Source organism: Pinus tabuliformis, chromosome Q (assembly GCF_031772625.1).
Source record: "Pinus tabuliformis cultivar Carrire ecotype Pingquan chromosome Q, CPIR1, whole genome shotgun sequence".
Lineage (NCBI taxonomy): Eukaryota > Viridiplantae > Streptophyta > Pinopsida > Pinales > Pinaceae > Pinus > Pinus tabuliformis.
The window spans coordinates 63,075,023-63,147,111 of NC_142296.1; positions in this window are offsets into that span (position 1 = coordinate 63,075,023).

Consider the following 72,089-nt stretch of genomic DNA (forward strand, 5'->3'; position numbering starts at 1 on the left):
CCATAAATTCTGATTTCGGTATGGTTTTTGTACAAGTACCAATCACCTACCTTGGACTGTTTTGATAATTGCAAGATCCTTTTTATATCTGAACTAATTCTTGGAGGAGGGCTTCCTATCAGCATTATCACAATTAGATGCACCAATAGGTCAATGAAGTCAACATATGAATATGGGGAGTAATATTTGTGGATCAATGGGGTCCAAAAAATGACTAATCTGGGCTGTCCCTTTGTGTCAAGCTTCTGAAGAGTGCATGGGAACTTATCTAACTGGTAATATAGGAAAAGAAGGTACAAAACAGAGGAATATTTGAAGACTCTCTCGTTGCTCATTCTAAGAAACTGGTCATGCATCATATCAGTTATAAATTTGGCATAGTCATAGATGACAGTAGGAGGCCGCCTTGGAGTGTAGATGGACATGAAAGCTAGGATAATTTCATCAATATATTCACTGGTGGTATAACCTAGGACACTAGATATCATGGCTACAGTGTCCTGACCCAATGGGGAAAAAATGGCAGTTACATATGGAGGAGGATCCTTTGGGATATGTCTTTCTTCTCTTATGAAGGTTTGGAACATCTCAGCCAATTTTACAGTGGTAACTTTGGGGAACTGGTCTAATAAGCTTCCAATTGAAAGAGTAGTTAGGTTTTTCCCTGTTTGGAGTTGTAGCATTTCATTTATAGATTCAGCAGTGATGGTGAAAAATATGGTTTGGCTTAGGGACATGACTGCTCTTTGACTTGGAAAATAGTTGGCATGAGAGTAGTGGACAATTTCTAAGAAAATCTGGACTTCTGGGAACTGGTACTTAGACAAATTGGACTTCCAAAGACCAATTTCATTAGCATGGTTTAAGTATCTATCCCTACTTCGACAATGTACTTTAAGTGGGGATTCTACGACAAAGGTGTGCTTTATCTGGAATTCCTTATCAGCTAAGGAAAGATGGTCTAGGTCTAGATGGGTAGTGGTATTAGGTCTTACATCCATGGAAATTGGGACAACCATTCTCAGTTCTTGTGGATTTGAGAATGCTGGAGGTAATTTGTAGTTTTTTTAGGGCAATGATGGTTCAGCATAGAGTAGGCTTGAGTTCTTTGAGTTTCTTCAATTAATTTTTATATTAACTAAGAATACTTAGTAACTAGTTTTGAAATTGATAGGGTTTTTCAGTCAATTGTGTCTTAAATACCTGCAATTTAGGTAAATTGGTTCTAAATAGGGAGGCTAGAAACTGTAAATGGTCAAAAGGGTTATGTGTAGGCTAGAAAGCTAACTGGGTGCTCTGTGGCACCTTTTGAGTGCAATTGGGCGTGGGTTGATGGTTTCGACATTCGCAAGTGCATGCATGTGTTTTAGTGGTTTACAGTTGAAATTCCAATGAAAACAAATGATTTGGGGCTTTTTGGGCTTTATACAAAAAAGTCAATTTTTGCATGTATGGGATCAACAGTGGTCAATTTGTTGTGTAGCAGGCAGGTAGTAAACGGTTTATATTGCACTGCTTTTGGGAGCTTCGTGGTATTCGGGAGGGGCCGCCCGATTCCACTCATCAGCTAACACTTAGCATCAGGGGCTGGTGGAAAAACCACTTTATCAGGCGGGTATCATTCGGTGGATTGGGTGGCCCGATATGATTGTGTGGCCCGATATGAATAAGGGCCATCAGATGTGGAGGGAAGTGATCACATGGTGATTGGGTGGAGAAACTGCACAGAGGCTAGTGGGGGGCCCGGTGGGTGCTTAAGTGCAGTGATATCAGGGTTAATGATGGCTTAAAGAGTGATTAGGAAATTGAGGTGATTAATGGAGGGTTTTAAATGACGCTTTATTTATTTTGATCGCAGATCCATCAATTAGAGATTTTGGTCGGGGTGATTATATTTTATAGTTTATATTTAAACTAAGGGGTAGGGTTAATTAATATGTAGGAGCTATATATATATATATATATATATATATATATATATATATATATATGGAAATGGGTTTTTCATCGAGAATTAATATAATAAATTTAATAATTAACAGGAAAAGATTAGCTGAAAGGGAAAAATCAATAAGTAAATGATTTTTTTGTGAATTTGATGTTTTCACATATTTAACATTAGTACTTAGGGTAATGTATTTTTGTGGGATTTTGGGAAAAGGGGGTTTTCCATGGGGGTGATTACTTTCCCTAGGCAAATAGTGTTTTAACCTTAGGAAAAGTGGTTTTATTAGGGAAATGAGGGGGAATGAATTTTTTATGAGGGGAATTTAGTACTTGATATCCATAAATCATTGAGCTGAGGGTCTGGTCCCTCCAAAAGTCAGAGAAATGATCTGAGCCTCTTTGACTTAAAGTTTTTCAGTACTTTAAACTTTATTTATGGGAAATTAATAAATTAAAGGAGTAAAATGAATGGGGGGAAGTTAATTAATTTACTTTTTAAATCATTTGCATGCTTGATTGTTCATTCATATCTGGAACCTTTATGTTGAGAATGATAAATATGCTCTTTGTCTAACCAATCATCATACTTCCACAACCTTTCTTCTACTTACCCATCTATTCATCCTACCATTTTTACTTCTCTTGATTAGGGTGCATTTGAGCTAGCAAACCCTTATCAAATATTATTCTTTCTCTTTATAATAGTAAACTAACTAAATCTAACCTTATTACATCCAAGGGCTCAGATTAAATAGTTAAGCTCCTTTTATTTACTCTACCTATATAATTTTCTGCCAAGGTTACACTGTTTGGCCAGATTTTTATTCTCTATCTATAGACATGATATTGAAAACATGAAATAGTCAAGTTTAAATGTTCTGACTATCATGGATTGTGGCATAAATAACAAGTTGCACACAATCATTTATTATGCATAAAAAATAAATAGTAGTGGCATTTTGGCTTGCTCATTTTCATGGTCTTTTTCCTTTTCTTGGGGTTCATATTTTTCATATTTTTTGACCTTCTTTATTCTTTTTGTCCTTTGATTTTCATTTAGGACATACCCTCTTTACATTTTTTAATTTCTGAATATGGAAAACATTTTCAAAAGCAAAATTATGTACATATTACAAGTTTTAATCTCAGTCATTCAAAAATTATGATTCCTATTGGTATAGGAAACTAATAGAGGCTCCACTTGGGGATGGCATTTCTTGGTGAAATGTCAAGAAATTTGTAGATCAATGGCCTTCTAAATTTTTGTGATATTACACTGCAACATTTCCCTTTTGTGCTTCTGCATTATTACTATTTATGAAAGTAAAACTTTTAAAGCTTAGGGCCTTCTCTTTGGGCTTCAACTTCAAAAATCAACATTCAATCAACTCCAGACTTTTGAAAGTAAAGTATGTATAAATGATCAGTGAAATCAATAACTAGGTTCAATATAGTGTTTGAGCATTCGACCATTCACTGGTCCTCCTTCTGCTTCCATGCCATCCATTTCTCTAAGGAAGAAAGCATTATTACCTCTGAAAGCATAAATGATATATGGGTCTTTCCACAGGAAATCAAATTTCCCATGTTTTCCTTTATCTTCTCTTCTTGAATTCCATTTTAGAACTTTGTCCCATAGGTAAAAATCTTCAGCCTTGGTCCTTTTATCAAAATTCTTCTTGATCATTTCCTACACAACCTGAGATCTGATGTACACTTCTTCCCTGGTTCGCTGCAAGTGAATTGTTTGATTGATTCTTCTTTGAATGTCATTTTTTTCAACCTACAGCTCTTGGATTAAATTCATTACTGGTGTTCCCAAGGAAGATGGGAAAACAACTTGCATTCCATAAACTAATTTATAATGAGAAGTACCAATTTATTTCTTTGTGGTTAGTCTGTCTGCCCACAAGGCATTTACTAGCTTTTTGTTCCATGTTTTCTTGTTATCCTCTAACAATTTTTTGATGATATTTACCAGAGTTTTGTTTGAGGATTCTTCTAGTCCATTTCCTTGAGGGTAATAAGCTATGGAATGGTCCAGGGTTATATGATACTTAATACAGAAATATATCATTTTTCTGGATTTGAAAGTTGTTGCATTATCAATGATGATTTTCGTTGGGCACCGAAATCTAGATGCAATGTTAGCCTTAAGGAAGGTTATTATAACAATGTCAATGGCTTGTCTTGATGGTATGGCTCCTATACACTTCATGAAATAGTCTGTAGCAGTGAGGATCCATCTGTGTTGGGTAGAGGAAGGTGGGTGGATTTCACCAATGAAGTCTAGACCCCATTGTTGAAAAGGTGCTTCAACAAAGATTGGTTTTAGGGGCAGGGGTAGAAGCCTTTTCTTTCCTTCAAAATTTTTACATTTATGACAAGATGTTACATATTTCTTTACATCAGAAAATAAAGTAGGCCAATAGAAACCAGCTCTAAGAATTTTGTCAGCAATGGTTTTCCATTAAAGATGTCCTCCATAGTCACCTGCATGAAACTCTTGTAACACTTTGTCAAATTCTTCTTTCAATAAACAGTTGAGAAGAATACCCTTATGATTCCTCCAATACAAAGCATTATCTACCATGCAAAATTTAAAGATTTCATTTTCAAAAACCTGCTTTTGGTCCTGGATAATTTACGACGAGCTTGTAGATTTAGTAAAACATATATGATATCAGCATACCATGGTGATTCAATAAAGGCATGGCTGATTGGTGGAGTCGCCATCTCCTCTCCTTTATCCATTTTTGCAATAAAATTTATATCTAAAGCCCAAAAGTTCGATTCATCCATGAGGTTGGCTAAACCTTGGCCTTTGATTAACTTTATTGGTTTGATCTCTAGATCATATTCCAATGTAGTAGCAATCCATTTCCCTCTCTTTCCATCTGGACCTTCCTAAGTTAGGATGTCCTTGACTATTGCATTAGGGACATATGGTACTATATGAGAATATAAAATGTAAACTCTGAAATATTTGATAGCTTTGACCAAAGCAAAGGCTTGTTTTTCCATTATGTTGTATTTTAAGGGGGCATCCCTCAGGGCTTTGCTAAAAAAGGCAATAGGTTGTTCATAACCTTGATCATTTTTCTGCAGTAGAACTGCAACAATTGTATGTTCTATTGAAAAGGAAAATAAAATGAAATCTCAGTCAAATTTTGGACTGATCGAAACTATTGTTTTAGTTAAGGCTAGCTTAATGTCTTCAAAGGATTTCTTAGCCTCAACGGTCCATTTTATGGTCGAATATTTTTTCAACATATTGTTCAATGATCTAATTAATTCTGCTAGGTTAGAAATAAATCTCCTAAGAAAGTTAATTTTCCCTAAAAGGGCTTGTAATTCCCTAATGCTCCTAGGATGTTGTATCTGCAATATGGCTTCTATTCTTACAGGATCTATTCGGATACCATATTTTGAGATTATATGCCCTAATAACTTTCCCTCTTCTAACCCAAATAAATATTTCTTGGGATTTAAAGAAATTCCATACTTCCTGCATTTGATGAAAACCTGCCTTAGATGATCTAAGTGTTGATTATCATATTTTGAGAATACAATGATGTCATCTAAATATATTCATAGGAAATCATGAATTTCCTTGGCGAAAGCTATGTCCATGGCTCTTTGGAAAGTGGCCCCTGCATTCATTAATCCAAAAGGCATTTTCACATACATGAATGTGCCCTAAGGAGTAGTAAATGCAGTTTTGGCCTGATCATCTAGGTGAACTAAAATCTTATTGTAACCAGAAAACCCATCCAATAATTAGATTTTGGTTAATCCAACTTCTTTTTGTAAGATATGATCCATTTTAGGGAGAGGGTAATTGTCTTTGAGTGAAACTTTATTAAGATTCCTAAGATCAACACAAAGTTTGATCTCACTAGTTTTCTTCCTTGTTGGCACTAAATTTGAAACCCAATTAGAGAATCTGATTGGTGCTATTATCTTGGCCTCATACATCCATCAGATTTCCTTTTCAATAGAAGGCAATAGGATGGGATTAATCCTCCTAAGATTTTGTCTGAAAGGTTTCTAGTTTTCTTTTATGGGGATGGTGTGTTGTATGATGTTGGTGTTATAGGACTTGACGTCCTCATAACTCCAAGCAAAGACATCTTGGAATTTTTTAATAATTCAAGGTATTTCGCTTTTTTGGTAGGAGGTAATCACTTTGAAAGTTTGATTAATTTTGGATTTTCTTTAGTGCCTATATTGCACTCCTCAATATTAGATTTTAAGAGTTCCATGTTTTGTTTTCTAGGGACATCATTTGAGTCAAACAAGTCTTCCAAAGGGGTTAATCCTTTGGGAAAGAGGTTCTCTTTGAGATTAATGACTTCAGAGTCTTCGTCAATTGTTTCCTCAATCTCAACTTGCTTTAGGTTTTCTACATCTGATTTTGTAAATTTAGTGGGATAAAATCTATCTATCGTTTCAGTTTCTATTTCATTAATTTCTATGTCATCTTTAAAATCAAGATCTAATGTTATATCAATATCTATAGCACTATTTACAAATTCTTCTTCTAAGGTTAATTTTTTTTTTATCTGTTTATCATTAGCAAATACTTGCCAGTTTTTGATGTTATCTGGGATAGTAGGTCTACGCCTAACCTCAGCAGTCTATTGATGGTTAGGTTGAAAAGGTAACTTACAAGTGCTAGCAAACATTGCTAAGCTATGAGTCTGCATATTATGTTTCCTTGGGATGACTGCAAGTTTAGTTTCTAGGAAACTGTTCATTATTTCTACAATTGCCCCTTTATAAAAACTTAATCTAAGATATTTGGTCATATATATAGCATTAATTTGTTTTATAACTAACTCAGAGTCTCCCATGATAGAAACTCTTTTGGCTCCTAAATTCCTAACTAGTTTGAGACCTAAAATTAGGGCTTCATACTCAGCCATGTTGTTGGTGCATTCAAAATTCAGTCTATAAGCATGGCCCTTTGAGTGATCATTCTCCAGATTGTATATCCACACTCCTGCTCTTGATCCTAAATTATTCACTGATCCATCAAATTCAAGGTGCCATAATATCTCATGTTCATAATTATCACTGTCTGGGGGAGAAACATTTTCATTGTTTTAGGTATTTTGACTATCTTGTTTAGTGGAAAGCTCTTGGGTTTGGATAGTTTCATTTTTAGTTGTAACTGTAATTTCTTTTGGTTCTGAAACAATATTTTTTGAAGTAGATCGTTATGTTTGTTCAACATTATACAAAATAAAAGAATCAATGTCAGAATCCATGGAGTAGATGGGAAAGTTTTGAGGCCTATCCTGGCCACCAACCACATATTTCATTAGGGTCTCTTTGTACAGCTTTTTAGGTTGTCCAAAAATCGAGATTGTGGCATATGACATGTGAAGTTGTAAAGATCCTTGGAGTTTAGTCCCCCATGATCTAGATAATAGCATGCCATATTTGGGTGGGATGTCAGCGACTACTATATCCATGAGAAAGATTTTTAGCAGGATATTGTACTAATGTAACACACAGGTCTTTGATTAACCCTAGAAACTTTACTTGACTTGAGTCAAATGAAAATAAGTCCTTGTAAGGTATTGTAATGTCAGTTTAATTTTTCCATAACTGATTTGGGCATTAAATTGTATGAGGCCCCAGAATCTAACATTGCATTGTGTAAGATTTTATCACGAATGCTAAGGCTAATATAAAAGGGTGGTATCCATCCTTATAGAGGTTTTTAATTAACATCAGGACCAAATATAAGTTCTATTTGATCACCAAACAAGTTGACAGAATCTTCATTCCCAACAATGTTTAAGGTTTGGTTTATTTGAGACTTATAGGTTTCACTTTTAATCAGTTCTGTTAAGGGAACTGAAATTTTTAATTTAGCTACCTCTCTCTACTCCCAAATTGAAAGGCAAAGGGACTTTTTCTATTTGAGGGCTTCGAATTTTCATAGCAGGAATTGAAGTAGGTTGCTCTTCTCTTTCTGTATTTGTGGACTTTTTATGTGGATTTTCTAATATGGTGTTTGGAGATTTTTCCACTATTTCCTTGGAGGAGATTGAAGTGGATGGTTGAACATTAGGGGGTTGATTAGGGGTTATATATAAAACGGTGGGACCAGGAGTGTTCTGGTTTGGTATAGGGAGGATTTGGAGAGTTTTAGTCACTGGAGCTACTTTGAGTTTCTTGGGTTGATTTGGCATTTTTTTCTTGGTTTGGCTAGGAGTATCAATATTCTTTTTGCTCCTAAAGTTATATTGTTTGTGTAATTCAAAGATGGCATAATCATATCCTTGTTTATAATCAAATGATTCTCCGGATTGGGCCTGCAATTGCTGTAGCATATGCAGTTCCAGCTCATCTCGGGTCAAGAAGATAGTTTCCTCATCATCCAATCCCATCAAGTTAATGTGTGTGTCTTGTTCATGATCTTCTGAATGAGATGTTTGAGCATAGTTTTCTTGAAAGGGAGGCCTACTATTCTGATCAGGTCGATTCTTTCCGGTATTTTGATTCGGATTCTTTCTAAAGTTTGGGTTTCTAACTGGAGGTGCCTGTTGATTATCCCATTGATTCTTCCTCTCAATATTCCCTATCCTATCAATCAATTTTTCCATACTCTTGGCCAAGACATCTATTTTAATGTCAAAGGGTGAGGCTTCATCTTTCACAGATCCTATCATTTCATTCCTAACCCTAGCTCTTTTTGCTAGCAAATTGGCTTCTACAATAACGACTACACTCTGCATGTCTTCTAAAGTTGGGGGATTTCTCTATCTGAGTTGGAATGCCATATCAGTATCAAACCCATCAGGAAATTTTATTAATGCTCAGTCAGTTTGGCATCTAAGATTAACTGGTATTGCATTGTATATATTGTTAAATCTGGTGCAATAATCCTGGACTGTTTCATTTGGTCCTCTTTTAATATTTTCGTACTCTGAAAGGATATGCAAATGGTTATTTTTCTTTTCCCATCTATTTAAATATTGCTGATAAAATATATCAAAACTATCTATGCTATTAGCAGGTAATGCTCTAAACCATTTCCTAACATCATTAGCTAGAGTCTGAGCAAAAAGTCTCATTTGAACATCTCCAATATCAATTTCATGCAATTCAAAGTAATCAATCATTTTGTTTACATGATTTTGTGTTGTATAAGGTCCTATGCCATCAAATTGGATAATTTTGTTTTGGTAGTCTTGTTGCACGACAACAAGTGGGGCAGGTAACACAAGAGGAGCATATTTATTTTCCATGGTTCTAAGTTGGGCAGGGCTAAGATGTGGGGTTGAGGTACTTCGAGATGATACAGTAGTTAATGGAGAACTAGGAGTAATAGGTGATTTATGGGTAATGGTAGGTTGGTAGGGAAGTGAAGGCGTAAATGGAGGTGGGGAATGAACTTGAGAGGTTGAAGGGAATAATGGTGAACTAAGAATAGTGGACACTAGTTCAAAATGCTCGAGGATCTTAGCAATAGTAAGGGATGACTGAGGGGAATTTAGAATATAATCATCAATTGAATGTTTTTCCTTTTGGACTTTGAGGTTTGAAATAAACTCTAGGTCTAGAACTATGTCATAAAGTGCACATTGGGACCTGGTTCTAAATAAGGAAAGGTCAAATGACACATCAAAGGGAAGGTCTTCTAAAAACAACCACTCATCAGGGCAAGAATCTGCTTCGATTGAAGGTGTTGGACTGACTGAACTTTCTTGTCTTTTGGGTCTTCTCGAAGTCAAGTTGGGATTATCCACTACTAGAGTAGGGTTTGGATCTGTATTAGCCCTAGAATAGTGAGTTCTCCTTGAAGCCATAATTTCAATATTTTCTAATTACTTTCTTTTTTGTGAAATTTTGTAAATAACTTCTAATAAACCCTTCAAGAGGTTTGAAAAAAAGATTTGAAATTTTCTCAAAGGTTTATTAAGACTGAGGATTTGAGGTCCGCAGTATGGTCGCCACTATGTTATCACTAAGAATTATCCTTAAAAGTTATCATAAGAAGGAAGCGTCCGAGGTAACCACAAACCAATCTTTTAGGCTTAGGCTCTAGCCAACCTAAGTCCAGAGAGGGCTATCTCTATATAATTTAGCTTTGTTTTAATGAGACTTCAGGCTAGTTCTTAGTGTTCATGGGAATTTGGTTTTGAATTTAAGGTTGGGTGGTGGAATTCTTGGAGGAGATGGATAGAGCTAGGTCTTCAAGTTATTGGGCTATGGAGTCAATAGATGGATAGCAATAACTGGATCAGATCATTAAAGGGAATGTTCACAAGGCAAGCTAGCAAAGCAACATGCAAATCTTTATGTCTAAAGGGCACTTAAGAATCCTTAGACTGGGATCAGAATGAAGAATAGAGGGTGATCATGAACAAAGGGCAATTAAGAATCCTTTGTTATAGACCAGAGGAGGAACTACAGAAGCTAGGGAGCAGTTAATAATTCCCTTACTAAAATAGTTTAGGAGAAAACATTAAGAATGTAAAGCAGTCAAGACAGAGTGCATTCAAGCAATTTTTGAAATATCATTCCTTGCTATACATTTATATTTTAGAAATTTACACAAAATATTGTGGAAAAAACATAAGGAAAAACAACATTGAACATAGGAGAATACTTATCTGTCTTTCGCTTTACACAAGAATCCTATAAAATATCTGATCTTTATTCCTTAATCTAGCAAGCGAATCCAGTCATTGATACAATAGAACCTTGACTTGAGAGAAAATGTCTATAGAAATGTCTTGGAATTCACCCTACATACTTTGAAATGTGAAGTATTTATACAAAAATATTTACAAAATATATCAAAAGAGCTTGAGACTTAATCTGGGGAATAAAAATATCTTCTTACATGAAGATAGAGACAGATGTTGAAGTGCTTCATGTTGTCCCTTTTATTGTGGTGTTGCTAGCTGTTTCAATTGAGTTGGTGCCCATTAAGCTAGTTGATATTTGTAGCACTTCTATGTTGGGATCTTCTTTAATTTCATCTTTCAACTGATACTCTTTGACCCTATTGTTCTACTTTTACCTTTTTCACCTAGTTGCCTTCATTTTTACTCAGCAATAACTATCTATTGTAAATTTATCATAGTAAATTAGTTACATTCTCCCACCATTTTGATTTTGGTAATTTTATCTTCATCATCATTCTATAGATTTCATCTCCCTATGTGTATTTAGAAAAATTTGGTTTGGTGAGGAACAAATGTTTGACCTCATGCTCCCAGGAAAAACAAATTTCCAAAATGTATCATATAACACCTTTCCTATTGGCAAAGCTTTAATAGCTGAAGAGCTGGCTTGTTCCTTGGCCAACTTCCTGAGTCTATCACTATAGTCCAATTGTGTCATGAGTTGGTCGTTGATAACCATAGGACTGGGCAGACCTTTCCCTCTCAAAATCTGGAATATAGCCATGAACCTATCAATGACTACTTGCATATTGTGGCATTTTTCTTCTAAATTGAGCATAAGGTTCCTCTTGGAAAGGACCTTCCTTATTGCCAAAATGGTCTCAGTCACCTGTGATTCATAGGCCTTTTTGAATTCTAATTCAACTGTTCCCCCCATATTCAGTCCATTAATGCTATATTTGTGGCAGATCATCCCAAATCTATTTCTGACTTCATGTCTTAATTTCCTGCTGCCCGCTCCTCTTTGTCTTAAATTGGATATCTTGTCATGAACAGTGATACCAATGGTCACTTCCCAACCTACCCATGCAGCAACGTAGCCCCCTATGTGTGGTTGAGACCCTTGTGACATACTGATCCTATGAGCAACCTCCTTATTGCGCAACTCCCATACAAACTCTTTTATAGTCCCACACTCTCTTTCAACTGCTTGGAGCACTGAGACTATGCTCCCTTTAGATAGTCAAGTCATCACACCACCCATGTAAGGCTTCAATTCACCTTCCAACCTAGTCTGCAGGCACTCCTCAATTACCCTCGCAATAGTCAGCGTCGCGTGTTCTTCCTTATGCGGTGTGCTCCCCTCGTTACTTTGTCTGGTAAGGTGCGGTCGTAGCCATGGTAGTAGAGCCACAAATTCTCGGTGGAAATCTTCTAATGCAGTAGTATGGCTACCGATATCTTGTCCTATCATTCTTAGTTTATCGATGGGACATGCTTGCGCAATTTAATTTTCTAGTTTGTTGATCTATGCGTCCATTAACATGCTTTTCTTCCTCAGTCATACCTGATCTTCTTTGAGTTCGCGAAGCTTAAGGTTCCCTAGCCGCATGGCTTCCTGAATCTGCATATGTTTTCCCTCGCGTAGCTACATAATTCCTTTTTTCTAGTCCTCGCGTACTGTCCCAACTGTGGGAGCTATTGTGTGAGGATGCCTTTTGTCCAAAATTATGGTCTTGACCCTACTCCTCAACTTCAGAATCATCTTCGCGCTCAGGTTTTTTCACATGGCCCTCTAGGCCCATCGGACCACTAGCACACGCACGTCCCAATCCGTTTATCTCACCAGGTGAACCCTGTTCAGGACTCTACATACCTTATTAAATGATTCCACATGGAATATTTGTGGTGCGCATCGCCTTTTCGCTGCTGCATCCTGTTCCTATTTTCTATCCTTAGTTGGGGGTGTGCTTGAGTGGCCTGCACAGCACACGTCTCTACTCATTGACATAGGTGGGTGCGCAAGTTGTTCCATCCTCGCTGAATGACTTTTTTCAAAGCTGGGGGCTTCCAAATCGTAGGCGCATCATCCTTCTACATCCGCGCCAGTCCTCCAAATTTCCTTGATGTGTACCCCACCATCGTGCGGGTGTTACATGTAGTGCCCACTTTAACGCATCGAACCGCTGCTATTCTGGTACTACAGTTTCAAAGTTGCTCAGGAGTTCATCCACTGCTCTCAATCCATCATATGTCAAAAGTTCTCTTGCCTCTGTTGTCACACAACGCAATGATCTAACCATCATGTTTCAATTCAGCATTGTCACTTCGTGCAACCGATTCTGCCATCGCTCTACTTCTTCTTCTGAATCTGAAGTGTAGGAACTTTCGTGCTCACTCAAGATCCTCCCATCTACAGTTGGATTCACCCAATCCTGGTCTCATGTCTAGTTATCTTGTAAATAAAATCATGATCATCATTGCTATCATAATCACGCACTGGTTCAGTGTAGCACGCTCCTTCTGCTGGGTCATGTGGAACTACTATGTGTAGTGACTTTTTCTCAAAGATCATTTTACACTTCCTCAGATTGATGACCTCATTCATATCAGTGGCCCAGTCTATTCCTAACAATGTGCGATAAGGATTGCTATCATTGACAATCTCTATTACTTCAAAATCGGCCTGCGTGCTTGTGCCTTCAATATCAACTGTTACCCCTTACAACCTTCCCATGGGCAAAATATTCTATTGGTTATCCATTCGTAATTAAATAGGTGACCACTGTAATGCGAGTCTACCCATACGTTCCCATGTTTCCTTCGGCAATGCATTTGCATATGAACCCAGATCTAGGATTACCTCATTCATTTCATACTCACCAATCTGTGCAGTCAACCTCATTTCCTTTCTAGTGCGCAATGCATGCTTCCCTAATTTCTGGACTATGCACAGTTCTCCTAACCCCGTGCACTTGGTGATCAGTTCCTGTAGTCCTTTAATTGTCTTGTTGTCATGTAGCAGTTTCATGGGTGTCTCCAGAAAGGTAGTGAGCATAGAAGGATCCATTCCTAGCTCTGGTTGATCCTTACTACCTGAAGTGGAGGCCTCCGCGAAGCTCTTCTTAGCTTCCATGAATGTCTCCTTTGTGCATTCTAAGTCAAACTCGGGTTCCTTTGCAGGAGCCTTGTGAACCCATGTACTTTCCTCTGGCTGCTTTCCCTTATCCTCTCCCATGGTCACACCACTTCTAAGGATCATGTTTACATTCAGGTCCTTTTCATGAGGCTTAGACCTCCTCATTTGTATATTCTAGGTTGGGGAAGGCTAGAATACTCCTTTTTCGTGCATCTTTGTGATCAACATAGGATAGTCTATTGTTTCATGATCAAACTAAGCACAATACGAACATGATATCCTCGTCGGGTTGGTACAATCGTAGACCTAGTGCCCTGGTCCTCCTCAATTGTAACAAATTAACTGTCTGTGGCCCCTTCTTGGTCCCATTCCACCTTGTCCCCCACATCGCCCCTAAAATCCAGCACGCGCCATCCTCGCATCTAGGTCGAGGGCTCACGTTTTAGTCTACATCTTATAAGCTAGGGTTCAATCCATCATTAGCTCATAACTGCGGCAAGTGTGTTCATCGTGGCCGACCGACCTGCAAAAATTACAAAACAATTGTTGGGGTGACTGTGTATGTTTCTGTAGCAAATGAAAATTGTCCATCATGTGTTTCCCTCCTATCTGACAGATCATGCAACATAAAGTGGGTGGTGCACTTGGCCCTGCCTGCACCTCCGGTCTCAGTGGCATTGGCCCTCTTCCTGCCAAGTAGTTCACGAATACTGGGTAGTGATCCTTGTCATGGCCCTATCCTTTGCACTTTATGCACCATACTTCCTCGCACACCTTTGGCCGCGATGCTCTATCCTCCTTCAAGCTTTGCATTTCCAAACATAGATTTTGTAGTTGCGCATGGATTTTTTGAACTCCCAACCCAGGGTCTTGTATCGGGGTCTCATGTAATCTCATCACCATTTCCAACGCTTCGGCCTGGGTAGAAAGTTTCTATTGTGACAACGTTGTCCTCAAGTGTAGTGCCAGAGATGCTACAAACCATGTGTGATGTTGTACATCTATCAACATCATATTGGCTTCATCGATTGTACTCTTCAGCCGTTGATCCAGATCCCAGGGAGTCTCACCTAGGAGCATCGCAATCTCTTTAAACCCGATGATTGGTTGGTTTTTGACTTTGGTCTACTAAATTCCCTGTTCAGCGCGTTCTGGATCTCTACTATCCCTGCATTTGGGTGGTCGTTATAGTGCTTGATATACCATGTCAGTGCCCAATCCTGCAGCATACTCACCAATGTAGCCTTCTTAATATTATCGTCTGTGATGCCCTGTGCTTCCCATACTGCTCTTACCATCAACCAGAATTGGTCCGGATCCTCATTCCCTACTCCTCTGAACACTGGTAGTTTGATCATGCTTTCCATACTGAACTGTGGAAGTGGTGGAGGTGGAGTGGGTGGAGATGGAGGTGAGGGAGGTGAAGCGGGTGGCAGTGTGGGTGGAGGTGATAACCACGGAATCCGCTGCCTTATCAAACTAACCGTGCTTCTCGAAGAAACCTTCGCAAGCTTGTCCTCGCTCTCTTGTGAGGGTGAAATTAAGGGACTATTTTCTAATTCTTTACTACTTCCGCTTCTATAGATCTTTCCACAACACGTAGTCCCAAACATTAATTTAGTTGCATAACCCACTCTTCACATAACAACATCTTAATCCAGGTGTTCAAAGATTTAATATAATTACCTCACGGTCCCTTGATAAAATGTCACTCTACCTCACTGTAACTGACGGTCGTGTCCACCGCAAACTCAGTAATAAATCCTCCTATTATTCGATCGAGCGAGTGGCCCATAGCCCACGTTATATTATCTTCTGAGGCTTCTAGACTGCGCACTAGCTCCAGAGTCCACACTATCGGTTGGTCGAGCTTACACCTTCCCTAGCTGTCAGCTAACCTCGCGATCCACTCATACAACTCAGATGGAAAGGGTGCAAAGAAAATCTCATGGATTTCTGTATACACGTAGCGATGCAGCCACTTTTCCTTAGATACTTGTAGAGTTATATTTTCCTATGTCGTGAACTCGTGAATCTTCTTGTCCAACCACTCTTCAATTTCCTTCTTTGTTGGGTTTGAGTGGCATGACATTATAAATCCCTTATGCAGATCCCGGTCTCGTCAAAAAAAACATTTGTTGGCTTAATGGGGCCTGACCTAGGTTCAGAAGTGATTTAGCCAAGCAAAACCTGGTACTACTGGCCCTTTCGGCAACAGTCCATAGAGCGTGGATTGAGGTCTCACCTGCAGTAGTATGGGAGGGTGTTAGAACACGGTTTTCGTACCCTGGAGATGTCTAAGATGAGGTGATTGGTACGCGGTCTAACCTTCGCACTTACTATGCTACGCGCACCTTCGGGTACCCCACGCCTTGTGATACTGTCTTCGCATAGTTCTAGTCGCAGCGCAACCCGTGTTATTTACCCAAGTCCTCCTTACTTAGTCTCTGTTAGCTGATTACTTAGATTAAATTCTCATATAAGCATTTGTACGAGCATTCATAAAGTGCGCGTAGTAAATAAATAGAGTAAAAGCAATGTAGAACATCAACACATAGATTCAAGAATAGATGCACAAAGTAACTTCTCTTTATTATCTTTCAATTCGAAGTACAGACCTGACTCCGCCCTGCGTGCTCAGCTACAGACTCTACTAGGCCTCTGTGCACTCAGCTGCAGAGCCTCTTCCTACTACTACGACCCAATACACTTCGAATTTCACTCTATGATCTAACCATGCCTTCCCTATTCCATCTATCTTCTTCTTAGTTTCCCAAAACTATCATTACACATAGAGCCTCGCTCTATTTATACAATCCCATGGTCCCCGGACCATGGGTAGGTCGAAAAAACTTTATATTAAACTACAATTCTTAGGGCAGACAACCCAATGACTCGATTATACATTTTGCGCCCCACGCCCGTACTTCGCGGTGTTCTACACCATCTTTGACCAAAACTTGGGCTTTAAGCCCCAAAACCTGTTGCAAGGTATCCCATGCCCAACAGTTCTATCTTTGATGTTTAGCTCATGAAGCTCATATTTATTTTTGTTGTTGAGGAATTGGATGAGTCGATTGGCATCCTCTAGCTTATCCCCAATTCTTCCTTTACCTTTTGGATAGCTTCTGTAGCTATCTTTACTAATTATGTCTGCTCAAATATAACTTGGCTTGATGGCAAAATATCATTGACAGAGTCAATGATATTGGCCCAGATAATTTTTTTAGTTTGTCCCAGTGGCTCCTGAAGGGTTAAATCCTTCTCTGGGATTTTGATTCTCTCTCCCATTCTCTGGGCCTTCTGTGTTTCTTCTTTCTGCTGGAGTTGGGCAAGTTTGTAGTCAGTTTCTAGACTTGCCACCTTTTGCTTTATTCTCTTTAGCTCTGTAGCCTGGATAGACATCTCTTCCATGGCTTTGACTAGTTCTGTTGCTTTATCTACTGGTGTACCTATTGTTGTTGTAGACTCTGCTATTACTGGCAATGTTGTGGCAGGTGGAGTTGTGGTTACCTTGGATGCTTCCTTCTTCTGATAACTTCCAAGGATAATTCTGAGTGATAACAGAATTTGAGAAGGGAAAGAGCCACATTGTGGGCATGGAACCGGCCAGTGCATGTTGGTCAGGTTCAAGAATTTATAAGCTATTGCCAAATATGGGTGAAGCAAGCATGGTGTTCAATATTAAATTTAATTTGGGAGTTTAATTTAGTTTTTCAACTTTGTAAAAGCTCAAGAGAAAAGATTGAGAGAGACTATGATTCTCAAGGGCATACCTTTGCACTCATAGGTCAAAATTTGGCTTGTGAGTAGTCTAAAGAAATGGAAGTTTGAGCATAACATAGTTGACATGTTAGAAATGGGATTTGGAGACATACAATTCCTAGAAATTAAGGAGAAAGCTATAGAGTTTCTATCACAAATTTTTCTGTTAAATTAAAAATTTTAGACAGCATAACTTGTTGCTCAAGTGTTACAATTTTTCGAGTGGGAAGTATACAAAAAGTTACTAAAAAGCACAACATAATGGTGGCTACAAAATTTCGATTTGGGAGAGAATTTCAAGGAATTTATCTCAAAAACGATACAGGTTTGAAAGGTAAGTGGCACCATGAGAATTGAAGAAATAGAGAATATGGAAAGCACTAACAACATAGAAGAAGAAGTCAAGGAAACAAATATTAGTGTCGAGAATGTAGAAACATAATCAAATAGTCATGGTAGAGACTGTGAGAAGGCTCGAGTTGGAGGTTCTCAATTTTAAAGCTGATAATGCCAAAATGGTGAAGGAACAACAATATCTCAATACCCAAATTATATAGATTTTGAAAAAAATAAAGCAAGAATTAGATGAGTAGTTGGAGACTAGACAAAGGGGTCCCCAAAGTATGAGGAGATCTAGAAGTGTTGAACCACAACACTTGTATGCTAAAAGGAGGCTACATAAGTGGGCTTACACTACCTCAGAATGAAGTAGCATCCCTAGTGTGTCACCAATGAGAAGGATGGGAAAGAGGATGTAGAATGGGAGAAATTTAGATGGAGAATTGTGAAATATAAAGGAACCCACATTAAATTTTCAATATAAAGAGGGTGAAAATGTCGAGGCTTAGTTATTAGAGATGCAGATGTATCTAGAACTGTTTAATTACCCTTCAAATTTGGAAGCTTAGATTGTTATTTATCATTCGAAAGGTAGGCATAATGTATGGTGGTAGGAGTTGAAGTAAGTAAAGTATTTGGATGAGAGGAATTTGAAATGGAGGAAATATAAATAATACTTTTAAAATAAATATTTATTTGAGCGCTACAATGAAAGGAATATGCAAGAGTTTTTCATACTTAAGTTGGGCAACATGACTATGGAAGAATATGGTCAGAAGATCACGAAGTTATTAAATTTTTGAGCTTTATTAAGGATGATAAAGTCAAAATTCAAACGTTTGTTAGTGGATGCTCATTTTATGAAGATATACTTATATTTAATGAGCCAGACACTTTGGAGGAAACCATGATGATGGATGAGCATCAATACAAATAAAACAAGAATATATCAGTAGTGTAGATATCTCGGGATATTGAGAAGAAGGGTTTCATGGAAAGAATAAAGAATGGTTTTAAACCCTCACCTTTGAAGAATGGGTCATAGTTGAAATAACAATCAACTCTAGTTTTCAACAAACAAAGGGTGGTGATTTCTCCAACAAGAAAACCCAATTTCATCCTATCAAATGTTAGGGTTGTCAGGGATATCATTTTTTTAAGGACTATCATCATAAAATTGGGATTCAAGCACTACATTCATATAGTATATATAGTTGAGGATGTTGGAAAGCACACGCCAAATATCTATGTTTCACTAAATAACAAGTAGGTAGTGAACCCAGTGCACATAGTTGAAAATAAAGGTAAGTTACATAATCAGCCTACTATTATTTTGATTAACTATGGAGCCAATAATAGTTATATTATTTCAAAACTGGTAGAGAAATTTAATTTGGATAGGATCAAGCACTGAAAGGCACAATTGGTTCAATTGGTTAAAAATTTAAAGAGAGGAGTTACAAAACTAGTGAAAGAATGTCCAATTGATTTGATTGGACTGGGTACTAAGGCCGATCTTAATATAATTTCTTTGGGATCATATGATTCCATGATCAGTGTGGATTGGTTGGAGAAACATCATAATTTTAGATTGCTATAATATATATTTTACTTGTATTGATGATGGAGGTTAGCGGAGGTAGGTCCATGGGGTTCCCAATCTAGGTATGGATCCTGATTATATTCTTGATTCAAAGGTCTTGTTTTAGTCGTGTTGGACCCTAGTTCCTAACAAGGCACCAATATCACCCATAGGATTTCCATCAGGGGGTTCTATGGGGGCGACAATAATTTTTTGAGCCCCTCTTGGTAGGGGTTCAAATCCAGCACCCCCGAAGCAAAATATAGATGAAAATTTCCTTATAAAATATTGTAGTTTCGTAGTCAACATGGGCCATTCAATAGGCAAAATATCTAATTGTAGAAGTTATGTTAATTTAGGGTTTTTTCCCTAGGAGGAAACCCTTGGTTTATATGAGGGAATTGTTTTGTGTTTGGGTATTATTATTCTGTGTGAGAAAGAGAGAGGAAATAGTGTAAGAGAGAAGGAGTAATTACAATGAATTTATTGTAGGTTGTATCTCTTCATTTTGTTGGATAATATAAAAGGAACACTTGACTATTTCTCCATGGATGTAGGCCAAATTGGGTGAACAATGTATATCTGTCTCTTTTATTTTATGATTTTTTTGTGTTTGTGATTTCACAATATTTTATGTGTTCCATTTCTATATTGATTAATTTTCATCATCCTAGACCGATATCTATCAAAGAGATATCAGTTTTGTAGTTAAAGAAGGATTTTAGAAAAGGATGCCAAATACTAGTAACTCATTTGGAGGAACTCAATAGAGATCAAATAAATAGGATTTTACTGTTATGAAATAATATAATGATGTATTTTTGATATCCCAGGATTACCTCCAAGGAGAGACATAAATTTCTCCATTGATTTCGTACCTGGAGCTACTCTGATTTCTAAATAACCTTATAGAATGAGTACTCTAGAGATTAGAGAAATATAGATGCAGTTGGATAATTTCTTAAATGAGTGATATATACAACCCAGTTTATTAGCATGGGGTTTCCTTACTGTTGATTTTTAAGAAAAAGGATAAAACATTGTAGTTATGTGTGGATTTTTGATAAAAAAACAAAATGACTATTAAGAATAAATATACATTTCTAAAGTTAAATGATTTGTTTGATAAAATTTGAGGATATAAGGTTTTTTTCCAAATTGAATTGAGCTAAGGCTACCACCAATTGTAAATCAAGGAAGAAGGTATCAGTGAGACACCTTTTCGAACTGGTTGTGGACACACTGATTTCACAGTGGTACCTTTTGGATTAACTAATGCTCCTAGTATTTTCATGTGCTTGATGAATGGTATATTTAAAGAATATTTGGATAAGTTCGTTATTTTTCCTTGGATGTTATACTTTTCTATTCTAAATTAGAGGAGGAGCATGAACAACATTTGAGGTTTGTTGTACAAGTGCTCTGGGAACACCATCTCTATGCTAAGATCAGTAAGTGTTATTTTTACCAAAAGAATATTCATTATTTTGGCCACATCATTTCTGAGGATGGGATAACTTTGTACCCATAAAATAGTAAGGCCATAGAAGAATGGTTAGCACCAAAGAATGTTACAGAAGGTAGTTCTATTATGGGCTGATGCAGGTGCATCTTACCTAGGGTTGAATGTTTACTAAAGGAGTTAGTTTACTAAGATAGGATTTAATTATTTATTATATTTTCCTATAGTTTTAAGAGAGAATCAGAATTATTTTAAATGGGAGAAGGTTCAATAGTACTTTGGAAGAGTTAAGAGACTTGTGAGTTAGTTAGATCTTTTCTAGAGATAAGGGATTAGGTGGGAGTTTTTATGGATAATGAGAGATAATATGGGAGTTAGTTTAGGATCTAGAACCTATTTTGGGTTCATATCCACTTGTATAAATCTAGGTGAGTCCACAACGCATGTAAGTGTGTAAAAAAAGTGAGTGAGAGAGGGGAATGAGAGGCAAATGAGTAGGCCAATAATTCCCTTGTAAATATCTTATTTCTTTAATGAATTATTTATGAGATTTTATATGCATACATATTGTGTGGTTTTTATATTTTTTTTGTATTTTTAGTTGCACACCCTATGACCTATGGCATCATTTTTGGCATTGGTGATGAAGAATTTGAGAAAGAGATTGTTGAGTTGAAGGCATGACTTGATGTGTTGATGGAGCTACTACAAAATCAGAAACATGAATGGATAATGAAGAAGACAAGTATATGGCCAATCAAGTGCTTGATTGAGGGGAGACAAAAACACAAGTTGAAAGTTTTGTTAAGGGAACTGGAAAAGATCAAGATAACTGAGATGAACGTATGAATTTGTGAACCAAAACAAGGACCAATACATTTATGAAGACATATGGTCGGGAAACCATGAATTTCTTTTACCTGGGGTGTCTGATGCAGATGCATCTAACCTAGCGTTGAATATTTACTAAAGGAGTTAGTTTAATAAGTTAGGATTTAATTATTTATTGTATTTTACTATTGTTTTAAGAGAGAATCAAAATTATTGTAAATAGGAGAAGGTTAGAGAGTATTTTGGAAGAGTTGTGATATTTGTGGGTTAGTTAGGTCTTATCTATAGATAAGAGATTAGGTGAGAGTTTTTATGGATCATGAGAGATATTGTGGGAGTTGAGTCAGCTTATGATCTAGAACCTACTTTGGGTTCGTATCCACTAGTATACATCTAGGTGAGCCCATGAGGCATGTAAGTGTGTAAGAAAAGTGAGTGAGAGAGACGAAAGAGAGGCCAATGAGTAGGCCAATAATTCCGTTGTAAATATCTTATTTCTTTAATGAATTATTTCTGAGATTTTATATGCATACATATTGTGTGGTTTTCAATTTTATATTTTGTGTGTACTTTTAGTTGCAATCCCTATAGCCTATGGCATCATAGGCCTAAATAGTTATTAGAGAAGATTCATTGAAGGATTTTCCATGATCGTCCATCCCATCACTTCGTTGCAAAGGAAATGTGTTAAGTTTCAGTGGACCTCTGAGTGTGAGGAAGCCTTTCAGTGCTTAAAGGCTATTTTTAAAAGTGTTATGTTATTAAATATTTCATTTCTAAATGAGGATTTCCTTGTATGCATTGATGCAAATAGAGAAGGTCTAGGAGGAGTTCTTATGGAGAATGGGAACATGGTGTGTTATGAGCCAAAAATCTGAAGTAACATGAAAAGAATTATGTTTCAGAAGAATTTGAATTGGTAGCTATAATTTATTCTCTTAAGGTGTGGAGAGATTATCTCGAGGGTTGGAGATTTGAGTGGAAGAATGATCACTACAGTTTGTGGATTTTGTTTGAATAACCAAATCTGAATGGTCAATAAATTAGGTGGCTAGAGTTGTTAGATAAATATGATTTGGAGATTAGGTACATTAAAGGAAAGGAGAACAAGGTGGAAGATTCTCTTAGCCATAGAGTGCACCTGATGTATTTTTCATCAATGAGTGTGTAAAACAAATATTTTGACCAAAATGTGGGAATATGGGAAATTAGATCAATAGTATTTGGCCATCAAGGATAATGTGCAACAAGAAGTGGAGAAACCAAATTATCTAGACTATGATTCAAGAGAAGATGGAGTTATTCTATATAAAGTTCGTGTATATTTTCCACATGCCCATGAAGTGAAGAAGTTGATTTTAAAAGATATGGATAAGGTCCCATTATTCAAGACACCCATGATATTAGAAAACCATTACAATAAAAAAAAAGGTCTAGATTAAAGAAATATGTGGAAAATTACATAGCATGATGTTTAGATTGTCACAGAGCCAAGGCTGAGCACAAACACCCAGTGGGCTTGTTGCAACCCATACACATTCCTGAGTGAATTAAAGTGGGATGTGGTGTCGATGGAATTTATTACTAATTTACCACAGACAAAAAAAGGGCATGATGGAATTATTGTGATGGTTGATAAACTCACTAAAGCAACTAACATAACTAATATTTTTATGAGGGACGTTTCTAGGATACATGGTGTGCCTTAGGAAATTATTTTAGATAGAAATCTAAAGTTAAAATTTAATTTTTATATGGGATTATTTAGGGGGTTAGTTACCAATTTGAATTTTTCTATTGTGTATCACCCATAGTCTAATGGGAAAATTGAGCAGGTTATTCAAGTAATTGAGGATATGTTACGGATGTACATGATGGATAAGCCATATAGATGGGATGATTATCTAAATTTAGTAGTGTTTTTATATAATAATGAATATCATGCTTCATTAAATATTATTTTGTTTAAAGCATTGCATGGAAGGAACTGTCATAATCTCGTGAGTTGGAGCAATTTTGTAGACAATGTCGTGGTTGGCCTAGAATTTCTCAGAGATATGGAAGATGTTAGGGTCCAAACCTAACCCCTTTACTAATCTAATAAGACCAAGAGGCCACGTAAGAGTCATGATTTGTTAGTTTAAGGAATAAATCCCATAAACATTGTAAGTGGTTGACCTACATTATAGAATAGGAACCATAATTAGTTATAATGGGCCATAACTAATAAATAAAGTGGTTAATCAACATTACATAAGGGACCATGAGCAGTTATGGTTTTAGGTCTCAGGAAACTATATATTGTTGAAGATAGCATGGGAAGTCAAGTCTTGTGTTGTGTATCTGAGCTCTACTCTACTGGAGATTTCCTCCTCGAAGAGGAAAGTGAATAGAATTACTACAAATCTTAACAAAATATTTCCATTGTTATCATCTCACTGTGTTATTTTTTGAGGTATCTCTGGCATATTCTACACTTATGATATTTTCTACAGGTCAAACATAGTACAAGTGGTATTAGAGAACTTTCTTGGCCCAACTGCACCAACTATTTTAGAACTTTTATTTAGTCTATATATGTTTTATGGTGTCTTTAAACTACATACATATGTCATTATGTGCATAAACCTGTGATTGAGGAAGCATACATGAAATAAATACAAGATGTGGTCACGTTTGGAAGACTTCCTTGTGACCCTTGCGGGTACTGATGAGCCCCAAATTGGGTAACTTATTGGGCTCATTTTGCCTAATTATCCTTGTTCAGTCCCTGTTCAATCCTCCATTTTTCATAGCTTATGCATTATTTTTTAGTATGTTTATTTCATTTGTACGAATAAGGGTGGTCACTCTTCCTAGGTGGCTAACACGTGCTTATTTCAGGTTTTTTGACACATGTTGGAGCAAAACCGAGCAATCATGGGCTAGAAGACAGCCAAGCTTGAGGCGAGGATTCGTAGAGGGGTCGTCTATGACATTAAATAGCCCTTCCTCAGGATCTTCACCCCCAAAATCCGAGCTCACAGGCCACCAAAACTGGATCTTGAAGGCAACCAAGCAGATTTTGGAAAAGGCACTGTCTACTAACAGTTGGACAGCCAAGTCCCCCAAATTTAGGAGGCCTACTAGGGCCCTCATGGTGTATAAATGATAAGGCCTCAGCCTTCATAAGGGACTTTTTTGAAACCATTGCATATTTTTGCACTACAGTGCTGTCAGCTTTAGCTCGTTTTCTTGTAGCCATTTCGGCATAACTCTTGACTGATGACTATTTTTTGATAATGATAAGCAGTCATATTTCTTATCAACTCTGAGTTTTCTATAGGAGTCGTAGCTCTTAGGGTTGGGCCCAACCTGAGAGCCTAGGGCCTCCTTTATGTACTATTATCTTTCCTTTAAGCATCGTTGTTTTCCTTTTGTGCATTTGCAAATGTATTTCTATTAGGCAGATTAAGTTGTGTTGATTAACTAGGTCACTGTTTATGAATAGAATGCTTCAAATGTTTAGAATAGATTGGTAGGATAATAATAGGAAAAAGGCTCCAAAAAAGGGTCAACAAACACTTTTGGTTTCAAATCTTCCTTATTGGATCAGGGGCTGGAATTGAAGTAACCGTGCTGTCCCAAACAAAAACACTAGTTTTCTTTACCATGCAATCCTTAGTGTATTGTTTTCATTTGTAGAATTTGGTTATTTGTTCAGATCTCTGAAATGTTTCATTGCATAGTTGTTATACATGGTTCTCTTTCAAATAAAGCTGTTGTTCATTCACTTTATTGTTAGTTAGATTAGATTAGCAAGGACTTTGATCACTCGCAAGACTTTGTTGATTCAGTTGAATGTATATGGTGCAGAGCATCTCTACCACTCTTTCATCCACCTAAGCTTCATCAGAGCCATCTGCTCCATCTCCTAGCTAGGTTCCTCGTCTCACATCTATCCTCTTTCCCACATAACCTAACCTTTTTGTGCAATCATTGTTTCAGCCTTCTTTGAGCCAATTTAGCCATCTACACCTACTCACCACTCCATCCACCAGTCCCTGGGCCACTTCAGACCCCTATCCTACCTCCATATCCATTCATGCATCTTCCCCCACTCACCCATCCTCCAAAATCCAAATTTTAAACATCCTATAGAAATTTCTGAACATCCTGTAGAAATTCCTGAACATCTTGTAGAACCCTTGCAGACTTCCTGTAGAAGCTCACAAATGAGGTTTCTTGATAGCCAAACTTTGTGAAACTCTCTGGAAGGGTGTTAGGGACTCCTTAGACCCTCTCTGAACCTTCCCAACCTATTCCAAGCATTTCTCCTCCTTGATCTACCCCTGCATAGTCAAAGAACAGTGAAAGCATATGCATGATGAAACTGATGACTTAATCAAAAATACAAAAAGATGTTTTCTTCAGATAGAGGTAGTCTAGACACACGTATTCTACCTTCATAGAAGTAATGGAATCTCTTTCAGTAGTTTTAATTCTCTCCTTTGCATCAGTAGGACTAGCTGGTAGAATTAGGGTTTGCTAGGACTGGTGCTAGCTGACCAAGTGACAGCTGCGGCAAGAGCTAGTACTTGTGCATACAACACCATCGCTTCCAAGTTTGTTACGAACTACTGGGTTGATAAAAGTAAATATGGGAGTCCCAGGAGTTGCAACATTATTGCTGCAATACTGGAGCCCACTAGGTACCCCTTCAAATAGTAGCACATTAGGAAACACCTATACATGGACCACACTTCCACATACCTCTCATATATGAGAAGTCCCCCAAGCTTACCCTGAAACAAACCTTAGATAAGCCATTAGTTGTCTTGTTGCTACAATACACCGAGAACAACACTCAAGGAGATTAATCGCATGTACTTAAGGTAGTCAGGTAGTATGACTATGGTCACAGTTGATCCTCCTTAGTTAGCATTCTGAAATATTGGGTCGAGTATTATTGTTGGACCCCTAGTGTATATCATGATCTGTAACATCTAATGCTCCTTATGCCAATATTCCCTCACTTCTTTCTCATTGGCCATCACATTTTGCAGTGTCTAGAAGTTGTGGTTTTTGTTGTCATAGTCTTGATTATTTGGGACACCCAAATTCCTACACATTATTTTTAATCTAGTGGTTAGGGTTTCTTCCACTATAGTATTAATCGTTTGGAAATACCAAATTCCTACACAATTTGTAGTGTCAAGATTTTAAGATTTCGATCACCATAATATTGATCAACTAGGAGTAATACTCCTCTGAGAGTAAGAAGAAAAAGAGACATGTGGTGGTCCAAAAATTCCACTTGTAAGAGACTGTGTAGTTTCAAGACAATGTGCTAATCATAGTGACACCATCCGCTAGTAAGCATCCATTTTTCTAGTGGTTTCAATTTTTTCCAAGGGGCTTTCAAGTGACCTACATTAATAGACACCTTATCTCACACCCATAAAACCATACTAATTTCAAGTAAACAAAAATGTTGATGTTTGGAGTTGAATGGTAACTATGAGGGTTCAAGCTATGGAGAACCTTCAGAACAAATTGGAAGACATTGAATCAAGCATCACCACCAAAATTGAAGACGCAGTTAAAAGGGCCCTAGAACTAATACTACCATACATCAAGGATAAATACCCCATAGGAGAGGGGAACCATGTCAATCAAAACCTGGAAGGATAATCTAGCAACCATCAATATGATGGGTATCATCATTTGATGGGGGTCACCAATATTCTATCAATGTGACACCCACGATCATACATGCACAAATTTGACAGTTCTAATCCGACAGTGTGGGTGAGACAAATGGAACAATATTTTCAACTAAAAAATATCTAGGATGATGAAACCAAACTACATGTGGTAACTCTTTATTTGTACCAATAATGTTGGTAGTGGTGGCAATGACATCATAAATTATATGTAAGAAAACCAACTTGGAATATGTTCTCTAAAGCCATATGTGCCCATTTTGACAGGGACTCTCACTTTTTGGGTAACCTCACAAACCTCAAACAAACTGGAACAGTCTGATACTACATCACAACATTTGAACAATTGGTCATCCAAACTAAGGGCCTAGGGGTTTCCTTCTATAAGGAATATTTCATGAGTGGCCTCGAGGAATCCATTCAGGCACATGCTAGAATGCGTCAAGTGATTACTTGGTTGGAAGCTTGCCACAAATATTTATATGAAAAAAATGCTATTAATGCCCAATCTAGTTGTCCTTCATTGATATAAAACACACATCCCACCCCTTCTAATGGCCCCACCCAAACCTTGAAGGTGAAAAAGGTGTCACCAATAGAAATGGATGAAAGGAGAAGAAAAGGACGATCTTACTATTGTGACAGCAAAGATTCCCTAGGAAGCAAATGCAAGGAACCAAATTTCTTTTAGATTTATGCCACTGAACATAACTCAGATGATGAGACCCGGCTAACTAAAGTGTCTGGGGATGACCTGGTGGAACCTTAAGATATTATAACAGATACTACAACAAAACCCAAGGAACTGTCTATATCACTCCATGCATTAGCATGTATTTATTCTCCATAAATTTTTAAAATCATATGATTCATTAAGAATCAAATAGTGGTGGTATTGGTTGATAGTGGTAACATGCATAATTTTGACCATAAATGGGTCGTGGAGGCAAAGCATTCTTCTGTGTGGGAACTATCCAATGTTTAGGTCCATATGAACAATGGAGGGGACCAAGAAATGTGAAGGATGATGCAAGAATATAAAGATACATATGGGATACTATCACCCTAAAATACACATGTTTTCCATTTAAATGGGAAGTTGTGAGATTGCCCTCGAAGAAAAATGGCTTTGAACAATAGACCCCTATTGTAGCTGCTACAAGACCCTTCAAAATTGTTCCAAAGCCTCCTTTTGGTATTGTGAATTGATTTTTTGGGTTACTCAAGTCATCCTTGGTCTTGTTTTTCTAATTTTGAAGTCATCTTCTAATGATGACAAGTGTAGCAACTACATGATCTTGCATGTCTAGTTTTCAGCTCCTAGTTGTGCACTTTGAGTTGATAGTCACTACTTTCTAATCACAATTGTGCACTCCATTTTTCTAGTGATTGTGTAGTTCCTTGAATGGAACAACTATGCAATCCTCTCTGATAGAGAAATACATGGTCTCTTTTGATAGGCAACTATGGAGTCCCTTGACCTAGTTGACTGCGCAATTCCTTGTGCCAATGAACTATGTAGTTCCTTGTTTCAATGAATTGTGTAGTTCCTTGTGCCAGTGAACTATGTAGTTCTTTGAGGCAGTCAACTACGTAGTCACTATGGATAGGCACTATGTATTACTTATGAATAGTAATTGTGTAACACATGTTGATAATGTCGTACACTTGTCAAAGTTGACTCGGTCACACGTGGTAGTTTCTAATCCTGTCTCCTAAAGTTAGACTTTAATGTACAAAACCCTGACCCTAGTTATATAGGTGCTCAACTATATAATAAGATAGCCTAGAGCTCATTCTCAAACTCATATTTGGAGCTCTTCATATTCCTTGTGCACAAGGAGTTTTTGGTCACATTTGCACTGTTATTTTAGTTAAGTTTCGTAATTTTCACTTTTATATGATTTTACTTTAAATTTTTTTGTTTTTTCTTTTATAACAGTCATTTTACCCACCGTTTTACATAAAATGTGTCATTTTTATTATATTTATTTGTTTCATATGTCAATTCTCTCTTACATGCTTTTTTTATAGTACCATTTCACATTCTAAGTCGTTTTGCATTCTAGTTATCATTACAAATTCATCTATTTATACATGTTATCTTCTCAAAATCCTCATTGTTTTTTTTTTATTCATCTTAGATGAATTTTGACTTGACCTGCCCCTCCATCACTATAGGTACACATTGTTTAAGCCTTGTTCCCTACTGATCTGACATGCATAGTTCTCATGCTCTCTCACTATCCAACTACACATTTTGTAATTCTAGTCACTTGTGAGCCCTCCTGCGCCGTATGTGACTATGCACTATGTGTTTTATGGATTATTTACCTCTACAGATAGAGGAAAACGCCCTAGACCTAGTGGTCTGATCTAGAAACAACCAAGACAAAATTTATTTGCTTTCCTTAAAGAATTTTGTAATATGAAAGAAGGACTTACTTGGAAACCAATGTATACTCTCTTCTTCTCCTTGCTCGCAAGATATAGTTCCAACTCCAAATGTTATAAGTGGAACCTGCAAAAATCTAAAACAAGCAATAGAACCAAAACAAGGCAATAAAATATACAAATATATCTAAACAATAAGCCAAGGAGTCATTTTTGTACATATGCATAAAAGAGACATAGTCTATAGGAAAACAAGGCATTTTTGTATTTGTAAAATAGGAGAATATTACAACCCTTTCAAAATCCTTGACCTTGTATATCTCTCCTAGCTATCTTGTCCTTCATTTGTTGCAAATCAAGCCTTCAATCATTCCTCAAGTACGTGGATGGATTATGGACCTATCTAGACACAAATGGGCAACATGAGGGCATAACTAAGAGTCTCTAAAAGCCAACCTATTCCCAATAGCAGGAAATGCATTTAGAGGAAGAAGGAGGAGGTTCTAGATCCATCAAATTAGGGTAAGATACATTCTAAAAGGGGATAATACCCATTAGATAAAAGATAAGACTTCATTTTTAGGAATTCGAGGAAATCCTTAGTAAAGGATCAAAGATTCCAAAATACAAGCCTCTAGAAGCAGAAGCGTCAAAATTATTTTTAATTTTTTCCTCATTTTAAGGGCCAGTAAGTGAAACATGTGCTAACCAACACTTTTCCCTTTGATGCAACCTGCGTCATCACACTATCTAAACTAAGGTAGTGAAATGAGGACGTAAATTAGGTTTTTAAACCATTTTAATGCAGAATCCTTAGAACTTATGGAAAGGGGATGCTTTTGACTTTGTAGGGAATGATTGCAAGCTGCGAATGGATGATGATTGATCAAGTTTCAAGAATGGAAAATTTTAGGGGCTAATCTTTGCCCAATAGGTTAATTTTCGATTATTTTTCCACAAAAAAGATTCGCCAATTTCCAATTTTATAAAAGACAATTCGCGCAAATTTTAGAATATAAAATTATTTTACCTTAAAAATCACCAACGTTATGTAGAGACTATATATAAAATCATTATAAATTTGAATAATTTTACAAATATATCAATTAACATTTTATAATTCGCATATTAGGGATTAGTGAGATTCGCCAATGTTTTTAAAGTTCAAGAAAATTTTCCATCTTTAAAATTTTCCTTGGTTTCAATTTCATTTGGCTGAATGTGACAAAATAACATGTAACAAATTCCCCCCTAAAGTACAAATTTAGAATCAGTAGTTGAGGATTTAAGTGCTTTACCATGTGAAAAGTATAGATCAAGAATATATTGGTTGAGATCATTAATTGTTTGTTACAAGACATTATCATCATGATATCATTATTGAGGCATGAATACACATACTTAGTGTATAAGCCATTTTACACGTACAATAATCAAAGTCATGTCCACTGATGACGTATTGTGGATCCATGATTGAATGATTTTTACATGACTATAACCATCATACATTATAATCTCGTATGAATCCTCAAATCACATCATGGATAGATGAAACTAGATTTGATGTCTTCTACCTCACCACTTGATAGTGCGAGCCTAACCATTTGAATTCATGTGATAGATTCGAGCATGGTAGAAACCATATGATTACCGACCAATGACGAAATTTGTTAGCATGCATTAGAGGAACCATCGATAATGATAACGGCCCTCAAGGTACTATAGTACGATCTATGAGGTGTGAATGAATGAGTTGAAGTCAAACACCATATAGAAACTTTCGGTCAAAGGCCAATGATGAAAAGATGTGCCCAAAGTGAGGAAACTTGCATTGAGGTATGAAAGCTCATAGGCACTTAAGGGAGTTTCTAGGTTAACTTCCTAGATAATGTGATGATGTCGATAGGAAGCAACATGTCGTGGGAGGGACGTGATATATCCCCCATCAACAAGCCGAAACATGTATCAATATTTTAGATAGAATGATAATGATTCAAAGTCGGTTCAACGATGGAAGACATGAAATAATGGTTAAGTTATTGTCGAAACTTTCAACTGGGGATGGAATTTCTCTTGAACATATCGGTGACACTTTTAAGGAGTTAGAAGCATTGACTCAAAGACCCATCATGAAGGTTTTCATTAAGGTGTGATCGACAAACAGGAAATGTAAACACCCCTCCCACATTTACCCACTTTCATTGGCCTATGAGGGTAAACATGATCTGAGGGCTAATAGGACATGTCTCAACCTCCTAAGTACAATTAAGGAATTGGAATTGACAACCTGAAACTTTACTGACCTTCCTGAGGAGCTACAGGACCCAAGGAGCGAAACAACCACTCCAAGTGTCATATCCTTGAGTTAGATTTCTTTTTGAGTGACCTATACTCCCATTCACTTGCATAACAAGGTAAGACATCAATTGTAACCCTATAGTTGCATGGATAACCCTGCTTCCAATACTGTAGTCTAGATTTCCTAGTTCTGAGCATCCGACCCCAAAATCTAAGGCACTTTTTCAGGGCTAAGATCTAGACCTCTTCCCATAACTTAATAAATCTTTCCAGAATGATGAAGGACACAAGGACAACTCCATTAATTCAAAACATAGTCAAGAACTTGACCTAACCAGGCCTAACCATGACATTAATTTTTTCAAACATGTAGTGAACATAAAATCTACTGGTCATGAATGCATATTAGAGCATATGCGTCTTTGTTGGAATAAGGAATTGCTAAGAGGGGCGGTGAATCAATAATTGTGATATTCTTTTATTTTTATATTATTCTTACAGTCCCTTTTTATATTCTAATAATTATGAGAGAATTCATAAATAAAGGGAGTGAAAAACAAGTTCACACATACATGTTCATACATAAATCACATGAGCAGCACAGACATTTGACACAATGTTTTTCATGTGGAAACCCAAAGGGAAAAAAACACCAAATTTGTTGTTTGTTTATGATGTATATTAAGAACCTACTTAGTTACATATGTTAGTTTCTGAGCACCCACGCATAAGAGGCACTGACCCTGTTTGATTAGCAAGCCCCAACTTTCCAAGAGGCACCAACCTTCTCTTGCCATTGTTCTAATATTTCATACAATTTTGAGATTGAAAACAAAGGTGTACATATTACAAGTAAAATACAAAAATGGTTGGTCGTAGATTCAACTTCTGCACTCTATATTCTCCTGTTCCACTAACTCCCTTTGGTTCGATGCAGTCGTTCTTTACTTGGTGCTCTCAACAACATCTCCTCAACAATCTTCCTCTTCTCTCACTGCATTCATATTGCAACGCCTTTGTTTAGCTACCATTGTTCTTTTTACAATAATCATCTACTGCCTACTCTTTAGTACCGCCCTCACTATTCTCCTCACAGCATACCCACTGTGCTTACTACAGAATCTCTCAGTGTGCCCTCAGTGCTTATACCTCTTTGTCTCTACCCATGACTCTCACTTCTCAGCTCTTTGGCAATATGTCCAACCGAGTCTCCCATTTTCTCAACTGTAAATGACGGTTTTGTTTCACAGAGCCACTCTATGCAATGCTATATTTCTTGTCTGTACTCTAACTACCCAAATGTACTTCAGCATGGATCCCCCTACTTTTGTTTCATCTCTTTCTAGTTTCCGGTCTTATTATTAAATCAGAGATGGACCTTGGAGTTCTTTATTCTGTGACTGTGTAGAGTTCCATGCTGAGAAATTAATTCTCAGGCGACCTGCACACTCCTCTGAGGAAACCGTTCTCATTTATTGCTCCATAGAGCTTGACATTTCATCAATATGACCACTCTATCTCATTTAAGACAACGGAACATGTACGCAAAGCAATCAATTTCTTGCTTCACTCACCCAAATTTGTCTTTGCTAGAAATATCGTCTTGTTTTCCATGTCTTAGAGTATTCTATAGGTCTAGTTAATTTCAACAACCAACTATGTCCTTCCTGCAATCAATTTTCTAGTCGTTCACCCATACATCCTTTAAACTTGTTGTATTGCCTCATCAGAACATGCCATATCATAACTTACACAAGCATAATGTTACGATACTTCACTTCTATAATATCCTTGGAAATATTTGCCTATAGCTCCTTTAGCAACTGCTTTATCATAGGACCAAACCTATGATTGATGGCTTAGCACTATATCTAAGACCCTCAGTATCATAACTTTCAAAATTGAAATGTTACGATATTTGACTGTCTGATATCCTTAGCTCCCTTAATGCTTAGCTGCCTATGTGTTTTCCTTCTTATGGGACTAAAGGTTGTGACCAGGGGCTTAGTCCTAGGTGCTAAGACTTATTGTTCCTTCTAGCAATATTTCTTTGTTAAATCTTCCTTGCCCTTCATTCCTTTGGACTCATCATGACCGAGCGTCTAACCAGCATCGAAGCCTATTAGATAGTTGGCATTATGTGGATGGACAATGCCCTAGTGAGGTCATCTACAAGTGTGTTGGGATTTGATGTCAATAGTCATGTTGGGGAGATGTGTTGGGTAGTTGGCAGTGCCTAAGAGTAGGCAGGAGTGTTGCCATTGATGTCAACTAGAAAAGCTTGGTTTCTTGTTGTAGCAGATGCTGGTAGTGATGGTCAAGGAGGAAAGTCATGGTAGTTGTGGGCTTCATGTAGAAAATCAACATAATATAAGGCTTACTCGAGAAGCCATAAAATGATGATTACAGTGATGGAATAGGAAGGAAGTCCATGGTTACTATAGGCCTCATGAAAAGGATCATCATTATGGGTGTGATTCTTAGCTGTTTGGAGAGTCATGGAGAAAAATAATGGTAGAGGGGTTGGTGCCATATTTTGAGGTAGTGGACGGGATCAAATATTAATTGAATTCCCTCCATTGGAAAGTTCTCTGGAGGATATTTCCAATGATATGCGAAAGTCCAGAAATGGACTTGTGGTTCAAAAGTTATGACCTGCTAAATTTCAGGGGTAAGAAGCCTAAAGTAGGGGAATTCTGCATATCGGAGATCGACGATCAGATGTATCACAAGTCAGAGCATCGAAGGTCCCACAGATAGGAAGTCCCACAGATAAGAGATCCCATGTATTGGAAGTCCCGTAGATCGGTGGGTCCAAGCCATATCGGGTATTGAAAATCATCGTTTTCAAAGTGACAACAATGGGAAAGTGTCGATCCAAGAATGTCAATTGAGCTTAAAAAGGTCAGGACAATGCATTATTTTCTAATTGGCTAGGATGGCCAAAAGGGAAAATACAAAGGATTTAGCTGAACAATAGGGAGGGTGAAGCCACGTGGAGGCATCTGGTTGGATATGATAAGGACATATGGTATTCATAGAGGATCTTCGATGAGGACACATGGCAATATTTGATTGGTTGCAATAATGTTGAGGGGTAGCTGACGCCAACATGACGTGGAAGTATGAAAGGACACATGGAAGGCGTATTTGACCGTTTTGTGTGGCCTAATGGGCCATATTCAAGCGATACATGTCACCACTCAAGGATTCCCACGTGGTAGTGATCTTGTCACAATGGCAATTGACGATCGAAGGTTTGTAATGGTTGGATCATGTTCCATAATGAAATTTCGCTAGGATGCAGGATGTGGGATAGTAGGTGGTCACGAAGGCTTAAATATACCAAGGGTGCAATGATTTATAAAGGGAAAAAGGTCCCCATAGAGGAGTCTGTAGAGCTTGGCACATTAATTCTAAGCCTTAGGTCACAACCTTCGCTCCTGTGGTGAGAAATGTCCTACAGGGGCTAAGCAGGAGGGAGCTAGGAAATCATAGATCGGTGATTGATGATGTATGTTTGCTGGAATATGTGCAACAATCGAAAAATGATGATAAGGGGGCTCTGATGTGGTTAGCGCTTAGTCTAGGGGAAAATCAAAAAACCAAGGGCACAATGTATAACAAAGGGAGTGTAGCCCCTGATAGGAGTCTAAAACCTTAAGCACCTTAAGGCTATGTGAGTGATCATCACCTTTGGTCTGATGGTGAGAAATGAATGGTAAGAGACTAAGAGAAAGGAGCTAGGAAATTAGAGATCGACAATCGGTTGTCTGTGGTTGTTGACATATGGAAAACATATGAAAATCCTTGATAAGGGGGCTCCGATATGGTTGGCATTTGCTAACAGCACCTGGTCCTATGGCTGAGATTCATCAAGGAGCTAATCAAAAGGGGCTTCAATATCGGAGATCGACAATCAGTAATGTGTAACATTTCACCACTGTAAAGTTGTCATGTGGAAACGCTGATATAGCACTGTGGTCTGAATTATCCAATAGCACAGTACATGACTTTGAAGGTTGGATGGGTCAGTAGTTGTAGGAGTAAATGTAAAACAAAGGTTTGGTCACAAGATGAATGGTGACTGTCATGGATCAGTTGAAGATCTCTGAGAATAAGGAAACAACGACAATGGTCCATAGAATGTCCATTTCTGAAGTAAATAGAAGGCATGTTGAAGTGTTGTAAATATTTGTGAGTTTTGAATAGGCATGGAGAGTCTGAGTGATGGGAAAGTTATAAACAAAGAGGACGGTGCCTGGATTGGATAAGTAGGTGGACTAAGAATTAATTCTCAGTGTGGAGAATACAATCAGGTCAGTTAGGTGCACATTCTTAGTGAATGCAATGGTATAGACCACATCTGACACATATAGCAGAATGCAGGGCCATGCCGAGGTACAACACATAGTGTTGACATGGGAGAGTGTGGCAGCATCGATTTGGGAGACAACAGAGGAACAAAACACAGGAGCTCGATTGAACATGGGGAAGAATTAACTAGAGTTTCTAGTGAGAGCCAAGAGGAAAGAGCTCTTTTTGTGTGCATTACTGTGAAATGCTAAGTGAGAACCATTTCTATGTGAGAAGGGTGAAAGTGCCTAAGCAAAAGAAATGATACCCCAAGAGCAACACTCTTTGAGTGAGGCTAAAGTGCCCGTGTGCTTTGTGTGAAAGGGATGATAGTTTCCTGTGCTGTATGTGTAACACCGAAAGTGGTTGTGCATTTTTTGTTGAGGATGAAGTGCTTTTGCACTATGTTAAAGGTCGAAGGATACTGTGAGCTGATGTGAGTAAAAGGAAGAGATTTGAGCTTTTGTTGTGTGAATTGAGGCCGAGAGGAGACTGTGTGTTGTGGAGAGCAGAGAGGCTGAGAGATGAGTGACTCCCAATGAAGAGTAGATATCATAGGGGTGCATGGATTGTGGCTAGTGACTGATAGAGAGCAGATTAGTGGGTTGTTGAAGTTGCAGTAGAGTGTTGAAAAGTGAAACATAGTGAGCTAGAATTAAAAGTTGTTATTAGCTAGAGTTGCTGCTAAACTATAGAGAACAACCGATTCTAATTTGAGTGTGGGTTGGTGTCTACAGTTAGGAATTTGGTGCTTCCATCTCTAGTGGAGCTTGAGAAGGTTTGGGGTTGGGGCCTCCTACAAGTTGGTACTTTCATAAATCCAAGGAGCTACAAGTTGGTGCTTGCAACAAATCCATGAGGTCAGTGCCTCATATGGTGCTCTCGTTAAGCTTAAAAGGTGTCTACAAACAGAGGGAGTTGGTGCTTCGTGCTAGTTGGTGCTAGAAAACAATCAAAGGGAGTTGGTGCATCCTATAAGTGGGTGCTCACAAATAGATTGATGTAATAGTGTAATTGATTCTATTAACATCAATAACAATAGCAATCTTTGTGGTTTTTTCCCAAAAGGGTTTCCACAGGAAAAACCTATGTTTAATGTGTATGCTGCTTATGGTTTGCATGCTTGTGTGTTATTTTGATGTTTCTTCTACATTATAGATTGTTGTTGTTTATATGGATGAATGCCATGTTTACATAAGGAAAGTAAACTAGCATAAAAAAATAAAAAATATCCTTAATAATGATTCATGACCCTCTCAGTATTATCATTGTTTTCCAACAATTGGTATTGGAGCCAAGTTCCTTGAGAAATAGCTTAATCACTAGAGGATATATGAAAGGGAAACAATGGCTAATGGAGTTTAGCTAGCAACAAAATAAGTTCAATTCATAGATAGATCATGTCATGAGATCTTCTATGAAATCTGGAAGGTTAGAATGGAAGCCTACTTGATGTCCCTGGATGGTGATATATGGATCTCTATTTTGAATGGAGAAAACAATGAGAAATCTAAGGAGGTCATCTTGAGAGGGTTATCTAAGTCATATGTTGATGAAGTAAGGCATTGTGAGTCAGGAAATGAATGTTGAACAAAGTGCAATGTATGTATGGTGGAGATAGCCATGAGGGCCAAGTATAGGTTGAGGAGCCCTACTCCTCTCGAAATCAACCAGAATAGGATAATGTTGCTACTCATCACTTTTTTGCTGATGAGGAGGATGTCTCAGAAGAGAGATCGTGCTACTGAGAAGCTAGCACCTCGAGTTGTGAAATAAAGAACCAGATGAAGGGGTCTTCTCTAGAAATAAGTTGGCGTGGGCTCTAAATGAGGTCAAGGATCTATCAGAGCAAATTATCAAGCAAGAGGAGAAAATGAAAGTCTATGAGCTTTAGAATGGAAAGTTGAGCAAAACAATAGTTGAACTAATTGCTAGCACTCATTGTTAGCACTCTGTAATTTTCTGAGGTTGCAAAAGAAAATCACAAAGGTAACTACAAACCTACTTTGGAAGCTTGGATCTAGACCTACCACATTTAGAGAGGGTTCTCTCTGTAAGATTTAACTTTATTGGATTGAATATTAGGCTAGTTATGAAGTTTAAGATTTGATTTGTATTTGAATGGTTGGTTGATAACTAGATTACCATTGGGCTATGGAGTTTTTTACATAAGGTACAAATCAACTACAGTGTCTACAGATAGATATCACGGGGTAGGGTAGCCAAACTAAATGGATTCTTTTAGTTGATGACATGGGGAAGGGCCAGCAATGTAGGGATTTGTTTGGCTAATTAACGTTGAACCTGCAATGGGATGACACTGAAAGGGCCAGCAATGTAGGGATTCATTTGGTTAATTAACGTTGAACCTGGGTCAGGACCCCTCAAGCCAAAAAATGGTTCCCTTTCCAGGATCAGAATCTGCATAAGAGATGTGTGATGTCGTATCACTAGAATCCAACTAAGAAGGAGATCAGAGAATGGATGGATAGGAAGATCCACGAATTCTCGACGCAGGAGAATAGAAACCCCCGACTGAAAAAGGAACAATGGTTGGACAGATAGATGTATACAGAGATCCATGAGATCCTTTTCTGCTCCTTCCCTATTGAGCTATACGAGTGGATCACGAAGCTAGCAGATAGCCAAGGAAGGTGGAAACTTGGCGATATTATTGTATGGACCCCGGAGCTAGTGAACAAGCTAGAAGCATCAGAGGATAAGATCGCTCGTGTTGTTGACCATTAGCTCGATCGTTTCATAGGAGGCTTTGTGACTGAACTCACGGTCAACACCTCAGTCATATACAGTGAGGTGGAGCTACGTTTTTTCAAAGGACCATGCGGTAAGTACGTAAAATCTTTGAATACCTGGATTAAAATTCTATTGTGCGAAAAACAGGGTAATGCAACTACCTTGATGTTCAGGACTACACGAAGTAGAAAAAATTACAGGAATGAAGGAAAAAAGGAGCCAGAGTATAGTCCATTGATTTCACCTCTGCGAAATGACGAGGAAGAGATAGTGAAGGTTTCTCCACAGAGTGCTATTCAGTTAATAAGACAAGGATTTCTGCAAATACCACCTCCGGCAACACCACCTTGGACCTCACCACCATCGCCTCCAACTTTACCAGTACCACCTCCACCTCCACCATAGTTTACTATGGCAAACACAGTGAAGCTGCCTTTGTTCAAGGGCTTGGAAAATGAGGACCCAGACCAATTTTGGTTCATTGTGAGGGCTGTATGGGAAGCTCAAGGTGTTACAAATGATCATATAAAGAAGGTGACACTGGTTAGTGCTCTGCATGATCGTGTGCTAACCTAGTATATTAAGTACTATAATGATAACCCAAATGCTAGAGTGATAGACATCCAGACAACACTGATAAAGAATTCAATACGCCTAAATTTGAGGTGCAAGCGATTGTGGGATTCGAATAAATCATGATGCAACAAAGTGAGACGCCTTGGGAACTATATCAAAGGTAGAAATGTATGATCTGTGAAGCCAAAATGAACCTAATAGATGGAAAACATCACAAGTGGTTTGTTGCTTCGCTCCTACCACATTTAAGGGTTGCACTGTCGCAGCAGAATATAACAACTCAAGCAGATGACTTGCCGATTTCCATGAGACTACATCAAACTCCGATGCAAGATCCAAATTAATCTAGAAGTTTATTAGATCCATGCACAGTTGAACAATCAGTGCCTTGAGATGTGAAGTCTGAAGTAGGACAGGATGGTATGACCAGAGGTGCGTAAGGAGGTATGGTGCTTGAAATGCAAGAGTTAGGGGCATGACAAGGACTGTTGCCCAGTCTTTGCGAACTATATTGCAAGAGGTGGATCGATTCGTTTAAGGCCAGAAGCTCAAGTAGGACCTAGTGTGGGGCCTTCATTATGGTGTGCTATCTCTCAGTTAGCAAGAAAACATGCCATAGATAACTGTCACTTGCTACAGAATTTTTTACAGACACTGCAACAACTATTTTACAACTTTTCTAGGTCGGTAGGGCATAATGAGCGTACTTGCAAGAGCTATGAATTGATGATGGATATAACTCCCGCCTATAAGTTTCAAGCCGAAATGTGACACCCTAACCAGAGTGCAAGGATGGCACAGACAAGATTTCAGGGGCACGGATGAGACCAAGGCAGAGGAGAACATCGCAGAGGTCGAGGATAGTTGATTTGATATAATTGTGGCAGACCAGGACATTATGCCTGCGATTGCACTAACCCAACACGTCCTTCATGCAAGTATTGCAAGTTGTTTGATCATGAGATGGAAGACTGTCCTACGCTGATAGCTAGGATACATGATAAAGGGGCACTACCACCTTTGTCAACTCATAACCTATAGATGATGAGGTCCGAGTCATGCGAAGAGGATCTAAACGTAAATATAGTGCTCAGAAGTGGAATAAAAATAGGAGATGACAAGGGAAAATAGCCAGAAGATAGTACATGGGTTCGCAAAGCTCCAGCGAAGAAGGTTGATTTCAATTTGGAGCGCGCACTTGAAACCTTCATTGAAGTTAAAAAGAGCTTCGTTGAGGCCTCCACCTCAGGAAGCAAGGATAATCCTGAGTAGGAAATGGACCCCTCTATGCTCACAACTTTCCTGGAAACCTATATGAAGTTACTGTGCAATAGTAAGGATGTGAAAGGGTTACAAGAGCTCATCAATAGATGCGCTGGAATCATGCTAAGTGAGCCACGTGTAATATGAAAGATTGGTAAGCATAAAACAAGGACGGGATGGGAGATGAAACTGACCATGTAGATAGGAGAGTATGAGATTGATTAGGTTATTTTGGACCTAGGGTAAGGTGCAAACATCCTAGCGAAGCAGAGTTGGGAACGAATGGGAAGACCTATGCTGCAATGGTCTCTGATTTAGCTAAGGATGGCCAATAAAAGAAATATCATCCCCATGGGGTGGCTGGAGGGGGTGACCATGGATACTGAGGGAGTGAACACATCTTCTGATTTTGAAGTAATAGAGATAGTGGATGACAACAATCCCTATCTTGCGCTCCTGGGAATTTACTGGGCCACTAATATGAATGGGGTAATCAATCTAAAGAAGTATAAGATGATCTTTGAGAAGAAATCACTATGCGTAATAGTACCTCTAGATCCTGCTGACCGATCATGCTATACTGAACTAGTCCATGATTATGAGAGTGATGATGATTTGGACTGTATATATAAGCTAACAACGCAAGACCAATATTCGGTGAATCCCACCGCCGATGGATGAATTACATGGCATCGTGAGAGTTCCTACACCTCAGACTCCAATGAAGAGTTAGAGTGCTGGCATAACTAGTTACGTAAAGTGACTACGCTGAACTACAACATGATGACCCGATCGTTGCGCTGTGTCTCCTTAAAGGTAAGAAATATGCCTACTTATGATGGTATGAATGAGGTAGATATCTTTTTGGATGCATTCGAAAGGGAGGTATCGAAAAAGAAACTCTTCCACGCATTGGATTTGGCCTTGCGTGCTATGCCCGCAAGATGGTGGGGTACACACAAGGGAAGCTTTGATGATTGCTACGAATGTAGGAGAATGATGAGAACTTGCTTTGGGAAGCCAAAAATGTGAATGATATAAAAGTAAGATGGGTAGGATGATCTGCTCGTGCACTTGGCCAAATGGACCCAGGCTTATGGAGAAAATCCCAAACCTAAATGGGTGCACTTGTTCTATCACACCACGGATATCATCCCGATGAACTGGTATACAAAAATTGAGCTCGACCACGCGACAAGCGAATGGGATATCCTGCACGAGGGATTCATGATGACATTCAGTTTTGAGGACGGGTTTGATAGTATTGATGAAGCGCTACAAGAGGTTAAAGCAATAATATTTAGGATACCGCAGGATCCTTTAGACATGATTAAGCCTGAATGGGCCACCTGGCCGAGTCACACGCTAGAATGTTATAATGTAATTGTTGAAGAAAAGGTCGGGGATCCGTGGAAGATTAACATTCCAGAAATAGAAGGTCACTACGAGGTTCGAGGACCACAGGTTGACAACCCTGATATAATTATGTCATTGAAAACAAAACAAGTAAACATTGCTACGAAGGCAGAACCCAAATTCACGAAGATTGGAGGCTACTGGGAAAATATGATGGTGGATAAGGTTGTTGAATTGCTCTACAAATACCAAGATTTATTCTCTACCATGTTCATAGATCTGAAGGAGATAATTGGGGACCTAGGAATGATGAACATTACATTCAAGCCCGATGCGAAGTCGATTAAGCAAAGGCCTTACCGTCTTAATCCGAAATATAAGGAAAAGGTTTGCTTGGAGCTAGACAACATGCTCACAGCAGGCATCATTGAGCCTATGGAAGAATATGACTAGGTAAGTCCAATGGTGGTACAAGAAAATAAGTAGAAGGATGAAGTAAGGATATGTGTGGATCTCAGAAAGCTGAATGATGCTCGTGTACATGATCCTTTCCCGACTCCATTCACTAATGAAGTGTTGGACAATGTAGGTGGCCAAGAAGCATATTCCTTCACTGATGGGTTCTCTGGGTACCACCAGATCAAAATCGCACCGGAGGACAGGAGCAAGACAACCTTCATGACTGAGTGGGGTTGTTTTTAGTACACTGTAATGTCGTTTGGATTGAAGAATGCGCCTGTGATCTTCTCGCGCGTAGTTTTTGCTACATTCAAGGAATTTATTCATAAGTTCTTGGAAGTATATTTTGATTACTGGATCATGTTTGGACTAGTTAAGCGCCATGTAGCAAGCTTGTGCCAGATGTTGGATACCTGCTGAAGATACCAGATCGCGCTCAATCTCAAGAAGTGTTTGCTTTGTGTTCCTTTTAGGAACTTGTTGGGGCATGTGGTTTGCATACAGGGACTAATGGTAGATCTCGCAAAGATAGCGGTGATACTAAACTTGGAACCACTAAGGAGTGTGAAACAGCTACACGCTACCTTGGGACATATAGGATATTACAGAAATTTTATCAAAGGCTTGCCCAGATCACCGTGCCTATGGAGAAATTGTTAAAGAAGGATGTCACATTCTGTTGGATCGATGACTATAAGAATAGTTTGGATATATTGAAAGGAAAGATGGTCACCACGCTGATTCTACTCTTCCCAGATTGGAAGAAAGAGTTTCACGTACATGTCGACGCGTCATGTATAGCGCTAGGAGCAGTACTTACATAGGCTGGTGGAGAAGGCTTTGATTATCCAAAGCGGAGAAGAACTATTCCACCACAGAGGGTGAAGGGATAGCCATGCTGTATGCGCTCCAGAAGTATACACACTACTTGCTGGGAGGCCATTTTAAGATGTATACATATCACTCCGCGTAGAAGTACCTGGTCAATAAGCCTGTGTTGAGAGGCAGAATCTGTAGGTGGCTCTTATTATTCCAGGAGTATGATTTTGAAGTTACTGTGAAGCCTGTATGACTGAATGTGGGACTATAACATCTGTCGCGCATCGAAACAGTGGAACGGCCCATTAATTTGGAGGAGGGATTGCATGACGCGTAGTTATTTGTAGTGTGCATCATAGATCATCATTTTGAGGATATAGTATAGTTCCTAACGACAAGTACTACACTAGAAGGATACATTGTCTAACAAAAGAAAGAATTAATGGTGTGCATGACATATTTCTATGTCATTGTTGGGCATTTGTACAATATGGGGACTGATAAAACATTGTGATGGTATGTACCTGAGTTCGAAAGAAGCAACATCCTCATGGACACTCATGGGGGTGACGCGGGGGACATTATGTAGGAAGAGAGACTGCGCAAAAGATTCTACGCGTAGGGGTGTGGTGGCAAACCCTTCATCAAGACTCAAAAGTGTATTGCAAGGTGTGTGATGTGTGTTAAAGGACTGGCAGGCCATCATGGAGGGATGAGATGCCTTTGAATCCGTAGATGAAATTCCAACCCTTCGAGAAGTGGGAAATAGATTTTGTGGGACCCATTTAGCCACAAGGAAAGATAGGCGCAAGGTACATTATCACCATGATTGAGTATTTGACTCGATGGGCAGAGGCACAGCCTGTGAAGGATTGCACAGGTGCGACAGCTGAAAAATTCCTCTTTGAGCATGTATTGACGCAATTTGGACGTCCAAGGATCTGGATGAGTGATCACAGTACACACTTCTTGAATGAGATGATCAGTGCACTGATAGGGAATTTCAAGTATACCACCAGAAGAGCACACCTTATCACTTGTAGCCTAACGGGACGGTAGAAGAATTCAACAAGGTCCTTAAAAACTCACTGACCAAGGTTTTCAATGCTCAGTGAAGTGATTAGGACCTACGCATACCTACAGTATTATGGGATTATCGAATGACATGCAAGAAGTTGACTGGACAAACCCCCTTTAGGCTCGCATATGGGATTGAAGCAGTAATTCCTATGGAATATATTATGCATAGCAGCACTCACAAGTATGATGGATCATGGAGACCTGGAGGAAAGGCTTGCACAACTGGATGATCTCGAGGAGGAGATATTTTTAGCTGGGTCCCACCAACAAGTCGAAAATCAGCGCGAAAAGGCATGGCATGATCCACACATAAAGTTGCGCACATTTAAGGTATATGACCTAGTTTTGTTATATGATAGCAAGTTTGATAAATTTCCAGGGAAGTTAAGGATGCACTGGTTAGGAAATTATGTTATTAAGGAGATTACCGATGGAGGAGTGGTACAGCTGGTCAAATTGAATGGAGAAGCCTTCCCTAGAAAGGTGAATGGCAGTCTCTTGAAGCCATACATCAGCGATCCGACCATGTGACTAAATGGAGGTAGCATAGTCTTAGCAGTCCATGCAGCTGAAAGGAGGCACAGGACTATAAACTACACTACCCAGGTTGTGGAGTTGTGCGATTCGAGAATGGTGCAAAGTAAGGAAGTGTCACTAAGTTTGCGATAGTGTAGAGGGAGCTGCACTACCCAAGAAGAAATCACACAAGTCGATTGGAAAGTGACCGTTACGATCACTATTCATGAAAAGACGGTAGAAGTGAGGCCAAATGGAGTGGGCGGCTGGCATTTAAGAAAAAGTTTATGGCTCAAATCCTTGCAAATCTACCACCAATCTGGCATTAATGAACCAATTTTGGGGGGAATGGTTGGATTTGAATTCACAATGCCCTTTAAATTACAAGTGGCTGTCCAGCGAAAAATACTTGGAATTTTTAGTATTCAGTTTTTGAGCTCTTAGACACCTATGGACCGAGAGTTCTTTGAGGCTCTCAAGCAAACTCCTGCATTTGCGAACTTGCCCGAGATGTCGCAAGCACTATTAGAGAGTGTTATGTCAGCACCCCGAGAGATTATAAATACACAACAAGTAGTAGAAGATCCTTCATAGGAAATGGACATAGAAGCAGAAGTAGATGCTCTATAAGTGGCTGAATTATTGGCAGAGGTCCCTAAGTCATCGATAACAATGAGACTGAAGCCAACCCTTACCAAGGAGACTGTGAAGGACAAGAAGGGCAAGCAACCTGCCACACTGGTGCATGCATCGCCAAGGCGAAACCCACCAAATCCCACGGCACAGGAGAAAGGGAAAAGCTATAAACCTAGAACCAGACGAGGAGGATATCAAAGACATCCTGATGGACGATGAGGATGTCAGAGCTGAAGTAAAGGAGGTTGAAACCGAGGGTGTAGACCCTATCACGCGGTTGCCAGAGTATGTCCCTCTGTGCGAGCCTAAGTCAAAGGTCCCAAAGGACATTGATGAGAGTAAGACTCCCGTGCAAACCCCTCTTCTACGGGACGAAATTGCTTTTGACGGTCCATGCTTGGCCTAAGCACTAATACTAAAGCTTGAAGACTGGGACTTGGAAAACCACGAGACGTTCCCAAACCTAGCAACTAAGGAGCTAATGTGCCGCACAATAGACACAAATATGGGAATGACCATAATGGAGCCGCGAAGGTGGCTCAAGGGAGTAGAGAAGGCAAGATTGCTCAACCTACTCTAGGTGCCGCACTATAACCGCACCCTGGTGATAATTTTATCATCAAGCAATTGTTGTGCTTGGTGAATGATCAATGTCTACAGCTGGAGGAGCCGATGCCCATCACAGATACGTTGATTCACCACATAATGCACCTGCCGTGTATAGGTGAGCATCCAACAATGATATTTGGTGCCAAAGGTGGCGAGCAAGCTCTCGTAGAGTCAATGAAAGAAAAATTCAAACTGGTGAAGAAGTTGCACAGGTACGCTATCTCTAGCATCTATGATCCTGCTGTGAAGGTAACAACACAGATCCTTGCATGGAAGGTGATGCAGAAGTTTTGCACCAACGAGGTGTCAGCACCTGTCCTCACACTCGGACAGCAGTGCACGGAAGGAGTCTAGTTTAACTAGTCAGACTACCTTCGCAGAGAGTTCTTGATGAACTATCGTGAAGCATAAGAGAAAAGAAAGACATTCCACTAGGTGTTGTTCTTGTTGTCAATTGTGCTAGTAGCATAGGAGCTACCAGAGGATAGCTAATTCCCTTCGATCGTGCCAGAACTCCCTAAAGCGAAGTACGATTCGTTGTGGGTGACCAAGGACGTGCAACGAGTTTGGGATAGTAAGATCTTTTGGATCTTGATGGAGATGAATATCAAGATGGCCATCAATCGCAAGCTGTGATTGTTGCCCATGGTGTACACCAATCTGCAGGGCTACACCAAGTTCAAAGTTGATTTCCATCGAGTATCAATTAGGGTGCAGAAGGACCGTCCGTGGAAGTGGTACAACTTACCGTATCTAGCCACATATGAAGTCATCGATGCGGCGCTTGATCAATGCCTAGAGGAATGGCGCACTACCATGGACTTAGTGGTGGGTGGAAGAAAGTTTGACATGCAGAAGAAGAAGTAGGAGGCCAAGCTGAAGATGGCACAGTTGGTCGAGAAGAGGAAAAAGGATGCCACTAAGAAAGCCCAAGTGGAACAGGAGGAACAGGCAGGTAAGAAGATAGGCGGAATAGAGCATGGCTCTGACAAAGGCACGCGGTCACCTTTTCCTATGACAAAAGAGGAAGACATAGAACAACATGGCACAGACCCTCAGGATAAGTCTGCCTGCATTAAGCACCCAAGAGAGCTAGAGAAGGGAGGGTCCACAGTCAGAAATATCACCGCGGAGGCCCTGTAGTAATTTGAATAGCAGCAGCAGATCATACTAGGGGCTATCTATACTGGGTGGTAGGAGTTGTAGACCCGCACGTCACTAGCTAGCACGATGTCTACCAGCATGGCCATCATCACTTTAGAGGCTATTGATATGCTATGCACGAAGGCTTCCAGTTTCATAGTGTTTTCAGATGGAGAACTGACCATGGAAAATGAGGCTGACAGACCCACTGTCAGTGCCTTAAAGGGAATTAGGTTGAACCTGGCAGCGCTTCCGCATGAGGCATTCTACCTCTTGCAGAATGGAGTAATTATAGAAATGAGAGCTCGCAAGCACCGCACCCTCTAGGTGATCAACGAGCAATGGATCAACAATGAAAATATGGCCCTAGAGAGAAATGTTGCCATCGTCGTTGAGACTGAGGCAACCAACCAAAGCAAGAAGATCATGCAGGTGTTGAGGAGGAATGCAGAATGGTCCTAGAGTTGGCCATTCTAGAGGAAGATCCAATCAAGGTACGCATCTGTAAGTTGGCAACAGGGATCCGTGACACTCCGACTGAGATGGCTTCCAGGTGTTCTACATATTCCTACATTAGCCAAAAATCTAATTTCTATAACCAAGCTAGATGATGCAGGTGTAAAAATAGTGTTCAAGAAGGATACTTGTAAAATGGTTCGAGGAGCACTGGTATTGATGCGGGGAGTTCAGATTAGAACTCTGTACAAGCTACAAGGTAGCATTGTTATTGATGGGTGAAATAGTTCTATGCTTCCTGAAAGTGGAGCAGAAAATCTAGTGGTCTTTGGAGAGAAGACCATGTTGTGGCATCAAAGGCTTGGACATATTGGAGAGAAGGGCCTTCAAATACTTCATGGTAAAGGTATGGTAGAAGGTATGAGTAATAGATCTCTCGATTTTGATTTCTGTGAAAATTGTGTATATGGGAAGTAGAATCGGGTGAGTTTCCCCTCTGGTGGTAAGAGAGCGAAACATATATTAGAGCTTGTGCACAGTGATGTGTTTGGACCTATGAAGGTTCCATCACTGGGTAAGTTTATGTACTATGTATCATTTATAGATGACTTCTCAAGGAATACATAGATATATTTCCTTAATAAGAAATCTGAAGTCTTTGACAAGTTTAAAGAATTTAAAGCTCAAGTGGAAAAATAGATAGAGAAGAAGATATAGGTGCTGAGGACATATAACAGTGGAGAGTTTTGCAGTAAGGAATTTGAAGAATTCTGCAAGAAGTGTGGTATAGCACGGCAGAAGACTACTCCATATACACCTCAGCAAAATGAATTTGCGAAAAGAACGAACAAGATGTTGATGGAAAGGGCAGGAAGCATGCTTAGTGATGCTGGGTTAGGACAGGAATTCTGGGCAGAGGCGGTGGATACTGCATGTTACCTGGTCAACCAGTCACCTTCATCAGCGTTGGAGGATAAGACTCCACAAGAGGCATGGACTCATAAAAGACCCTCTCTTTCACATCTGAGAGTATTTGGATGTGATGCATATGTACATGTTCCAAAGGAGAAACGAACCAAGTTGGATAGTAAATCTGAAAAGTGCATCTTTATTGGGTATAAGGAGGGTTTAAAGTGTTATAAGCTTTGGAACCCAGTCACACAGAAGGTTGTGTATAGTTGACATGTGGCGTTCAGAGAGGTAAAAGATGTTATGAAACATGAAGTCCAACCAAAGGAACCTAAGAAGATAGAGTTTGAGCTAAAGTAGGAAGAATCAGACTCTACAGCAGAGGAGGAATTAGAAGATGAAAAACCACAAACTCTGGTTGTGAGAAGATCAGTTCAAGAAAGAAGGCAGCCAGAAAGGTATAGTCCATCTGCTTTCTGTTCAAATTTGGCTTTGTCTGTTACTAATGATGATCCCAAAACTGTCAAGGAAGCAGTGGATTCAGAGGATGGAAAACTCTGGAAAGAGGCCATGGTTGATGAAATGGCATCTTTGCACAAAAATGAGGCTTGGGATTTGGTGGAGTTGTCGGCTAGAAGGAAACCATTGGCAGCAAATGGGTGTTCAAAAAGAAGACAAATGTGGAAGGAAAAGTGGAGAAATACAGAGCTCAATTGGTAGCAAAAGGTTATTCCCAAGTGCCAGGAATTGATTTTGGTGATATTTTTCTCCTATTGCCGAGGTAACTTCTATTAGATTACTTTTATCTGTTACTGCTGCTTTTGATTTTGAGGTAGAACAGATGGATGTGAAGACAAAATTTCTTCATGGGTATCTAAAAGAGGAGATATACATGAAGCAACCTGAAGACTTTGCACTGAAGGGGAAGAAAGAACTGGTGTGTAAGTTAAAGAAGTCTTTGTATGGGTTAAAACATTCACCAAGGATGTGGTATCAGAAATTTGATACATTTATATGGGGACCTGGCATCACTAGAAGCAAAGAATATCACTGTGTGTATTTTAAATTAATTGGTGACCGTGTTATTTATCTGGTCTTGTATGTGGATTATATGTTGCTGGTTGGAAATGACAAAGAAATTATCCAAGATTTGAAGACCCAATTTTCCTCCAAATTTAACATGAAAGATCTTGGTGCTGCAAACTATATTTTGCGCAAGGAAAATAAAGGAGATCATACAAAGAGGAAGCTCTAGTTAAACCAGAGAAAGTATGTCAAGACAATACTGCAGAGGTTTAATATGCAAGATAATAAACCGGTTAAGGTTCCTATTCCTGTAGGTGTGAGGTTATCTGCTGAAAAATGTCCCAATACACAAGAAGAGGAAGAGGACATGTCCCATGTTCCATATGCAAGTGTAGTCGGTAGCCCGATGTATGCAATGGTCTATACTAGACCAGAAATTGCACATGCAGTGGGAGTATTGAGTAGGTTTATGTCAAAACTGGGGAAGGAGCACTCGACAACAGTGAAGTGGGTTTTTCAAGTATTTGCCTGGCACTAGTGATTATGGTTTGTGCTACCAAGGAAGACCAGGATTGGACAGAGTGTTGGATATTCATGGCTTTGTTGATGTAGACTGGGCTGGAGAACTGGATTAGAGAAGATCTACAAATGGGTATGTGTTTAACCTATTTGGAGGTGCAGTCAATTGGATGAGTAAGAAACAATCTATAGTGGCACTATCAACTACAGAGGCAGAATACATGGCAGCCACTCATGCAAGCAAGGAAGCAGTTTGGTTGCAGAGATTGTGTTCAAGTATTGGGTTAGTACAGGAAGCTATAAGGATAAACGGTGACAGCCAAAGTGCAATTTTCTTGGCAAAGAACCCTGCATATCATTCAAAGACAAAGCACATTGATGTTCAGTATCACTTTGTGAGGGATATGATAGAATACAAAAAGGTGTTGCTGGTAAAGGTGGACACTTTGAAGAATACTACAGATGCATTGACAAAATCTGTCAGCTCTGAGAATTTTTCTTGGTGTACATATAAAATGGGCATTTCAGGGCTGGAAAAATGACTAAGCTCTCTTGTGGCCCCTTGTGAAAGAAAAAAACAAGTGGGAGAATGTTGGGCTATGTTATATTCTTTCCCCGTAGTTAACAGGGGGTTTGAGGGGCACCCGTAACCCTACTTTAAGGGGTCCAGGGCAGCGCCCCGATTTTTTTTTTTTGGACCCTATGTTAGGTTGGGCAGATCCACCTATGGTTTTGTGCATGATTTTCACACATATTTTTTGGAAGCGATGGTTTTCGATCCATGGTATTGGGCACGATGGTTTTTTGGTCCATGGTATTGGATGCTTAGGCATGTATAAATATGTATTATAACATTGAAAGGAACATAATGAAAAATCAAGCTGGTAGTCTCGGTTTTGGGATCCAGGGGAAAATCTCTATGTATATGTGTTATTCTCTCGCATTGTTTATTTTCTGTGTTTTAGAATTCGTATGCAGGTAATTTATGTACGGGGTTAAAACCTACATCACAGAGGCAGTCGCAATAGTGGAAACTATAGTAGTAGACTGCACACAGTTGTTCGAGCAATCATTTGAGGTCTTGACAAGCTTGGAGGAGGACCCAAATATACAAAGGCTAGAGATGGAAGTGGGCAAGCTACAACAACTTTACGATGAAATTAAGGGCACAGTGTGAACCGTTGTGCTAACACAGAGGCTAGCCAAGTTGCAGGAGGCCAAGCAGTTGAAGGAATAGGTGGACGCAGCGCTGCGCAAGGAAGCAGTGACGAAGACATGACTAAAGCCCTATCTAGATGAAGATTACGCAATAACAGGAAATATTGAAGGCAAGCTTGCGACTCTGCAAGCGATGCAACAAAAGCTTCAAGATGACAGCAAGGTAGCAGTGATTGAGAAGACAGTGGAAGATGTGAAGCAAGCAACAACTCAGTACACGACCGAGGTAGCGATCATACGGGTTGAGCTAGATGGAATTCGAACAAAGATCTTCACGCCTACCAAGTGACTCAAGGGAAAGTAACGATGTTTGTTTTGGGGATCTGTTGGTAGTGGGATCCCCCGAGGACAGTTTTGGGTCTAAAAGCCCACGTGCGAGTTAAATTTTGTAATAAAATGGTAACATCTCCGCATTTTGTGGTCACAGAGCATGAAGGTGTTGTGTGTCATAAAGGGTAGTCTGCCCTTAGTTTTGTAAAGTAAAGTCGACTGTAAGAGTTCTACCCATAGTCTGTAGACCATGGGATTGTATAAAAAAAGCTAAGCTATAAGTAGTTTGGGACACATAGAATGATTGATTATGTAAGAGAGTCATAGCTCTGAAGTAGGAAGTCTAAGTCTTAGGTTGTTTTGTTGGTAGAGGCTTTACAGATGAGTATGTAGAGGTCTATGATAGAAGTCTGAAGCTGAGTACACAAACCCTTGCAGCTGTGTGCGTAGGGAGGACAGAGTTTGTAAACACTTGGAAGATATCAATAAAGAAAAATATTCGGCAATTCCTATGTCTTTGTTCTATTATTGCATCTTTATATGTCATGTATGAATTTCCTTTCTCATGCTTATGTTATGCACGAATGAATGCAATTACATTGAATAATTGAACACAATTATGATTATTTGTTTACGCGGTGTTAACTATAATTATTAAATAAGATAAGAAAGTCACTTAGAGTAATTGGGGAATGTGCATGGCATGCTGCCATAGTAGCGTGAAAGTACCTGAGCACTCAGCTAGGGCTACGTGAAGTTCGATTATACCGTCTTGCGAAGGTATGAAAGGACAGAATAACGAGCTCATCTTGCAAGCCCTACAGTGAATCGACCTGCACGAAGGCATGGATAGAGGGAATCAAACGACATCACAACCATCTCAGGGTGCGGAAACTTGGTTCCAACATCACCCCAACTACTTCGGGTGAGACTTCGGTGCGTGGGCTCATGCCAGAAGGGCTAGTAGTGTATGGATTTGTTTGGCTAATTAACGTTGAACCTGGGTTAGGCCCCCTCAAGCCAACATAGTTGGTTCTGGTTGTTGATACAAAGTTTTAGGTTCTGCTCTGTCTTTTGGTGACATTATTTTGAATGTTCAAATTGATTGATTGTGATTTGCTTCAGTGTTGATGTGTTTTCAGTGATTGGTTGTATTGCAGTGGTCATTGATTTCGATCTTCAATGTTGCTGATGGGTCTAGTATGAAAATTGGGTGAAACATGGCCGTCATATTGTGTTGTTGTGTACCAAAAGTATCCAATCCAAAATTAATGAAACATGGTCCCTAGAGGAAGAGAGAAGTTTGTAGCCTTCTGTAGGTCGACTCCTACATACTGGTAAACATATTGGCTAGTACAAGAGCCAGGTTGTGGGATCTCCCGTCGAGTAGCACCTAGAGAACGAGTTAAGGTTGGAGCCTTCTGTAGGTCGGTGCCTATGTACTAGTAAACATATTGGATATTAAAAGAGCTATGGGGTTGTAGCTTCCTTCATGTAGAAGCTAGAGAACGAGAAAGGTTTATAGCCTTCTGCAGGTGGGTGATTGTGTACTGGTATGTGTCTCTGGGAAAACTAGTGTCTTTTCGATTTGCTAGTCCCACTAAGACGGGTAGCTATCTTAGAAACAAACAATCGAAGCAATTTTCAATTTCCTTTATGTATGATAGATAAGAGAGAAGCAAAGGGGACCAACCTAGATCTTCCGCTTGGCTCCTTGCTTGATTTCTCTCTCCCTTGATAGAGTTCGCAACTCCTATCCTACTGGTCTCGCTTTAGAGAATACATGTAGAGTCAAAGTAACAAAACACCATCAAAGCATCTTGATCTATAATATCATAAACAATGAAGAATCAGAAATACATTGACCATACAATTGCATTCACAAACAACAAGATTCACAAATACAGGATTATATGGAGGAAAACTCAAAGAACTCTATTAACAGTAGACGAGAGGATTACAATCCAGCTGTCTAATCCAGCATCATCCTCCCAGCATCAAAGCCCTCTTCACCTCATGAAAAGCATGACCACCCAACAATACAATGTATCTTCTCAAAGATAAACCAACAACACTTCCTTACAAATTACAAAATTCTAGCCTCTAGATCTCTTAGATGAGGGATCGATTTATAGATGTCTTGTAAGGGTGTGAGTCAACTTTGGGTTTTTGATTAGTGTCATTCCACTGGTAGTTCTTGGTTCCACTTGGAGATTTCATTGATCTCTTACTCATCCCTGGGCGAATTCAGAGAGGCAAGTGTCACGGGAGAAGTTTCTAGAAGATTCCATGAGCTTCCACTTAGCAAACTGTCTCTACCTTTTGTCCACTCTCACTCATCGCACCCTACATAAGGCCTCTTCAATATGCATCACACCTGTCTACTGTAGCAGCCAGTATGCATCGCACCTTGACGATGGAGCAGTCAGTATGGTCTAGTTTTGGCTAGTTCTGAGTGGTTTTTAAGGTGGAACTTCTGGGAAATGATGTAATCAGTTGACCATGATCATTTAGGGTATGAAACAACACTTTTATGGGTTAAAGAGCCCTTGTTTTATTGACATATGTGACTGGGGTTGAAGTGCCCAAATATGTCAATAATAGTATGAGTCTGCACCAGTACAATATTGTAAATAGGTTTTTCTTATATTAAAATAATATAGAGATGACAACAACAGGTCGTTTTTCTCCCGCATTGGGTTTCCACCTTAAATCTTGGTGTTTATGTGTGTTGCTTATGTGTGATGGTTTATTATGTTATTACTACACATGGTTACTATTTAAATGGTTAATAAAGTACTGATGCATTGATTAAAGATCAACATATGATGAATTAACTGAATCATAAGTTCACTGGATATATGTTGGTTGCCTTAAAGATAGTTGTGTGCACACGTGATTTCCCTTCATTGAAGTAACGTATATAAATATGAGTATGAAATGAAAAAGTTATTGATTGGATAAATACTGATTCACTCCCCCCTCTCAGTATTATTCCAACAATTGATATCAGTGTAGGTCCTTTGGTAGAAGCTTGATCGCTTGAAGGAGATCCATAGAAACAATGGGAAAGAAGATAAAGAAGAAAGCGCCTCAGAAGAAGAAGACATCTCAAAGGAACAGTGACAACAAGAGAGATAATTATCCATTAGGTGGAAATAAGTATTCTGATATAGAATCAACTTAGACTGAAGATGAACAAGAAAAAGAAGTATCAGGGAAGAAGTTACCATATTAAAATCTCAGTTGGAGGAAGGAAAAGTAATAACGAAGCAGTACAAGGAAAAGGAAGATCAATGTCAAAAAGCTGCAGGATGAAGCAACATCATTAAGAAATGAAGTAAATGAAAAGACTACAACAATGAAGTGACATAAAGATAGATCTAGTTACTATGAAAGTCTTGAACCTATGATCATCTCTCTAAAGGAAGATCTTGAAAATTCAAAGAAGCAGAATGAAGAACTACCTCAAGCAGATGAAGAAAAAGAAAAATGAGATTCTCAAATTAAGGCAACAAGTGGAAGAAGGAAGAAATGCTGAAGAAATCATGAAGAAGAAATATCTAGAAAAGGAAGACCAATATCAGGTTAAGGTAAATTTCTTAAAAGGTAAATTAGAAGAAACGGATAAATTGTTATGATTTCAAGATAGAACTAATATTTTGCATAATATTCTTAGTACTCAAAGATATCCTACCATCAAAACTCATCTTGGTTTTCATGAAACTGTTTAAGGTGAATCTATCTCACAAGATGAGGTAAGGAACTCTAATGGAAATTCTGAACTGGTCAACCAGGAGATAAGAGGTCAACCACATCATCAAGCAAGGACATAAAGACTTCAAAGGAAATCATTTAATCCTAACTATGGAAGTGATAAGTGGTTCTTTCCACTGACGAATAATGTTGAATGTTTTATATGTCATAATTTTGGACATGTTGCAGGAAGATGAAGATGTAGAATGGTTCAAGCAAATAACCATCACACAGAAAGATCAACAACTTCCAGGTACTTTAAGGGATATTGATTTTCTTGCAATATGTTTGGTCACAAAGTGATTGATTGCTATAGAGGTAATATGAAACATATAATATGTTATGGTTGTAACAAGTTTGGGCATAAAGCAAACGAGTGTAGGAGAAAATTTCAGCCAACATACCAAAAGGAGAAAACATCATCACACTCCAAGGTATGGAAGAAGAACAAAGTGTAGTCAAAACGATGTGGCATAGCATAGTATACAGACATAACAGACTCGGGTGGAGAAGAGAGTGTGAAACTCTAGAATTCCAATTCTCATACGTAGTTATCATGAAGACAAGTCATGTATATATGCGAGTTAGAAGCTGCACAGTCGCGTATATGTTGTTTTGTTGAAGAAGAAGTGGGATAGGCTCAGGAAAAGGGGTCTAATATGGTTCAGTCAATTATCAATTATCTTTTTTGTTCTGATTGATAATAATTACAGTCTGCTAATGTGAAAGTGTTTTTGGCCCTCATAAGCTATTAATAATTTAATGAATAATTGGTTGATGATGATACCCTGATGATTCTTACTAACAAATGCAATGATCAACTCTGATAGTAAATGGCTAGCATAGGTTCAGGGGGAGAATATGTTTCTAATAATGAATTGTTGGAATTACATTATAAGACATTGGTAAATGATGATGCTTATATTGCTTGATCCACATAGTTGTTTTTCAGATGACTATTTTGATGATGCACATATACAGGTTGTTGATCTTCATGTCGCTGATAGATGCTTATGATGTAGATCATATATGGTCTATGTGTTGGGTGCAGTATAGGGCTTGTAAATGTACAAAAATTTAATTTGTCAATCTAGAAAGTTCGTAAGCTTCGATTCGCAACACTGGAAATGCAAAAGAAAGCCCCTGACAACCTGCAAAATATATGCTAGTCTATCTTGCATTTTAATCTCATAAATAAATAAAATCCAGCACTAAGAGAATTCAAGAAAACATCAATCCAGGCAATTAAATTGTGCGGAAAATAAAAGGCAATTAACAATGTGAAAGGAAATTCTAATTACAAGCGAACAGAAGGAAAACTGAACTAGAAATCAAGCAGTGCTGGCATAATAACAAAAAGATTGTAAATGCTGGAATAAATTCAAAAGCAATTCAAAACCATTTTGCTTGCACTAATTCTACCTACACTAATTCTGTGTAAGGTTAACTTGAAAGCATCGTCAAGTAAATATGTTGCATAAATAGGTTATGAAACCAATTAAATTAATGTAAATCTCTCGCCTTCCCTGCCCTAAAAATAAATCTTGTAAACTCTCCAGAAGTATAATGGAAAGTAAATGACACAGTTTACTTTCATTAATATTGGCTCTGCGACATCCAAATAATATATTGTTTTTTGTAACCAGAGTGTTAAATGGATCTGTCAGTGCCTCAAAACCACACCCACACACATTGTTTTCATATTCCGGAGTATAAATCAATTACAGCTCATCAACACATAAGCAGATCTTCTCAATAAAAACAACTGGAGGAATATCCCAAGCGTAAGCACAAACAAGAATAATTCCTTAATGCAGCAAATCAATGAAGTTTAAAGCTGAAGGGAAATGCTACAACAATTTAAATAACGTTAACTTGAAGAAGGAAAAGAGAATTGAAACAGTTAAGTATTTCACACGACAAATAATACTTTAGATACTATTTAATCTAAAAGATGAGAGCAGTGTCGAGCTTCTTATAAACATATTTGGGCACTGCAAACCCAATAAAATATGTCCATAAACCAAGGGCTTCTAAGTCCCTAAAAGTGTTGTTTCATACCCTAAAGGAGCAAGGTCAGCTGATTACATCATCTCCCAGAAGTTCTCCATTAAAAACCACTCAGAACTGGTCAAAACAAGACCATACAGACTGCCCAATGCTAAGGGTGCAATGCATCTCACCTGCCACATGAAAAAAGTGCAATGCATATTGGAAATCCCTTCTGTAGGGTGCCACGAGTGAGAGCAGACAAATGGCACAAGCAGTTTGCTAGGTGGAAACCTTGAGAATCTTCTAGAAGCTGCTCATTTGACACTTGCCTCCCTGAATTCACCTAAAGATGAGTAAGAGATCATGAAATCTCCAAGTGGAACCAAGAACTATCAGAGAGATGACACTAATCAAAATCCCAGAAGTTGACTCACCCCCTTGCAAATATCTATATATGGATCCCTCATCCCAGAGATCCAAAGGTTGGAATTGGGTAATTTGCAAAGAAGTTCTGTTGGTTTCTCTTTAAAGACATTGTTGGGTGATCTTGCTTTGTATAAGGTTAAGAGGGCTTTCAAGCTAGGAGGATGGCACTGGGTCAGACCAAGTGGTTGTAATCCTCCCTTCTACTACTTTTATCAATAAATCTATTTGAGTTTTCCTCCATATTCTTGTGTATCTCTGAATATTGTGTTGATATATGCATTTGTATGGTCAATATATATCTGATCCTATATTGTTTACAGTGATAGATCTCTATGCTTTGATGGTATTATGTTGTTGTGATTCTACAAGTGTTATTTGAAGCGGGACAAGTAAGGAAGCAGTGGCGAGATTCTGTCAAAGGGGAAAGGAAACAACCAAGGATCCAAGTGAAAGACTGAGGTTGGTACTCTCTACTTCTTTCTCATCTATCTCTCATAAAGGAAAATACAAGTAACTTTAGTTTGTTTGTTTCTAAGATAGCTACCCGTCTTAGTGGGACTAGCAGTTCTGAATAGACACTAGTTTTCCGATAACCAAATGGCGACTCCATTGGGGAGCGATTAGTTTGATTACTTGTCTCTATTTGTCTGATTCATAAACCACAGACGGAGCCTGAAGTTAAGCCAGTGAGCCTTCAAACTACATTTTCTATGCAAGCGCAAAGTAGATCAACGCTACTTCAGTCAATCTCCGGGTTTGTTTATGAACTGAACAATTGACTTGCAAACATCCTAAGTGCCCTAGAGGTAACTCAAGTAACCTCATTAGATCAACCCCTATACTTTGTATTTACTGACTATCATTAGCTTGGCCTAAATCCCTCAACTAAGCTGCAAACTGTGACCAAAAAACAAGTTAAAGTCTCGTCCCTGGATCATCGCACCTTCTCTTCTTGGAAATCTGGATGCATCATACCTCCCATGTGCAGTAGGTGAGATGCATCCCTATTTACCTGTGTTATAGGTGCGATGATCAGATAAGACTGTTTCTACCTCTAGAGTTTGGTTTTTTCTTCACTCTCTTCAGCTTTATTAAGGAGTTTTGCTATCTGTGATCAATAGACCACTATTGAAACCCCCTTCCTTTGCATCTTCTAGCCTCCATTGTACAAATATTTGTGAGTTTTTTTATGTATTTTTTTCCATTCACAATTCTCATTTACAAAATGGTAGCTTAATCAGACTATCATCTTTTGATTTGAAAGTGTCGCAAGTGTCGTTTTCAGTCAAAGAAAAGAATCCTCCTCTTTTTTATAGTCAATTACATTGTTACTCTTGTATTTGATCTAAATTAATAGTATTTCAAGTGTCAAAAGTAGTTTTCAATTCAAAATCGCAAAGTGTCATCTTGTCTCCTTTTCGTTTTTTGAAAAGAAAATTGTTAGTAGTGTCGCTTTGAAAGAAGATATAATTCAGATTTTTTCTTAGAATTCTTTTTGTCATTCGTACATTAAGAAAGCGAAAAACAAATACATGCATGTGTATTTGCATTTATACTGCTTGTTGATTTTGATTTAGGACAGTGCATCTAGTGTGTGCTCTCTACTCTATGTTGAAAGGATTTCATTTCTCTTTCCGTAGTAGCTAGGATTTTCATTGCAAAAAGAAGAGTAAACGACTGTTTATCATCTTAGATTGCATATTTAGGAGTTGTATATCGACATCACGCGGTGAACCTTAAAGGAAAACTTCTTAAGAAGGATCAACTGTAAAATAAATTCAATGAACATAAAAGAGCTTTGGAACCTAATGCACAACATCTAGAAGTCTAGGCTAGAGACGTATTCCGGCGTCGTAAAGCCTAGTAACTGTCGCGTTCATCATAGGTTGGGTGACTAGTACAGACTTGTGCTCCCACGTACCATCGAGTATATATTGGGAGACCATAATAGGCTATCTCCTTTATCCTTAGGAAGTCGTGTCTGCCACCCTATCGATCGCAATACACTGAACAAGATTGACTACCATACCGTAAAAAGTATTCTGCAGTTTTGTGATTGGTTTGGTAATTCCTCTGTCTAGATTTCCAGAGTAGTCTCTTTTGTTCCTTTTCAGACTCCTTAAAGGAAAAGGTCCATCTGAGCACTTTTCACTTTAGGCTCATTAAAAATCGAAGGCGACTAGAGTCATCTTTAGCTTTTTCTTGACTCTTAAAAATTGAAAAAGCTAGTTGTGTCAAAGTGTCTAGAATTTATTTTAATCAGAATAATGTCATTATTCCCTCGTTGATCTTAGGTTGAGAAAATGGAGTCCACCAACCAAGGATTTCCCCTTGGGGGGAATCCTAGTCCTTTCTCCTCTTGGGGAGATGTTGGTGCACCTCATATGGCCACATTGTCCCTTCCAGGACTGACAATTGGCCTGCCGGTATGGATTTTCTCGACCTTTGTTGTTCAAATCACCGTGATTCCTGAGCAATCAAATCAACAACTAGATGATGCTAGAATTACCCCCCAACCTTCTACCTCGTTTATTTCTCCCTCTCCTTCTTCCTCCTTGCTTTGTGAAGATAGTAAAACTAAAAACCAAGCGACTGAGAAGAAGAAGAAAGGGAAGGAGAAGAAGAAGAAGGAGCCAACGACAAAAATGGGCATCCATACATCGTCTAATGAAAATCCACACACTGCACCATCTAAACCTAAATCTCCATGTGTCATTTGCAAAGGGGACCACTATCATCAAGATTGTCCTTGCATCCCTTAGATCTTAAGGGACTGGTCTCCCCGCTTGCACAATCCAGTGTCGTCAACCTCTAATGATCATGTTGAGAGTACACCATCAACTAGTGAAAATGAAGTCACCGAACAAAAAGGAAAATCTAAATTTCCTTGCAGACTGTGTGAAGGTGATCATGCCCTCCATTGTTGTCCCTTCTTGGATGAAGCTAAAAGAGTCTTGGATAAACGTCCTGCATCACCACATCGACTCCCTCCTGGATATAAGAAACTCTTGCCGAGTCCATTGCTAGTTGAAAATCCAACTGACGCACCTTTGTTGTCAGTCGAAGCACCTATCATTGAAGATAAATCCTTTGAATCCACATCGGACCAAATTCAACAGGTCGAGATGGCAGTCGACCCTATCCTATCATTAGAGGATTTACCTTCAGATGATACAGTCACTAAAGAGAATGAGAATGACACCGTTTAAATTCTTTTCCTAAACATATACTCCGATGAACATGGGGGTAATTTACTCGTTCCTTTACCACAGGAAGGAAATTCATCAGAGATGTATCTGGCCGTTTATTTGGTCCCACCTCCAAGCAACCTAGTTGTCTCCTTCGATTGGAATCTACCAGGCAGACCCCGTTTACCATCTAATGTACCATTCCGAATCATAATGAAAACTTACAAAATGGTCATGGTTGGTACCATCATAGATGAAGGGGCTTCTATGAGTATCCTTTCCTCAATTGCTTGGAAAGAGCTTGGTTCACCATTGCTTTTGCCTGAGATGCGAAATCTGACAGGCTTCGACAAAGGAACCAGTCGACCGTTAGGGATCCTTCCAAATTTACCTATAACTTTGAGAAGGAAAACCATTTATCTGAACATAATGTTAGTCCAAGGACCTTTAGATTACATTCTACTCCTTGGGCATGACTACATTTATAGCATGGGAGCTATTGTTTCCTCACTCTTTTGAGTGATGTGTTTTCCGCATGAAGGAAGAGTGGTCCAGCTCATAGACCAGCTTTCATTCCCTGGTTCACACATAGCTAATAGTCAAATGCCATCCCTAACAGGTATTTTTGCGCAAGGAATGTCTCATCAATCTCCAGTCCGTCCACCTAATGAACGCGAGTGATTCGGGGGTTGTGACTGAAACCCAAGGGGCATGCACCCTGGTCTACTTCAGCAGATTCAAAACTTCAGGTATAGGGTAGGTTTCCACGGGGGATATATGACTAGTCTGAAAAACCCATCCATTTAGGAAAATGGGATTCGACTGGAATAAGATACCTCTGTCAGAAGGTATGCCTTTCATGATAGAACAAATGTTCTATCTGCAAATTGAAGGGTAACCTGGGAAACTCTACTTTGCTATACCTGGGGGCATGCAAACCATTTTGCGTGAAAGTGAAAAGTGACCATTTATTTTCTTAGTTTGTAGGTTCTTAACCGTTTAAAATTGTAGGATTGGTCATTCCTAGCATACATAATAAAAGGAGTCGGAGCATAATTTTGAATGGTGCAAGCTCCCTAAAAAATGAACCTATCGATGAGACATCCTTACTATACGACTGGCACGAGTAGTTTTACACAAAGTTCAAACTCGTTAAAAATTAAACCTGGAAATGAGCATATGTTCCACTAGAGTTTAAGCTCATTAAAAAATGAACCCACCTCCGGTAAATAACCATTGCGAACGCATTATCATCAGCTTTTGAGCCTTGGTCGTGTTCTTACTATCACCTCCACTCTATTTTAGCCAATCATACACCTCCATTTGATTATTTACCCTTTTTGAGGAACAGCTGCGACGAGTGATTCTGTTAGCCATCTTCTTAACACTACCATGATTGGGAAGTTCCAACCCTTACTTGGAACCCGCTGCTACCTGAAATATCACTCGTTCCTAAAAAATGAGTCTCCTTTAAGATCTTTTCATCTAACTCATAAAACATGAAAATATTGCTGAGCAGTTGGCCTCTCCAGCTCATTAAAGTGATTAGAAGTGCCATCCATCCTCTAGATTTTAATCTTTTTGGACCTAAGGGATTATTATACCAAAAGATCGAGCGTTTGTCATGTTCGGCTCGTTAAAACTATCAAAAAGTCATCCCTTTCGCATTGTTTTATACTTTTTCAGACTTAAGGGATTATACTATGAAAAAGGAATATTGGAGTTTCCTTTCTGTCTCTTTTCAGACCCTCTAAAACTGAAAAGGACCGAGTTATCCTTATCGTTAAACTCATTAAATCAATAGAGACAAACTTGTCCATTCAGACAAGAGCGAGTTTCACTGTCGCTAGGCTCGTTAAAACATAGCGACGAGTTTTACCCAAGGGAAAATTATAGAAAAATCATATGTTATCCTCCTCAAGCTTGACAAAAGTAAAGAGGTACTAGTCAAAAATGACTAGGGAAAATTGGGAAGAAAACTTGAAGAAACTTTATTGGTAGCAGGTCGCTCTTGAACATGACACTTTAACTCCATCACCATGATTGAGTCGGGTTGGGTTATTCTGTTTACTGGTTACATCACCATTGGTCCACCGTACCATCCACTTTTGGGGTTAACGCTACTAATCAATTTCAATGTCACTGATATGTTCAAGAGAAGTCGCTCAGAGAATTCACCTACCCAGCTTGTGTCTCATCCACTGCAATACCTTCACGCTTCATTCTTTCATGACCGCCACCCTGAACCTTGTATCATCAGATTGTTTTCACCTCTACAAAATAATTTACACCGTTCCATGTCATAGATGTGGGATCCATCAATGCCCTCCTACAAAAGTCACTTCTTGTGGACATCAGCTCATTATCCAAGAGGCCGACCTAAGAACAACCCTTTTAGTACTTTGAAGCTTGCATGCCTCGATGGCAAGTTTCTCACTTACAACGACATGTTTACATTAATGGCCTTCGACCGAAAGATTTTGCATGGTGTTCGACATCGAATAATATATTCACACCACGTGAATTGTACTGCAATACCTTGAGGGTCATCATCATCGGTGATTCCTCTCACGCCTATTAACAACTTACATCATTGGCTGGTAATCAGGTGATGTCCTTCCATGTTCGACATCAAAACATCTTTTCACATGGATCGACTTGTACTTTCGGGCGAAGATTGAACAAGTTTTGAAAACCCTGGATCTAGTTTCATCCATCTCGGCTGCGATATATTCAGGAAAATAAAGACATCAAATGTACATCATTGCTACACAGATAATCATCCAAACTAAGGGATGATGGATCTACTAGAATCATCAGTCAACACACAGACTGTTGTCTATCCTATGTACATGAAAATGAATTTATCAAGCTGAGCATGGGAATTCCCGCCTCCGATAGATCATGAAAATATTATGAAGATAATGTATTGTATTGAATCTTATTACAGGTCACCTTCCAGTTCAAAAAACCTCGGATCCTCATTATAAAGCATTTCACCCGACATCAAAAGATTTACGACCTCATGCTTTAGGGGGAAACTGTTATAGACATATTTGGGCACTGCAAACCCAATCACATATGTCCATAAGGCAAGGGCTTCTAAGTCCTCAAAAGTGTTGTTTCATACCCTAAAGGAGCAAGGTCAACTGATTACATCATCTCGCAGAAGTTCTCCATGAAACACCACTCAGAACTGGTCAAAACAGGACCATACAGACTGCCCAGTGCTAAGGGTGCGATGCATCTCACCTGCCACATGCAAAAAGTGCGATGCATATTGCAAACCCCTTCTGTAGGGTGCAATGAGCGAGAGAAGACAAATGGCACAAGCAGTTTGCTAGGTGGAAACCCGGAGAATCTTCTAGAAGCTGCTCATTTCACACTTGCCTCCCTGAATTCGCCTAAGGATGAGTAAGAGATCATGAAATCTCCAAGTGGAACCAAGAAATATCACAGAGATGACACTAATCAAAATCCCAAAAGCTGACTCACCCCCTTACAAATATCTATATATGGATCTCTCATCCCAGAGATCGAAAGGTTGGAATTGGGTAATTTGAAAACAAGTGTTGTTGGTTTCTCTTTGAAGACATTGTTGGGTGATCTTGCTTTGTATGAGGTGAAGAGGGCTTTCAAGCTCGGAGGATGGCGCTAGGTCAGACCAAGTGGTTGTAATCCTCTCTTCTACTACTTTTATCAATAAATCTATTTGAGTTTTCCTCCATATTCTTGTGTATCTCTGAATATTGTGTTGATATATGCATTTGTATGGTCAATATATATCTGATCCTATATTGTTTACAGTGATAGATCTCTATGCTTTGATGGTATTCTATTGCTGTGATTCTACAGGTGTTCTTTGAAGCAGGACAAGTAAGGAAGCAGTGGCGAGATTCTGTCAAAGGGGAAAGGAAACAAGCAAGGAGCCAAGCGAAAGACTGAGGTTGGTACTCTCTGCTTCTTTCTCATCTTTCTCTCATAAAGGAAAATACAAGTAACTTTAGTTTGTTTGTTTCTAAGATAGCTACCCATCTTAGTGGGAGTAGCAGTTCTGAATAGACACTAGTTTTTCCAGTAACAAAGTTGGTCTGGCAGCCAACCTAGCCAGCTAACACCCTCTTTGAGTGCTTGATTCACACAGACATAGAAATCATTAGACACAGCAAGTAGATAAACTGAACATGTCGAGAAATTGCTTCAATTAATTACTGAAACGACATTTACATTATGCAGACATCCCTCAACTCCAGCAAGACCAAAGGAGTGATCCACAACTAATGAGTTCTATGATGCTACATTGGGACAACTCCTCTTCCCTTCTACACCTTTCTCTGATTCACATTATCACTGGCTAGGTCGATTTCCTTCCTTGCTATAATTAATTGATTAATTTCTAACTATCACTCCATGCAGTTTATATATGCATCGATTTACAAATTGAGGCTTCTCAACAGCCAATTAAAATACAGGAGGAAAGATTATTAGTTTTAACAATTTTCTGAATTAAGAATTAGTTTGAACTAAGATTTGAAAGAGGGAACGATTTTGGTTAACCATTCCTCTTTTCCTGGTATAGTTGTTGCTGGAAGGTGTGATTTGACTGACCAATTTTCTCCTTGTGTGAGCTTCTCATAGGTTGTCATCAGTGCATAACTCCTTCGATTAGATTCGTATTGACTCGGACTATCGAGCATCGAATCTAGAGCGATCACCATAATTCCGATCTCCATATCATTCGCACTAGTGACAGGGCGATTATCAAGGTGGAATTTAGCCAAAAGCACTGGGAAGACATCCTCTGCTTCACTAAGGTTCTATAGAGAGGGATGATAATTGTGACCTCTGAGTCTGACTTCTCATCATTGAAGCGTTTGATGTAGATGGCATTTCTCTATTGAACTTCATGCAGATCCCTTCTGAGTCGAGACAAATATTTAGATTTTCTAGGGTCGGTTGATGAGCTAATGATCTCTATCGATCATGTCTAGGAAGGAGTTTGCTCACTCAGAGTGAACACGCCCATCCCATACAACTTCAACATCTTTGTTAAAAATAAGTGGAGGTCGGGCCCCTTGTAAACGTATGGCTTGCGCCCTTTTCCATTATGCTCCAACTGGTTCACCTTAAAACTTCTATCGATGCATATAATGTGGATTGTCCCAATAAGTTGTATAACACCCATGAGGTGCAGTTGAGCAAAGGAAAATGCTTCTCCTTGAATATAAATCTCAGGCTCGACCATGCCCTTGGAATTGAACCTCTGATTTTTCTTTGCCCATATGGTCTTGGAGCTAAATCAGTAACAAGGAAAGCTCCATCAAAATAATGTATGAATTATGTGCTTGAAGCTCATGCAATGGCTTGAATTTCATCATTGTCTATGTTCCATGCATCAGTATCCAAACATAACATGTTCCATGATTATTTGCAGCTACAACCAGACATCCATCCCACATAACTGTCACTTTTTTCAAACTAATAGTACGTAGACATATTACTGCCCAAATCAGTTCATCGCAGATGATACAATTCTTGATAAAAGAAACTTCAATAAAATGAAGGATGTTCTGGTGAAGCAATTAAGAGTAGCAACGCAGAATCATTGGACTCATAGTGTAGGAATGTGAATGTAGTTCTGGAATCCTTCATACTGCATGAAGCCCACTGTAACTAGTGCAAGAATCCCAATGCACAGTGCAAGCAGGTAAGTGCAATGGTGCAGGAATGTGAATGCACTAGTGTAGGAACATCCCAAAGTATAATAAAATCATCTTTAATCCTCCAACATACAAGCCTTAATTAAACTCGCATTAATGCTATTTTAATCCTGTTAAAACAAAGAAGTCGAAAATAATCTTCAAAAATAATCATTTAGCCAATCGACAACATGAGAGAAATAGATAAAAAAAATAGGACAAAACAGAGAGCCAACATCCCCCCATGCTGACCATCTTGCATGTCCTCATGCAAGGAAATCTGGTGTTGGTACTTCCTCGCAAAAAAGAAAAATAAAAATATTTGTATGCTTTTCAAAATGATGTTCCTGCAATTTTTTGTGATCACCTTTCCTACACTAGATAAAGCTTGATCTAAGACAAAGTGTGTGTTGGACTCTTTATTTGCTTAAACTAATTTCAAGGAAACCTAAATAAAAAATTTCTATACAAGCTAAATTGCATGGATGGTGTTGTTAATAACTAACTTTTAAAATTTCCAAAAGGATATCTCGCAGGTAGCTGTAATCAGAAGTTATACTTTGAAATCCTCATTGTAGATATGAGTGACATGATTTAAAAGCCATGGTGTTAAAAGTGGACATAGAAATACCTTCCCACAATAATTATTTTACCATTATCCATGTATAGTTGAAGCTCCTCTTGTCTGGGAACAATGAATTATCTACACTAAGGGTCCCACATCCATAAAAATCATTCCAAAATGATAGAATTCCAAGGTATAACAACAGAAGGATTTTAAAGCTATTCTCAAAGAGATAAGAGTGAGTTCATGGAAAGCAAAAACAACCAAGTAAATTATAGTGTAGAGTCAACTTTAATACCATAGGCATGGCCCTGCTGCCAGCGGGCGTCTATAGCCTTGAGAGGGGTACCTTTTAACCTTATGAAATGCTCTTGTCCCACCTATTAGATATAGATTCAGATTCATTTAAGAATATTTCACCCATTTCTCTTTTTAGAAGTTAATTGAAGGTCATTTTCCTAGCTTGGTAACCGGCTATCGACAATGCCATTCACGAGAACTAATAAGAATGAACAAGCCGGCTCGCAAGGAGACCTCTTGTCTTCAAGTTTTTCAACTGAAAGGCATTACCCTAGCTTGGTGACCAGTGCGGTAATGTCATTCTCCTTAGGACCCATGATCGTAGTAGGTCGGCTCGCAATGATACTTCCTATCCCTCAATTAATTCATTTATGTTTTAAAAAAAATATGATTATGATTAACCTCAGATGGGTTACTTAATAGGTGGGGAAGCAAATATACTCCTTAAGGGTGCAGGATGGTGTGAAAAGTTTTTAATTACTATTATTTACCGGTTGGTCATGCTACCCTAAGAACTTAATTAAAAAACATCTTGGATAATGACCAAAAATATTCCTTGAGTTGATCATGTCAGGGTTCTTTATCAAAGTTGATTAGAGTTTTGTAGGCGTGGTCCACAATAGGAGGTTTTTTACTGGTCCCTTCGAAGAGGAATTTCAAATGATTTTCTGGACGATAGTTTTTAAAAATAGGAGAACGTATTACATGTAACTTAAAACAATATCTTTGACTGACATGTTGATCAACAATCAAAGTCACTTTAAAATATGAGGTATTAAGTGTAAATTTATTTTGACAAGTCTTACCATGAGAGTGCATGATAATAGAAATTTCAAAAGTTTTGCTTTTAGGGAATCACAAGCTCATGAGTGTTGTTATGCATTTTTATTCATTATTGTCCTATTATCCTATCATATTTTTAAAGAAAGAAATATAACCTTCAAGTGAAGACATACTTCCAATGAAGCCATGTGCATAAAAAAATACTAAATATACTCACACTTAGGTTTAAAATGCACACTTTAACACATATCAAAGTATGAGAAACCAGCTTACTTACTTGATATGGTACTTAGAGTTTTTGAATGATGAGGGAATGGGGTGTACTAACAATTGTTTGGAACCAGGATTCAATAGGACACACATATTCATGGTTCTCCAACTTGTATAGGTCTTCCGCAACTTGAAGATTTCTCTCTTTAGATTGACAAGGATGGCTAAGGGAAACTCTAGGGTTTTCTTCTTTGTGAGTTTTAACAACAGTTTCCGAACAAGTTCAAATCATGGATTGCTTCTCCAATGGTTTATGGATTAAATTTTCTTCCTGAGGTAAATGTTCTGTGGTAATAAGGGAAGTTTCTAGATTCACTCCTCTCCCCTCTCTAAAAGATATAACATTAAATCTGATAGGGGAGCCAGTAGGAAAAACAGGTGTTTTAAATTGATGTGCAACTTGATTGTTGAAATTAGGGTTTAGTTGCACAAATGGTTGGGACCATAGAGAGGGATAATGTGGTGGTACATTGGACGAGAATTGCAACTGTTATGGCTTAGGTAATGGAATTTTCATGGGGAATTTCCCTAGAAAGGAGGCTCCAAACCACGCTTGAGGCTGCGGGAATATCTGGCTCAAGGGAGAGGGCCACTACAAGAATATGGTGGGGTATTGAATCAAAGGATGATTATAATCTGCCATGGAACTGTGGGGTTGTATATGTGTTGAGGAACCTTCTAGGGATAATAAATATTACTCCAAGTATTAAATGATGATGAGTTTTGAGTTATACCTAGTGGTCAATTTATTTCCTTACTTAATTCCTTAAATGCCTGTTGAAACCCCCACAGTGATGGGAAATAATTTGTTGAATGATCCTCCTTACGCTACTTCTGTTCTTCCTACAAATCATCCAATTGTAAATTCAGAAGATATTTTGTAGCTCCTATTTTTGTAGTAGATTCCAAAAATTGAGAAGAAATTTCTCTAGAATTCTTATTGATATTGAAGATTCCTCTTGAATAACTAATGCATAATTTACAAACATCATCATATGGTAAGTGAGAAACATCACCTGCTCCTATTAGATTTAAAGTTTCTAAAAATTCATCTTTGATTCCTTTGAGTAGGGGTGTTTTCAAGGTCTCTTTTATGAAATTCTTATGTTTTGATTTTTGGATGTCGTATCTAAATCGCTCCACATAATCCTCCAATTTTTCATTTTCCCTTTGTTTTATTCCAAAAATATCTTCATCGGCCTGGAAATAGTCTTGATATTTCTCCAAGAATACATTTTTCATGTCTTCCCATGTTTGAATGCAGTTCCCACCAAGGCTCATGAACCATCGAAGAGTTGTTCCTTTAAGAGTAAGAGGAAACACTTGCAACCTTTGAGAATTAGTACAATAACCATATCCTCTACAAAGTACTTCAAACTCAAATAAGAATGTATCTTGGTCTTCATTTTCTAAACCATAAAATTTTGGTAGTGCAGATGAGGAAATATTATGCATTTCAGCCACTCCTAGATCTTTGATAGGAAATTCAAAAGTAAGAATGTTTTCCATTTCTTATCAAACTAAAAGAGGTTCTCCATGTACTACTTCTAGACTCCTTCTTTGAATGTTCTTGGAAACTAATCAGTGAAATAGATGCATTGAATGATTCATATTAGCCTCAAAACTCTTCATTAAAAAAAATGCCTCGAAATATCATTTCTTTATCTTTACAAGCTAATGGGTATATATTGTTAGCATGTGGTTGAATAGATAAGGGGGGGGGGTTCTTACAGCACCCAAGAAACGAAAAAAAAAAAAAAAAAACTTAAAATGAATGCATGAAAGAAACAAATTCAAAGTAAATAAAATTTACAAAAAATCTAGGTAAAGAGAAAACCAAACCTCAGCAGGTTACCAAGGTCAATCCCCCAAGCGCCTCCCAAGAAACAGAGCGAAAATTTTGGGTGTAGTATAGGGCTTATAAATGTACCAACATTTAATTTATTAATCCGGACAGTTTGTGAACTTCGAGACGCAGCATTGGAAATGCCAAAGAAAGCACCTGACAACCTACAAAATAAATGCTAGTCTATCTTGCGTTTTAATCCCATCAATAAATGAAATCCTGCACTAAAGAGAATTCAATAAAACATTAATCCAAGAAATTAAATTGCACAGAAAATAAAAGGCAATTAACAGTGCAATACAAGCGAATAGAAGGAAAACTAAATTAGAAATCAAGTAGTGCCGGCATAATAACAGAAAGATTGTAAATGTTGGAAGAAATTCAAAAGCAATTCAAAACTATTCTGCTTGCACTAATTCTACCTACACTAATTCTTTATAAGGTTAACTTGAAAGCATCTTCAAGTAAATATGTTGAATAAATAGTATGAAAGCAATTAGATTAATGTAAATCTCTTGCCTTTCCTACCCTCAAAATAAATATTGCAAACTCTCGAGAAGTTTAATGGAAAATAAATGACACAATTTACTTTCACTAATATTGGCTCTGCGACATCCAAATAATATATGGTTTTTTGTAACCAGAGTTTTAAATGGATCTATTAGTGCCTAAAAACCACACCCACTCACATTGTTTTCATATTCTGAAGTATAAATCAATTGCAAAGCAAATATTGTCAATAAAAAAAACTGGAGTAATATCCCAAGCGTAAGCACAAATAGGAATAATTTCTTAATGCAAAAAATCAATGAAGTTTAAAGCTGAAGGGAAACACTGCAGGAATTTAAATAATGGTAACTTGAAGAAGGAAAAGGGACTTGAAACACTTAAGTCTTTCACATGGAAAATAATAATTTAGATGTTATTTAATCTAAAAGATGAGAGCAGTGTCGAGTTGGTCTAGCGGCCAACCTAGCCAGCTCACACCCTCTTTGAGTGCCTGATTCACACAGAAATAGAAATCATTAGACACAACAAGTAGATAAATGGAACATGTTGGGAAATTTCTTCAATTAATTACTGAAACAATGTTTACATTATGCAAACCTCCCTCAACTCTAGCAAGACCAGAGCAGCATTCCACAGCTGATGAATTGCATGAGGCTACATTGGGATAGCTCCTCTT